At 37.8% G+C, this 72,089-nt stretch overlaps 1 long non-coding RNA gene across 1 annotated transcript; it reads left to right on the top strand.

The window, feature by feature from the left end:
* Positions 1 to 34,323: 34,323 nt before the first annotated feature.
* Positions 34,324 to 64,959, top strand: LOC132343245 (uncharacterized). The gene is made up of 3 exons (XR_009491979.1): positions 34,324 to 34,491; positions 63,883 to 63,919; positions 64,788 to 64,959. It is a non-coding gene; the product is annotated as an uncharacterized lncRNA (long non-coding RNA).
* Positions 64,960 to 72,089: the final 7,130 nt, after the last annotated feature.

Genomic DNA, 72,089 nt, shown 5'->3' with positions numbered 1-72,089 from the left:
CTAGGAAGTATTTCAAATTCTCTCTTTTCTGAACAAATGGCAGGCCCACCCTTCCCCATCCTTTGCGTAAGGCCATGTATGTAGTGTCATCCCTTGAACTTTGAGGGGATATGACATGTTATATTTAATTGTCAGCATTCTCTTTCCTTCTGTTACAACAGCTGTCAACTTGCAAGGTGATGGCTGCTCTATTAGCTTGGGTAATAGCTGGACACAGGAATTAAAGCTCTCAGTTAACACACTGGACTAGTGATGAGCAAGATATACATATTTATTATCATCAGCCATTGAGATTTTGAGTCTGTCTGATTCTCCAGCATAACCTAGCTTATTACAATGACCTTAAGTTGACTTCCTTTCTTTCCTTTCTGATGACTAACTTCTGTAATTAAGTTGTCAAGATGCTACAATATTTTTTTCTTTTTAATTCATTTAACTTACAAATAAAAGAAAATAAAAGATAAAAAAAGTCACATAGATCGGCATTTGATTCTGCATTTTTACTGCTTATTTGATTCTTGGCATCTGGATGAAGAAATAACTATTCGTTCACTTGCTCACTTAGTAGCCATCCAGAACTTGCTGAATTTTAGCTCCAGCCTTAACTTTCCCAAGGCCATCACACATACACAACTCATATAACCATCGCTCAAAAATGTCCAGGTCTCCTTAAGTCTGCCATGTTGAAGCCAAAATCCCCTGTATATCTGTTAATCCTATAATAATTAATATCAAGCCACAATTTCTATTACAGTTTTAAAGATGGCTTAGATGAACTGGAAACAAACAAACAAACATATTCTCATTTTTCAAATATTCTCATTCTGTTCCCCAAATCTGAGAGTGATTCACCATGTTTCTAAATTTGAGCTATCCTTCATATCATTTCAACTTTCTTCTTTTTAATAAATTCTTCTTTATTTCTTTAATGTAAAACTGTGATGTCACCAATTATAGATTCTTATTAATAGTAATAGTAAACAGTAATAATTTTGTATTGATAAATGATAAAGTCTTACTTAACTTCAATGTCATGATAAAAGCTTTCAACTTAAGTGCTTAACATGTAGGTTATACAAGTAATAATACATTGAGCAGATACAGAGGAGTTTTGATTGAGTTTGAAAAAAAATATTTTCTATTAACTTTGTTAATTCATATATATCTCATTTAACCCAGACATGCTGCCTTTTTTACTGAGCAAAAGAGTTTTATTCTACATGAGATGGTTCTCATCTGCAACCTCTACTTTTATTAACTCCACTATCCTTAAACACTAATGCCAGAAATACAAAAGGAATCCATTTCCTATAATTTGATTCATTCAGCTTTGATTAATCTCAAGTAAATTTTACATTAATTTCTTTTCTGGAATTAATACATTTTAGTTTATATTTTTCCTCAACTACATATCTGGTATCCCTCAGTCAGTCAGTCAGTGCAGTCGCTCAGTCGTGTTTGACTCTGTGACACAAATCAGAAGAGACTCTTAATACAATTCTTGTATCCCTAAATTGTCATAGAAATAGAGCCAATAAAGTGCATCCATAGACCTTGAACATAAAATTACTGAAGATTAAACTTGTACAGTGCTACTGACTTGAAATACAAGAAATTGCAGGGTTTCTGTCCTAGACCTGCTGCTAAGAATATATATGGCTATAGGTTCTCTATGTCTTACTTTACCTAAATAATATAGGTCACACCTTATAAACTTGCTAGCAAAGTTCCTATTGTAGATCTGAATCCTCTATTAACTCTAATTTTTGTTTTGTTTAAATGCAATTGCTTCATTCACTATATCTTTTCTTCTTCCTTCATGCAACTTGAAAGGAACAACTGATGAAGAAAATTTCAAAATATTCTGGTCACTTAACAACACTTTAATTGAAAGTGAATTAAAAGCTGGCTAGTTTGTGATATCTATGTATATGAACCTGTTATTGATAAACAGTCTGTGGCATTCTTCTTTGTAGGAATTACCAATATTGATCTCCTTATTTTCTGAGTACATACAAACTTGTTTCCTTAGAGCTTAGCTTATAGGATAGATAGGAACATTAGGAAATAATATGATAACCAATTTTTTTAACATTCATAAACCATGATATGGTTCAGTTATGTTCAACTCTTTGCAACCCCACATGGGGTTTCCCAGGCAAGAATAATGGAGTGGGTAGCCATTTCCTTCTGTAGGGAATCTTCCCAATGCAGGGATCAAATCTAGGGTCCTGCACTCCAGGAAGATTCTTTACTGTCTGAGCAAGTCTAAAGCCAGTCCAAAGCCAGTCCAGGGAAGCTGGACTGTTCTTATCAACAGTGTGAATTTGGCAAGACTCACAAACTCTCCAGGGATTCAGTTTTGTTTTCTATAGTTTTGTTATTTGTTTGTTTGGTCTTGCTGTTGGCATGTGGGATCTTACCCATGCCCCGTGAAAGAGAAGCTCAGAATCTGAAACATTAGACTTCCGGAGAAGTCCCAATTTTGTTTTCAATAAAATGAGGAGGTTGAATTAGACATATTCAAATTGAATAGAGTTCTGATATACTGGGAGAGTCCTTTTTCTTTTTGAAAATTATTAATGTCCTTAGTTTATGCTATGTTATTTTTATTTGATTGGAAATTTGTAAACTTCTACAAATGACATTATTGAGGTAGAGAAGTGATTAAAAAAGCTAAAAAATGGTGTTGTTAAGAAACAGCTGAAAATAGCAATATGAGTTTGTTTGCTTATTTTAATCACATGACAGCTTATGACATTGTGGTTGTAAATAAGTATTGTAATAACAGTATTTGGATTATTCCACACTGGGTAGTGTTAGCATCTTATAAAAAACTAAATTGTGTATTATTTAATACATAATTACTTTAATCTAGTGAAAAGTGTAGTGGCAATCTGAAGCAGTTCTTCCTCTGAATAGAAGCTGTCAAGTTTATTAAATTCGAACTAATTGGAAATTCTTTGGCTTTGTAATGAGATAAGGCACTAATTAGAGCCTTCTATTTAACTTAGAAATTTTGACCTTGGAGAAGAGAGGAGAGAAGAGAAAGAGATGATAGAAAAGAAATATGAGAGCAAACAGGGGCAAAGACAGAGACAGAGAAAGAGAGAGAGAGAGGCACCAACAGCATTTCATTAATTTATAATTTTTTTTAGCATTTTATTTTGATTATTTATTAATGCTTTGCCTTGAAGAGAACATTTAAACAAATCTTCAGTTCAGTTCAGTTGCTCAGTAGTGTCCGACTCTGCGACCCCATGAATCACAGCACTCCAGGCCTCCCTGTCCATCACCAACTCCTGGAGTTCACTCAAACTCACGTCCATCGAATCGGTGATGCCATGCAGCCATCTCATCCTCTGTCATCCCCTTCTCCTCCTGTGCCAAATCCCTTCCCAGAATCAGTCTTTTCCAATAAGTCAACTCTTCGCATGAGGTGGCCAAAGTACTGGAGTTTCAGCTTTAGCATCATTCCTTCCAAAGAAATCCTAGGGCTGATCTCCTTCAGAATGGACTGGTTGGATCTCCTTGCAGTCCAAGGGACTCTCAAGAGTCTTCTCCAACACCACAGTTCAAAATCTTAGAATGTTCTATATTTCCTGCTGTATATTTTGTACACTGATTTTTTTCCTATTAAATATTTTAATGAACCCTTTTATGAATGGTAAAGGGTTTTTATAAAAAAAAGAATATCCTACAGAAGATCTCAGAATGCAGTCACACATGTCATAAAGAATCACAGCAATGTTTAGGCAGCAAAATTAATCATATGTCAAACGAATTGCTAGTCCAAGTTCGATGCATGATACAGGATGCTTGGGGCTGGTGCACTGGGATGACCCAGAGGGATGGTATGGGGGGGAGGTGGGAGGGGAGTTCAGGATGGGGAACACGTGTACACCAGTGGCGGATTCATGTTGATGTATGGCAAAACCAATACAATATTGTAAAGTAATTAGCCTCCAACTAAAATAAATAAATTTATATAAAAAAAAGAAAAAAAAACAGTATGTAATGCAATAAAGTATTTACCTAATATTTTTTCTGGTATATACTAACGCAAATCAGTTAAACATTTTTGTTTTTGCTTTTAGAATCTCATCCTCTTTTTCTGAGAACCAAGCAATCATACAGTAAATGTCCAGGCACATCTTTAAATTTCAGCAAAATCAGAATAGAATAAATTCTAAGTTAAGAGCATGTCCTTGCTTACAGCTGTGTAAAGAAGTATGTATTTAAATACAATTTCATATTCCTTGACTTGAAAATACAATTGAGATTCCAAAATAAAGATACCCCATTTGTATTTTTATATTGGAGGGTGAATCACTTCATTGTTTATTTCATAAAGACATGTTATCTTCCCATGTTGTGGCTTTTAAAAGGATACAATTTAAGAGCATACTTTCAGTATTTAAATGCCAAGTGTATTTTTACTGATATAACTATCTACAAGTGCAAAATGAACAATGAACTTAAGCTTAATATATGCTTTCAAGCATATTTGAAATGACTTCTTGGGTGAAAGCACATTTTATTTACAATGAAATTACTATATAGTCAGAGAGATCATGTGGCATATTCTGAATTGTGTAGTTGATAAGTGAAAAATTGCAAGTGAAAGTAGCTCAGTCATGTCCTACTCTTTGTGACCCGATGACTATATAGTCCGTGGAATTCTCCAGGACAGAATACTGGAGTGGGTAGCCTTTCCCTTCTCCAGGGGATCTTTCCAACCCATGAATCCCGAATTGCACATGGATTCTTTACTAGCTGAGCCACAGGGGAAGCCCAAGAATACTGGAGCAGATTTTCCTTACCCAGTAATTGAACCAGGATCTCCGGTATTGCAGGCAGATTCTTTACCAACTGAGCTCTATGGGTAGCTGATAATCACACAGTTATTCACAAGTTTAGACATCTTCCTATAAGGATGATGGGAATGGCAGCAAGTCTCCAATGTAGAATTTCTAAATGTTTTGAGGATTTCTAGCCCTATGCAACATTTTACTTAACAATAAAACAAAATTATGTCTACATTAAAATAGTTTTGGCAAATGCTACATTGTATATTCTCTGCTTGGACCTTAAAATGCAAAGTGGCTTATTAAAGGCCCTGAAAGAATTGTAGTCGTGGAAATTATTTAGTTTTTAACCTACAACTTTAACAACTTTATTGACCACGGAGGTGCTATTATTGTAGTTATTGTTTTGTCTATTAGCAACTGGTGGAACAGTCATGGACCACTGGGAAATTCAATCTAACTGAGTGAGAAAATGGAAATTTTCGGCTTACCAAGCACAAGAGGGTAAGAGGAGAAAGAGACCTTGTAGGGTCTTTATTTTTTATTATTGTTTTTCCTTCTTTATTATACTAGAATAAGAGTTTATTTACAATCTCCCCCAAAAATCACTGCCACTTCTTCATTCAAGTATGAGTAAAAAACAAAGAAGCAAACAAATAACAACAACAACAACAAACATTGTTCACAGGTTCCAGGCAAGAATATAAAGCAGTGAAATTCATCTAAAATGCTCTTCCACCATCAGGCTTTCTATTTTCTCCTCTCCACATACAGCCTTGGGACCCTTGGAAAACTATTGTGTTTTAAGCCTCTTTGCTTGGAAGACCACTGTGCATTCTAGAGCCCTCTGTACCTGTTTAAGACTTGCTGTTTTTTCACCTCCTAATGATTCTGCTTCCCAGGTAGCTCAATGATAAAGAATCCACCTGCCAATGCAGGAAACTCAGATTTGATTCCTCGGTCAGGAGGATCCCCTGCAAGAGGAAATGGCTACCCACTCCAGTATTCTTGCCTGGAGAATACCATGGACAGTGGAGCCTGGCGGGCTACAGTCCATGGGGTCATAAAGAGTTGGACATGCCTGAGCAACTGAGCATGCACTAGGTAAGATAATGATTCTGCTATGTTTTTCTAATTTTTAGCTAACTACTTCATTCTGTATTAAGACACACAGTACTCACTATACCATTATTCTGCTAGAGCTGCTTTTGTTTTTTAAAAGTCTTTATTAAATTTGTTATAGTTATTTCTTTTTTTAATTAAACTTTTATATTACATTGGAGTATAGCCAATTAACAATATTGTGATAGTTTTGAGTGGACAGCAAAGGGACTCAGCCATACATATACCTGTATCCTGTGCTGTGCTAGTCTCCCAGTTATTCTGACTCTTGCAACCCCATGGACTGTATCCCATCAGGCTCCTCCATCCCTGGGGATTCTTCAGGCAAGAATACTGGAGTGGGTTGCCATGCCCTCCTGGATGGGATTTTCCCGACCCAGGGATACATGTATCCATTCTTCCCCAAACTCCCCTCCTATCCAGGCTGCCACATAGTATTGAGCAGAACTCCATATGCTAGTAGGTCCTTGCTGATTATCCATTTTAAATACAGCAGTGTGTACCTGTCTATCCTAAACTCCCTAACTATCCCTTCCCTCTATCCTTCCTCCCTAGCAACCATAAATTCATTCTCTAATTCTGTGAGTCTGTTTCAGTTTTGTAAATAAGTTCCTGTGCATCCTGTCTTTTTAGATTCCTCATACAAGGGTTGTCATATGATGCTTCAACTTCTGTGTCTGATTTACTTCACTCAGTATTACAATCTCTAGGCTTTAATTATTTCTTTCTTATGAGAAGTAGTACTCTTTTTGTCATTTTGGAGATTGAACCGTGATGTTGGAGAAGCCTCTTGAGAGTCCCTTGAACTACACGGAGATCAAACCAGTCCATCCTAAAGGAAATCAGGCCTGAATAGTCATTGGAAGGACTGATGTTGAAGCTGAAACTCCAATACTTTGGCCACCTGATGTGAAGAACTGACTCACTGAAAAAGACTTTGATGCTGGGCAAGATTGAAGGAAGGAGGAGAAGGGGACCACAGAGAATGAGATGGTTGGATGGCATCACTGACTCAATGGACATGAGTTTGAGTGAACTCCGGCAGTTGGTGATGGACAGGGAAGCCTGGCATGCTGCAGTCCATGGGGTTGCAGAGTCAGACATGACTGAGTGACTGAACTGAATAGCAGTACAGGATCTATGATCAAGTTAAAATTCAAAGTACAATTATTTCCAAATATACCTGTGTCCTCCCTGCCCATTTTTTGTTGATTCAGTGTCAAATCCATGTTTATTTCACCAGGCACTCTCCACACTCAGACTCAATATGAATGTTGGCTTCTCCATAAACTTTCCTGCATTCATTACTTCACTTCCAGGGGACATCTACATTTGTTATAACTTTGTCTATTTTTGCGTTTCTCTGTGAATAAATGAAAGCTACTGTACTGTTTGCTTCAGACATATTTGCATTTTTAGGGACTTGACTTTCTAAAGATAGAATAACTTAATTTTAATGGTAAACTTTGTTATAGACATCAAAGAGGAATAGGCATAAAAATCTGAGGTCTGTGTGACTGCTTAGCATTTTTCAGATGCCCACACAAATTTAACTATACACATGACTTTCTGAAAAGTGGTCTACAAAATTGTATACTCACTTTTGTGATTAGAAACTTTATATAGTGCCGGACAAAATCATTATACAGAAGCAAAGTTAGAGACCAAGGATTGTGGGTACAGTGAATGTATGCATGGCTCTCTGGTTAGATTCTCTAATCACTTCTCTCACTCTACATTCTGATTATATGCTTTAATTAACCTTTATAAGGACATGACAAACCTGGAATTTTAATATCTGTCTATATGATTGCTATATTCTAATTCTTACAACACTTATCAGTAGTTCCCTGCAATATATGGAGACAGCACCTCTTTGTTGCTGTGAACTGTGCTGTATTAACATTGCCTCCTTTTTCATTGTTATTCCATAGCATCATTGCACTGACTTTGCTCTTGCATGAAAATCTGAATGTGCTTGTTGGTCGTCGGTGTTGATGAAGAAAGATATTTAAGAATCATAAAATCAACCATCAGACTGACTTTAAAATTCTTTAGTCTTCTTTTACCCACAGGCACTTCTTCTAGACTAGATATGAGCAACTGAGCTCATATCTAATAAAAATAAAAAATCCCCAAATAACATCACTTTTGCATTCTTACACAGAAAGTACTATGCAATACTTTTCTGAGATGAGTCAAAAAGAAACGACTCTGTAGAAATGTAACAGAGACAGACTACATAGTCAGAAATCTAAGCATGCAATGTAAAACTCTTTCCTTAATGGAATCTAATTCACTTTTCAGAGTCTCCTGACTTCTTGATAGAGGAAAAGTTAATGTTGCTATCTTATGATAGTCACTCTCACTTTAAAATGGTTTCAATCAGGTAAATATTCAGTCAACTTCAGGCATCTTTATCTCACTCAATATTGACAGATATCCCCTGAGATTTCTCGGCTTCTCCAGGATCATTCCCTCCCTAACATGTTTGTTAGACGGCCAAGAGGCCGGCGAGCCTAATCCTGTCTCTCAGAGGGCGCTTACTGGGTCTCTGTTGCACACACCTCTCAGCTCTGATCCAGTGATGCTCACCTTTTCCTGCCTCTCTTCAGCAGTTTCCACCCCAGGCAGTGCTAGTGACCAGTTCTCTGCAGGGTCATGGAGGAGATCTCCTTGTCCCCTAATAAGATTCTCAGGTCAGTTTGAGGTGATGCATAAGCGGCCAGCTTACTCTTAACCCATGAGGCTCAGTGATTCTCACTACATCCCAGAAGTCCAGACCTGTATTTTCCTTTTTTCACATTGTTTCCTTTATCCCCTTGGCTGTCTCTTTCTCTGGAAATGTGAGGCATATTCTCTAGGATCTATAGCTCAGCCTACTCAGCAAGAGGGCTTTAATTATTTACGCTGAGAATCACATTCTAATGGTAAAGCAAGAGTTTCCCCAGAGCCTTCTCCAACACTGAGTGAGTAAAGGAGGTACAGCCTTCTGAAACACAGTTCTCTAAACTTCCTTCTTCAGGCTCAAAAGGTCTTTGATCTCTGGCCTGTTATCTACATTCTTTCCAACTCTTCATAAAATGAGTGTGTCTGACACTTGGGATTTGATGTCTTTGTCCTCAGCTGTAAGCTACCTGCCCCTTGTGTGTGTGTGTGTGTGTGTGTGTGTGTGTGTTTCTGTGTCTGTGTCTGTGTGTGTACACACGCTCAGTTGTGTTCAACTCCTTGTGACACTATGAACTGTAGCCTGCCAGGCTCCTCTGTCCATGGGATTGTCTAGGCAAGAATACTGGAGTATGTTGCAATTTCCTTCTCCAGGGTACCTTCCCAGCCCAGGGATCAAACCTGCATCTCTTGAATGTTTCCTACATTGGCAGATGGATTCTTTTATCATTAGAACCACCTGGGTAACCCACTCAACCCTTTTTAGCTTGGGACAAATGACAAGAAAAGCCAAGCAAAAACTCTGGAAGAAAGAAAACCTCCCTTTAGATCCTCAGATCAAAATTTCATCTCACTTGAATAAAATGGCCTTGATTGTTATATGAACATGCAATCCTCTCTCCTGTGATGTGTGATTAGTAACATTTGCCGTGAGAAATATCAATAACCTCAGATATGCAGATGACACCATCCTTATGGAAGAAAATGAAGAGGAACTAAAAAGTCTCTTGATGAAAGTGAAAGGGGAGAGTGAAAAAGTTGGCTTAAAGCTCAACATTCAGAAAACTAAGATCATGGCATCTGGTCCCATCACTTCATGGGAAATAGATGGGAAAACAGAGAAAACAGTGTCAGACTTCATTTTTGGGGGCTCCAAAATCACTGCAGATGGTGACTGCAGCCATGAAATTAAAAGACGCTTACTCCTTGGAAGGAAAGTTATGACCAAACTAGATAGCATATTCAAAAGCAGAGACATTACTTCGCCAACAAAGGTCCATCTAGTCAAGGCTATGGTTTTTCCTGTGATCATGTATGGATGTGAGAGGTGGACTGTGAAGAAGGCTAAGCACTGAAGAATTGATGCTTTTGAACTGTGGTATTGGAGAAGACTCTTGCGAGTCCCTTGGACTGCAAGGAGATCCAACCAGTCCATCCTAAATGATACCAGTTCCGGGTATTCATTGGAAGGACTGATGCTGAGGCTGAAACTCCAATACTTTGGCCACCTGATGCAGACAGTTGACTCATTGGAAAAGACCCTGATGCTGGGAGGGATTGGGGGCAGGAGCAGAAGGGGACAACAGAGGATGAGATGGCTGGATGGCATCACTGACTCGATGGACCTGAGTTTGGGTGAACTCCGGGAGTTGGTGATGGACAGGGAGACCTGGCGTGCTGTGGTTCATGGGGTCACAAAGAGATGACACGACTGAGCGACTGAACTGAACGGAACTAAACTTCTCAAGTATCCTTTGTTTCAAGTCTATGCTGTTCCTCTCTGCTCCTCCCCATCTCCCTTTCTTTTCTTTTTCTCTCCTCTCCTCTCATTAATTTTTCTTTCCTTTCCATCTTTTGCTTTGGATGTTTTATTGAGAGAATCATACCTATGGGCTCCAGCACATCTTGAGGAAGCAAAGACAATATAGAAGATGACTGAACTCAAAACTGTTAATGGTGACTTATTAAAGAACAAATTATTATTGACTTATAATCAAGAAACACAATTCTTAACCTTCTTTCCCATTGCCTCAAAATGGCTAAAAAAAAAAAAAAAAATCCTTGTTTTCCACAAATTTACCCAAAGTCTATTCTTTCACACATCTGTTGTCAAGACTTACTTGAAGTATATACCTCCAAATTTATTTTATTCCAGTCTAAAGATGCTGTGAATAATGAGGAATTCTCTGTGGTTATAGGTTTTAACTGTGAAGAAGCAAGTTCCCATGGCAGAACACAATTTTATGCAGGAAAACAGGGCGTGGCTGGAATGTGAAGCCCACTTTCCTACTGCAAACATAGAAGAATTTGGGGATACGATGCTGTATTTTACACCACTAAATAGAAACCATTAATTTCAGCTGATTCACATGAACAGACTAAATGTCTACAAAACACTAAATTTTTCATAATGATATTAATTAGAGTTATAATTGTGGGTTGTTATAACTATTGGAATCCACAATAGAAGAGAAAAAACTAAAACTGAAGTTGCCAATAATCCCAGAAAATAGATATAAATACAATCTATACCATCATACATAATTTAACATGAAAAAAATCCATGCTTTGTTGAACAAATATGAGGGGAGACTTGGCTTTTACTTTGCGAAACACCCTTAAGTCTTTTTAAATCAATGAATCAGTTAATTTGTGGCTGTGCTGAGTCTGTTGCTCTGCGTGGGCTCTCTCCAGCTGTGGTGAGCGGGGATTACTCTGTAGTTGCACAGGCTTCTCACTGCCGTGGCTTCTCTTGTTGTGGAACATAGGCTCTAGAGGGCAGGTTTGTGTAGTTGTGGGCACAGGCTTACCTGTCCCACAGCATGTGGGATCTTTCTGGATCAGGGATCGAATCAGTGTCCCCTGCATTAGCAGGTGGGGTCTTAACCACTGAAACACCAGAGAAACACATCCTTAAGTGTTGAGGCTTTAATTTCTTCCTCCTCGGTAGATATATTAACACAGCATCACAGTCAGAATCCAATTTCCTCTATGAAGTGCTGCTGCTGCTGCTAAGTCACTTTAGTCCTGTCTGACTCTGTGTGACCCCATAGACGGCAGCCCATTAGGCTCCTCTGTCCCTGGGATTCTCCAGGCAAGAACACTGGAGTGGGTTGCCATTTCCTTCTCCAATGCATGAAAGTAAAAAGTGAAAGTGAAGTCGCTCAGTCGTTTCTGACTCTTAGCGACCCCATGGACTGCAGCCTACCAGGCTCCTCTGCCCATGGATTTTCCAGGCAAGAGTACTGGAGTGGGGTGCCATTGCCTTTTTGGTATGAAGTGCTAAGCCTGCACAAACATGCTCTAGTACCTTTCAACTCTTTTAAACAAGAAACTGTTGTAAAATTATTACAAGATTTTGTTATTATAAATTACTAATTAGAAATGCTGGAACTGAGACCAAGGCAGAAAATAACTCTTCAAAGAAGGCAATAAATTGACAAAAAGAAGTTTGACAGAGCAATTCTAACTGCTCTGTTTTGGTTTTCGTAGGGATACTTTGAAACCACAGTCTTTACAAAGAAGTGTTATGCTGACTACTGAAAATAAATAGAATAATCAAAACACTTTGCAAGACATTTGCTGATGACTGATTCATTTTGTAACACTGCCTGCCAAAACATGAAAGTAAACCTTTGTTTTAATTAATATAGAATCTAGGTGGAATATTCTTTGGTGCAAGAGGAGTCTAGTTTTAATGGAATAGGTCAAAAAGAAAAGTAAGCTGAAATGATATGACAGGTGATTTTTGTCATACAGTCTGGATTCCATCTCAGATGTGAACAAGTACTTAGACGTAATTCATGTAGTGAATGAAAGGATCAGGTGCTTAAAAAACAAGCCAATCATGGAGAAAATTAATGTATTTTAAAACGAGCTACAATCACTGAGATAACATATGTTAAATCCTTAAATTTCACTGGAATAGAACTTAGCTGTATAACCTGTGGTGCATTATACTAATATTAGATAGGCCTCTGGACTATAGACCTAAAACTCATGTGAAATGATGCTATTTGTGAGTGCAATTTTAAGACTGATTTTTTTCTTTAGTCCTTAACTTGGGTGCTTCATTTATAATTCATGTGAATGGCATAGCATTTGGCTTTAACAGACAATATTATACATTTTTAAAAGCAATTCCATTCTGTTTCCTGAGAATATACTTGGCATTAAATGGTGTACAAGCTATTTTTCTCCCAAGAAGTGTTTTGCTTGTTTCATGTGCTTGAAATTCAGTAGAGTACACAGATAGTAAGAGAATTTTTTCCAACTCAGTTTAAAGAAAATATCATAGCTAACTGAATGCATTCTCACACTTTGGCTTTTTAATATAAATTACATCCAATGAGAAATCCTTTTCTCAAAATCCAGCAGATAATGTAGCAATAGATTTAGTTCTTTTGCATTTGTGTATTTATCTCCATTTTTTTCTCTAAATTATATAATAAGCAACTGCTGTTCTAAACACTTTTTGCTATAATTATTTGCAAGCACTGGAAACTCTACACAAAATGTATAACACATATCTAAGAACTCATTTTTCTTTCATGAGATACACAATCCTAGAACTCAGTATCTTAATTTACTTGAACATTTATTATAGAGTGTTTTATGGGAATGCTTATATGGCTAAGCTTATGGAAAGTAAGTCAATTAAAGCCATTAGAGCAACATGCTAATGCAGTGGCCTACTTCAGGCATCTGCATCTTGCTGGGACTAACATTCTATAGCTAAAAGTCAGCATGCTGTAAAATGAACTTGCTACTCTCCAAATATGTTATATTAATTTAAAAGAAGAAATCAAATCCTCAAAGTTTAAGAGAGTGGATTGGTTCAAATCTGAGTTGAATTTGTGAATTTTACAACTTCAGGAAAAATGAAAGTCTATCGCTAAGTCATTTTTGACTCTTTTGGGACCCCATGGACTGTAGCCCACCAGGCTCCTCTGTCCATGGGATTTGTCAGGCAAGAATACTGGAGTGAACTGCCATTTCCTTCTCCAGGGGATCTTCCTTACCCAAGGATCAAACTGGCATCTCCTATGTTGCAGGTGGAGTCTTTACCACTGGGCCACCTGGGGAGCAAGCCCTTTGGTAAAGATATGTCATATTAAATAAATTTTAGAGCTATCAAAAAGTAATAATATCAGTTATTTCTTCTAATCTCTGGATCATGTTTATTCTTACAAAAATAACTGTTTTAATAACTACTCACCTCCCCTCTCCCCCAAAAGACAGGAGCTAATAGCTAGAAATTATTCTTAAGAGCTTTAGTGAGGATTGCAAATGCACTGAGCCTTGAATAATGCACACCGGAAGGATAGTGAATTGCAGAGGTTTCTGTAGCAGGTACAGCATGACTTAACAAAGGCACACAAATTACAGATCACTATTGATCTGTTTCTTTTGAAGTCATATTGAATTTTAGGTAGTCCCAATATCTGCAACTTTCAACTTATGAAAGTTTCTGTTTGATCAAACTACTTGTGGCCAAAATATACAGAAAACTTAAAATGGAACAAGTGGTACTGAATTAAACAGATACTATTGGAAATATTCTGAAAAATAAACTATGGGGAAAAATGCTCACAAAGAATAAGCCTTGAATTTTTCTCTGCCTATATTTTGATATTTTCAGACAGGTACTTAGTGATGTCTCATAAAGCTAACATATACATATTTCATATAGCATATGTCACTGAAGTTAGAGGAGATTCTAGATATTGTAATGCCATTCTATCTACTAAGAGCATATCATTCCTCATAAATAGAAAACTTGCAACTAAAATCCAGGTACCAGTAATAAACATTAGCTTGCTGCTGCTAAGTTGCTTCAATTGTGTCCAACTCTGTGCAACCCCATAGACGGCCTCCCACCAAGCTCCCCCGTCCCTGGGATTCTCCAGGCAAGAATACTGGAGTGGGTTGCCGTTTCCTTCTCCAGTGCACGAAATTAAAAAGTGAAAGTGAAGTCACTCAGTTTTGTCTGACTCTTAGCGACGCCATGGACTGTAGCCCACCAGGCTCCTCCATCCATGAGATTTTCCAGGCAAGAGTACTTGAGTGGGGTGCCATTGCCTTCTCCGAAACATTAGCTTAGTAACTCCAAATGAGAGTTTACTACCTCTATAAAAATAACATTATATATGGTTTAAATGGTTGTTTGTATTAATTATCAGAGTTTTGCAGCAGAGCTTTGTTGCAAAAGTAACCATCTTGGGTAGGGCAATTATTAATAAATAATCAAAAGAAATTTTTTTGAGGATTCTCTCTGTGTTTTAGTAGACTTGGACAATACATTTACAAATGAAAATTTAGTTTTTTTTTTTTTTGTTGTTTTACAGGTTTCTTCATAGTTTGTCTCATGAGATAGTACTGACATATCATAAAGCTCATGTTCTAAGAAATACACTTTAGGAAGTTCAGGCCCAGTCACAGGAAAGTTTGGGCTAAGGCTAGGATTTAAGAGTGGTGACACAGAAAAGATTAAGGATCAAATGTATTTTTTCTTTAAATTTGTCAAATCTGGGAAATCCAAGCATAGCCAAAATGAAAACCTGGATGTCTAGAATTTGAATAATCCTCTGGTTTGTCTTTTTTATGTAGATAAAAATTGAATATATGCTGATCTACCTTTGTTGCTATTTTCTTTTTTCTTTCTTCTTTCCTTTTTCCCTCTTTTCCTATATCTTTCATTCTTTCTTCGCAAAATTTAATTGAAGATTGCATAGAAAAAACAAAAAGAGATTTCAGTTCTCGTCAAAGTTCTGACAGTAATTTTATCTCTGAGTGACCTTTGTCAAGTCTTTTCACCTCTTTGCACCTATGGAAGGCATGAAATTGATTTTTTGAGAGGCTGATCATAAACCCCCAGAGAAGGCAATGGCACCCCACTCCAGTACTCTTTCCTGGAAAATCCCATGGATGGAGGAGCCTGGTAGGCTGTAGTCCATGGGGTCACTGAGAGTCCGACACGACTGGGTGACTTCACTTTCACTTTTCAGTTTCATGCATTGGAGAAGGAAATGGCAACCCACTCCAGTGTTCTTGCCTGAAGAATCCCAGGGATGGGGGAGCCTGGTGGGAGGCCGTCTATGGGGTCTCACAGAGTCGGACACAACTGAAGCGACTTAGCAGCAGCATCGGTAGCATCATAAACCCCTGCTGGCTCAGATGGTATAGAGTTCACCTGCAATGTAGGAGACCTGCGTTCGATCCCTGAGTTGGGAAGATCCTTGGGAGGAGGGCATGGAAACTCACTCCAGTTTTCTTGCCTAGAGAATCCCCATGGCCAGAGGAGCCTGGCATGCTATAGTCTGTGGGGTTGCAAAGAGTTGGACACAACTGAACAACCAAGCACAGCACAGCACATCACAGACTCAACATTCTGTAACACGTAACATGGATGTTTTTCTCCTTCACCTTGCAGCCTGGTTATTATGAAAAGCACTAACCTTGACACTGACATTTCATCAGAGGTGCTTAGTGGATAGGCAAGTAGGGTTGTGGATAAATAAGCAGGATTGTCCATGAATGATATCAGAAGCGCTTTCTTTGTCCATGTGATGGATGAGACCAGGGTTGGGGTGGGAGGTCAGGGTTGGGGTGGGAGGTCAGGGCTGGGGGTCTCCTTTCCCCCTGCTAGAGAAGGTATAGCTGAGTCTAGTTGTAAGACTCTGACTTCCCTAAGTCTTAAGGTCTAAGCACTGGATATTCTTAGTAGCACATTTAAAGATGTGATATCCTAGTTCAGGTTATTTGGTGTTCAAATGCATGTTGTTTTGTCTTGCTTCTTTCAAGCACTCTCTCAAGTTTGCCCCATAAGAATAAAAATGAGAGAAGTCACTGTGCTGGAGGACAAGCCTGCAGAGTGTCCAGCCTCATGATGTTTTCAGTCATCCTGTAGGTCAAGTACTTGAATGCACAGGGTCTAGAAGATAAGCACCCTTGCCTCCTGGGAGCCCTTCTTTCCAGAAGTTCTAGTCTGTGATAATGAATTTTGCCTTGTTTCAGTTAAGCCCTTTAAGTGGCATTTTTATTATCTGAGCTTATGTCTAAATGTGCTTATTTGACTTCTATCCAACACATTTGATCACAATTATTCCTAGAACTATACAATTTTTAAGTTAGAATATTTAACTTGGACTCTTTCTGAAAGATTATATACTTCTTAAGATTTGGTCCTAACATTAATAAGATTTGAAATGACAGGACATTTGATATTTTTTACTTCCCCAATTAATGCAACATCTTTCCATATTTCTCTACCCTTAAATGCTCCAACTATATCATCTACTTCATCTTTTCACCATCCTTAAATAGGTTTATTGACTTTTTTACTCCTTTCAGACTAAGTCTTTGGTGATAAGAATAGACATTTAAAATAACTTATAGTGAAAGGTCATTCCTGGCAAAAACTTAAGTCTTTGCTTCCCTTTGAACATGGGGCCTATTATCTAAGAAAAACAAGCTACCACCAAATTTGATCATATCTCTACATACTGGGTAGCAGAATTGATCTCAAGATACAATTATAAGAATACTGTTGTATGGATACTTATATGGGATCAAAATACTATATCTTTTCCATTTGTAAAGGTAATCATTGTCTTGTTGATATTACAAGCAATTTCATTTCTTCAACTGAGATGAGGCAAGTGAGATTAAAAAAATCAAACGCATTCAATATTTTAAGTTTTTATAGCCATTGACTGCACTGGTATGATTGCATTGGTCTTAAAAACTAGTATGTGTTACACTGTTATTCAACAGCGTACACCTTGACCATAGAAATTTCCATCTCTACCTGGATTATCCTTTAGACAAGCAAGATCTTCTCTGGAGGAATCACTTGATAATTAAAGATACAATTTTAAACTCACGGACATAAATAGTATAAAAAAATTAAAAATGGAAGTTTCAATAGAGACTGATTGCCATCTATTGGTGATAGGAGTTGAGTATGTATTTAAGGATACAGAATTACAATTGATCTCAAATGAAAGGAGGTATGGTCGAGTGAAAATGGGTTGAAAGGTTAGGAGGGAGTTGGGTAATCCTTTCATAAGGAACAATTCAATTGATAGAATTGCAATTAGTGATAAGCAATAATGACAAATAAATTTTAAAGATGGAAGCTTAGGGTTAGATTTTGGAATACCTTGAATACCAGAAGGGGAAATGAATGGGGAAAATGAGCGGAAGTCTTCAAACATCTTTGGGCTGGAGAGTGACATCAAATCCACAGCATTTCAAAAGTATTAATCTGTCTTCCCAGGTGGCGTTAGTGGTAAAGAATCCACCTGCCAGTGCAGGAGACATAAGAGATGCGGGTTTAATCCCCAGGTCAGGAAGATCTCCTGGAGGAAGGCATGGCAACCCACTCTACTATTCTTGCCTGAAGAATCCCATGGACAGAATAGTCTGGTGGGCTACAGTCCATGAAGTCACAAAGAGTCAGACAGGACTGAAGTGACTTAGCACGTAAGCAGTCTGTCTTTAAAGCTTGAGATGAACAAGATAGAGCAATGATGAGTAGCAGAGAGAGCATGGAGAGGTTGTTTTAATAGCTCAGACTAGAAGGATTGAAGAGCAACGTCAGTCAGTGAGTATAGGAAGGTGACATGGGATCCAGAAAAGTGACAAAGGTAGATGCAAAAGAAACTAACAACTAATTGTTGATGGGATAAAGGAAGGTAGTAATTGAGATTATACAACTTGATCTAATAATTATATTAAACCTATCAATGAAAGAAACTCCACCAATTCCCCTGAACACACACATCTACCACCATCGTCACAGCCTCACACAAATGGCTCCTCCTATATCTCAATAAAGGGTGACCCCATTCTTCCATCTTTTCAGACCTTAAAGCCTTGCAGATGTTCTAGGCTCCTCTCTTTCTCTCTTGCCAGTGTTAAACTATCAGGATATACTGTCATCTCTTTCCTAAAAACACATCGAAAAATGGTGTCACTGCCATTTGGTCAACAGCATAATCCCTTCTCACTTGACCATGGGGTGATAGCTTCCTAACTGTTCTTGATTCCTTTCTGTTCCTCCTTGGCTTCTTGATCTTAACAATAGGCAGAGAGAACCTCACTCAGACTTTCCATGGCTTTGAATCATACCACAGAGAGGGTCAAAGTCCAGATCTTACAAAGCCCCCACATGGCACATGACTGAGTGACTTCACTTTCACTTTTCACTTTCATGCATTGGAGAAGGAAATGGCAACCCATTCCAGTGTTCTTGCCTGGAAAATCTCAGGGACGGGGGATCCTGGTGGGCTGCCGTCTATGGGGTCGCACAGAGTTGGACACGACTGACATGACTTAGCAGCAGCGGCAGCAGGCACACACTGTTTCATGTTTCTGTATTTCTCTCTAGCTCGTTACAGTTCTGGTTTTACTGTTCAGATGAGACAAGTACCCTATTATCTCAGAACATTTGTACTTGCTGTTTCATTTGCCAGTTATAATTTACCCCCAGATATTCAGAATTATGACACTTATTTCAGACTTTCCTTAAGGTCATTTTCCCAGTGAGGACTTCCTGGTCATCTTATTAGAAATTGAAAACTTCCACAACTTCATTGCTCCCTAAGCCTCATAGCCACTCTATTTGTCTTTATTTCCCTATTATTCTCCAATATATGCATGTTAAAATTTATTTATTGAATTATTTTTCTGAGTTTTACCACCAGAGTGGATTTTATTGCTATATTTTTAACACCTATAAGAGTCTCCAAAAATACAATAGGATATCAATAAATATTTGATCAGAAAACAAATGAGAAGTAAAGTGTATAATCAAGAAATTGAATAAAATACTGAAGAAAAACATTAAGGCAGACTTTCAAGACAAGATATCAATAGCATTCCCATTCGTATTTTATACCACGAAAGAATATTCTTTAATATTCTGCTTTCATTTACATTTAACAAATCCCAGTCTTAGAAATGAGAAAGCTGAGGTACACTGCTTACAAGATCTCTATTGAGGATGCATTATAGAAGGAAAAATCAAATAAAATATTAAAATAATAGTGAAGATAATGAATATACTTATGCATTGCAAACTATTTCTTTGAAAAAAAATGAATTGCTGTTAAACCACACATACACACACACACACACACGCATGCACACACATACACAAAGAACTGCTTTTTCATCTATTCTAGATCTACTATTAAATGAGTGACTGAGCAAACTATGAAATCCTTTTCCAACATCTCCCTTTCCTCTCAAGTATGTTTGGATGTAAAATGAGATCACATAGCATGAAAGAACAATTTATTAACTAAAAAAAGATGTCTCAGATCAGATCAGATCAGTCGCTCAGTCGCGTCCGATTCTTTGCCACCTCATGAATCGCAGCACGCCAGGCCTCCCTGTCCATCACCAACTCCCGGAGTTCACTGAGACTCACGTCCATTGAGTCAGTGATGCCATCCAGATGTCTATTAATCACTTAATTCAAATGTTCTAAGACAAATATGTCAGCAAATCTTGGCCTTGGACACAATTACAATGTGAGACAAAATACTGACGCAAAAAGTAGGCTGACAGGAAGACATAAGAATAAAATCATCAAATCAATTAATGAAAGATCAGTGAAGTCTTAATGCCTGTGGGAAGCAAGGCAAAGCAATTTGTTTCCTTATCAGTTTCTGTTGGCTTTTAGGAGTGAGACCACCTGGCAGTACACACATGTGGGGAGATGATTTGTTCCTGTGACAAAGACAGGAAAAAAATCTGATGTGAAATGATCCCAAGAAACAAACTGAACAGGTGATCAGAAGTAGTAAAAGCAGTTTGTACCAGACTCTGAAGACAGCTTTTAAAAAGTAAGAATATAAAATGAAAAACAAGACAATGCAAAGTGCATGGATTCATTAAAGGAAGAGACAGAAGAGATGAGACAAGTTTAGCCTCTAGACTCGAGCATTTTTTCAGGAACATTACATCTGACGTAGTTTCACAAGCCCCCTTTTCTCTGGCAGCAGACAGAATGACCAAGTTCTTTCTGGCCCTTCATCCTCAGAAAAAAACAAAAGAAAAACTCATCTTTTACACACACCCTAAAGCTTTTACTTCCTCTGATACAAGGTCTGAAGAGCATACATATTTTTCCTTAGATGCGCAGAATTATTTTTCAGAATGTTAGATTCTGTTTTGCAGATTTGTATTACTATTTTATAGGAAAACGTTACTCAGTGAACTATCATGTAATTATCAAAAACAAAAAGCACTTAAATGTTGAACTTGACATTTATCTATGCTATGATTTCATACACTGTACCATAAATAAGGAATAGAAGTAAGGTTTCTGTGGTGTCATAGGAGCAAAAAATAACTTCTCAAGGTCATTTGGCATTTCTTTTACTCCTATATTATCACTGAAATTTTAAACATCTACACAAATCAGGGCTACTTTGGAGATAGGTTCTTTGAGTTTGTGTGTGTGTGTGTTTACATACTATTTGGCTTTTTCCAAGACAAAAGGCACATTTTATTGTAAGGTGCTTCAAATTCAAATACAATATATACATTCCTGATAAATACATAGAACTCGCTGAATATTCTGGCATCTCTGACTTTTGCCTCTGATCTTTATAATGCACAGGTTTATTTTTTTAATTAAGAACAATAGATAAAAAAATTGTTTCATCTTATTAATGAAAGGAAGTGTTTGATCCACCAGGCATTAGAGTTCAAATGCTCAGATAAAAGATAAAATGGTAGATTACTGAAGAGAAGCTCTTGGGATATGTACTCAGAATAAGACAAGACATTAAAATATGTAATATCAGTATATCAAGCATCAGGAGTACACAAAGATTACAAGATATAATGATTTAGCTGCTTATCTATAAATGGAATGGATATTATTCTTTCATATGTAACACTTTATCGCAGAAGTCCAATTTTCAAAATATATGTCTGAATACATCGTCTCAAAGCTAGGAAGAGATCATTGCTGTTGTTTAGTCACTAAGTCATGTCTGATTCTTTGTGACCCCATGGACTGTAGCCTGCCAGGCTCCTCTGTCTATGGGATTTCCCAAACAAGAATACTGGAGTGGGTTGCCATTTCCTTCTCCAAGGAATAAATTATATTGGATAATTATTAAAACAGAACAAACAGAGGAACATAGTTTCAACTCCATTTATGATCTCTTGAGAGGAAATGAGTTAGAAACAGTATAATAAATAGGTTGAAATCAGTATGTAAAATTATGTTTTCATATTTTCACATAGAGCACCATGCACCACAGTTTTCATGGTTTTAAAGAAAGTGTCACAGGTGACCAAAGCCTCTCAAGAAAGGCCAACATATACTTTCAGTACAGCTCATCCAGACCCTGCAGAAGAAATAATGAAGTCCTGCTATAGAGAAAACTGGAGCTCTCATATATTTTATATTTGTATATACACTTTTCAAATTATAAGACAAAGATTCATTAACGGGTCTCTTTGCTTGCTGATATCCTCCAATGTTGATTCATATATTAGAAAACAATTTCTTTTTTAGTTAAAATATTCATCCCATTACAGTACCTCTTACTGGCTACACATTAAAGCCAACAGCCAGCTTCTCGTGTTGGTATACATGATGAAAAACAAAGAAAACACTAGAACAAAATAAGAGTCAGTGATTTTTTTATATATACATTTTGTGATATGTTTTATTTAATTCAATCCAGAGAAAGCAAAGTCCCAGAGATTTTTATCTGTAACAATATTGTTTCCAGACAAAACATCAATTTCCCTATGTAAAATATATAGTCTATATTCTGATCATCAAGGCTAGCATAATATTACCTACAATTTCAGTTCAAAGAGGCATTGTGAAGGTATGGCATTGTTGCATTTGTTTGCTTGCTTTTAGTCAGTAAGTCATGTCTGACTCTTTGCAATCCCATGGACGGTAGCCTGCCAGGCCCCTTGTCCATGGGACTTTCCCTGGCAAGAATACTGGAGTGTGTTGCCATTTCCTCCTCCAGGGGATTTTCCCAACCCAGGGATCAAATTTGCATCTCCTGCATTGGCAGGTGGATTCTCCTGCACCATCTGAATATCTCTATTTTGTTAAAGTATCAACCCTGGCTTGCCAATATATAATTCAATTGTGGATTAAATGTCTTGTGCAGATGTCATATCATGGGTATTCTCTGTGCTTGATGAGTTGGCACTGCCAAATTTCATGATTTTCATGGGCTTAGTTGTGTAGAGATCACTTTAAGAATCTTTGTGATTATTCTTGATTCATGGGAAATTCTGACAAGAATAAGATAGAAGGAAGTAGTTCAGAATTTTGATGAAAGAAAAAGGAGAAAGGGAAGAATGAATAGTTTAAAACCTTTTAACTTGAGCCATATAGAATATTATTTGGCTTAGAGGTGCTCTTTCTTTTCACATTTTTACCTCCTCTATAATAAAAGAAAATAAAGGAACAGGAAGGAAACTTAAACTATTCCAACGGACTTCTAAATCTTTTTATTTTGGAAAAGAAATAAAGAGTTTTCGGGCTCATTTGCATTGAATCCTTACTCAAATGTCAAGTTCTCAACGAGTCGTGCCCTGACTGTTCTATCTAAAATGCAACTCACAGGGCAAACTTTTTTTGACCAGCTCTTTATTTTCTGACTTTTTTTTTTTTTAATTGGGACATAAGTATTGTACAATGTGAGTCAGCCAGGTATATACATATAACCCCTCCCTCTCGAGCCGCCCTCCCACACCCCCATTCCATCCTCTAGGTCATCACAGAGCACCTAGCTGAGCTCCCTGTGTTATACAGCTGCTTCCCATTAGCTAGCTATTTTACACATGGAAGTATGGGCTTCCCTGACAGCTCAGTTAGTAAAGAATCGCCTGCAATGCAGGAGACCCTGGTTTGATTCCTGGGTTAAGAAGATCCCCTGGAGAAGGCATAGGCAACCACTCCAGTATTCTTGGGCTTCCCTTGTGGCTCAGCTGGTAAAGAATCTGCCTGCAAGGCGGCAAAGAGTCGGACACGACTGAGCGACTTTACTTCAACTTTCACTTTCCATATATTTATCAATGCGACTTTCTCCATCCGTCCTCCCTTTTTCCCCCACCCCTCATGTCTACAAATCTGTTCTCTATGTCTGTGCCTCCACTCCTGCCCTGCAAATAAGATCATCAGTACTATTTTTCTAGATTCCATATATATGCGTTAATATACAATATTTGTTTTTGTCTTTCTGACTTACTTCCCCCATACAGAGTTAAGGCTTTAGGTTCATCCACCTCACTTCAATTGATCAATTTTATTCCTTCTTATGGCTGAGTAACATTCCATTGTCTATGTGTACCGCAACTTATTTTTATTTTATTATTATTATTATTATTTTTGCTTTACAATATTGTATTGGTTTTGCCATATATCAACATGCATCCGCCATGGGTGTACATGTGTTCCCCATTCTGAACCCCCTTCCCTCCTCCCTCCCCATACCATCCCTCTGTGTTCTGACATTTATCCCCTTTAAACCTACTATGTGAATGCTTTAAATTATTATGTATATGTGCTGTTTTTGTGTTGTATATTTTCTGTCTCCTTTGACTAGAACATGAACCCTGTGAAGACAGAGATCTTGTTTTTTATGTTAACTTATGCATTGAGTGTTTAGAACTATGCCTAGGTAACAACAGCAACCCAGAAGGCAATGGCACCCCACTACAGTACTCTTGCCTGGAAAATCCCATGGATGGAGGAGCCTGGTAGGCTGTAGTCCATGGGGTTGCTAAGAGTCGGACACGACTGAGCGACTTCCCTTTCACTTTTCACTTTCATTCATTGAAGAAGGAAATGGCAACCCACTCCAGTGTTCTTGCCTGGAGAATCTCAAGGACGGGGGAGCCTGGTGGGCTTCCATCTCTGGGGTCACACAGAGTCGGACACGACTGAAGCGACTTAGCAGCAGCAGCAGCAACAACAACAACAACATAGGTTGTTGTTACTGTTTACTCGATAAGTTGTGTCTAACTCTTTGCAATTCCATGGGCTGTTGCCTGCCAGGCTTCTCGATCTATGGAATTTCTCAGGTAAGAACCCACTGAAGTGGGTTGCCATTTCCTTCTCCAGACGATCCTTCCAACCCAGGGATAGAATTCACATCTCCTGCACTGGCAGGTAGACGTTTATCACTGAGCAATGTATCCTAGCACGTAAGACATGTTCAAGGAACAAGTGCTTAAAGAGTTATTAAAAGCACATAAAATGCTTTCCCAGCAAATATTTTATTTTCAGTATTGGCCATACCTGCTGTTTATTTAAGTGTTAAAGTAATGTATCCCTTATGACAAGAAGTGAAGAGGAACTGAAGCGCCTCTGATGAAATTGAAAGAGGAGACTGAAAAAGCTGGCTTAAAATTCAACATTCAAAACACAAAGATCATGATATTCCGTCCCATAACCTACTTTCCCATGGCAAGTAGTTCGGGAAACAATAGAAACAGTGACAGTCTTTATTTTCTTAGGCTCCAAAATCACTGCAGATGGTGACTGCAGCTGTGAAATTAAAAGACACTTCCTCCTTGGAAGAAAAGCTATGACCAACCTAGAGAGCATATTAAAAAGTAGAGATGTCACTTTGCTGACAAAGGTCCATATAGTGAAATCTATGGTTTTTCCAGTAATTATGTACAGACGTGAGAATTGAACCATAAAGAAGGCTGAGCGCCAAAGAATTAATGCTTTCAAACTGTGGTGTTGGAGAAGACTCTCAGGAGTCCCTTGTACAGCAAGGAGATCAAAACCAGTCAATCCTAAAGGAAGTCAGTCCTTAATATTCATTGGAAGGACTGATGCTGTAGCTGAAGCTACAATACTTTGGCCATCTGATGCAATAAATGAACTCATTGGAAAAGACCCTGATGCTGGGAAAGATTGAAGGCAGGAGGAGAAGGAGATGACAGAGCATGAGACGGTTGGATGGCATCACCGACTTGAGGGACATGAGTTTGAGAAAGCTCTGGGAGTAAGTGATGGACAGAAAAGCCTAGCGTGCTGCAGTCCATGGGGTCACTCTTTGCAACAGACATGACTGAACAACTGAACTGACAGAATGAAAGCGATGTTAGAAAGACAGATCCTTCACTTACAAGCTTTCTGAACTTTTCTTAATGCTGTCTGTATAACAGATCCAAAATCTGGCTTTCTGGAAAGGTAATTTCTGCTTGAAGTTCTCATAAAGATGGAAGCACAGACCATCTGAATAAGGCAGAAAATATGTTTGTTTGTTTTTTTCAGCACACCTAATTATTTCTTCATATATTTTATTTTTAATTTTCAGTATTATACAATGTATGAAGTCTCTGTTGACTGGTTGATATCGCTATGCAATAGCGCACATATTTTTGACCAGCTGCTATATGAAAATGCAATTTTACAAATGATAGATAAAACTTAGTAGTGTGAGCATATAATGGTCATGATATGAAAGCCCCTTGTGAAAATGTAGGATTCATTGACTGTGTCCTATAATCAAGTTATATGTCTACTGGACAGCTATTAGTGAGATAAAATCTATAGTTTTTGTTGTCATTTCATTTATTTGGAATATAGTTGGTTTACAATGTTTTGCTACTTTCTGGTCTACAGTAAAGTGATTCAGTTATGCATGTATACCTATATTTATACCTATTCTTTTTCAGATTCTTTCCCTTATATATTATTACAAAATATCACATATAGTTCACTGTACTATATAGTAGGTCCTTGTTGGTTACCCATTTTGTATACAGTAGTATGTATATGTTAATCCAAAATTCCTAATTTATTCATCTCCTCTCTTTCCCCATGGGTAACCAGAAGCTTTTTACTTTTTTTTCCTATGTCTTGGGTCTATTACTGTTTTGAATATAAATTAATTTGTATGATTTTGTAAGATGCCACATGTAAACAATATAATATATTTATCTTTGTATGACTTACTTGACCTAATATAATAATCTCCAGGTCCATTCATGGTGCTGCAAATCGTCTTATTTCATTCTTTTTGATAGGCTGAGTAACATTCCTGTGTGTGTCTGTGTGTGTACATGGACATGCATACTACATTTTCATTATCCATTTATCTGTTGATGGACACTTATGTTGCTTCCATGTCTTGGCCACTCTAAACAGTTATGTGATGAACAATGGGGAGCATGTATCTTTTTGAATTACATTTTTTGGTATCATTTTGCTATGACTTTTCAAAATTTTTATGCTGCCCTGGAAATTATGGAGTTCAGATGTTCCATTGAGGCAAACTTTCCTAAAGGGCTAAACTGTCAGTGAGAGAGGAAGCAATGACAGTTGCTCACCTTTTTCATAAAGACCAAGCACTTCAGCTTAAGGAAACTGAAAAGTGAAAGTGTAGTCACTCAGTCATGTCCAACTCTTTGTGACCCCATGGACTCTAGCTTGCCAGGCTCTCCTATCCATGGGATTTCCAAGGTAGAATACTAGAGTGTGTTGTCATTGCTTTCCCCAGGGGGTCTTTCCGACCCAGGGATCAAACCCGGGTCTCCTGCATTGCAAGCCGATTTGTTGTCATCTTAGCCACAAGAGAATTAGAGGGTGGCTCTAAATTAAGCATATAAACTAGCCACATCCTTATTCAGCAACATGGAAGAAGCGATTTTTGGATACTTATCACATGACTGCTGATATCTTCAAAAACAGACATGGAAAAATTTCCCCAATTTTTACAATAATAGTATCATTTCCCCTGTAGCACAGATGGGCAAGTAGAAACTTAGAGAATGAGAATTTTGACAAGATCCAGATAAGGAATACCACATTTATAGAGGATTTAGCTCCACATGGATGTAACTACAATACTCACGCCCTTTCCATAGTATCCTACTGTATTCACTTACCAAAAATATTCAATAAACATCCATATCTATCATTCATAGAAGTGGTTAAATACACAGAATTATTTTAATATTAACACTTTATGTATAGAATCTAATGTCCTCTGTTGATGCTAATGATGCTGTTTATTTTTTTATTGTTCAGACATCTTTATTGCTAAATATCTTCTTATATAATAAGCTGGAATTTATAAAATTGGATAACACAAAACAAAACAACATCTGTCATGTATACTAATAGAAAGAAACTTTTTAACAAAGATGCCACACTTTTTGTCCTAAATATATTACAAAGGGTAATGAAAAGATAGTTTTTTGTGTTGAATCATTTTTTGGTTCTAATTATTGAAATTAGAAATTATCTAATTACATTCAAGTCATGAGATTTATTCTGCTCTTGTGGTGTCTACTAGAATACTTTCCTCTGTTCCTCACTCATGAGTAAGTTATAACAGTATCTGCATTGCTTCTCCATCCAGCAATTGAAGGTTGATTTTCCTCATTTCCTTTTGGCAGCTCTCCTCAAAGTGCCCAAGTGTGTGTATTCAAGATTCCAGTTTGCAAACAAGTGCTTGTCAGCAGAATGATGCGTTTCAGAGACTGCTTTTCAGGAAGACAGACACCTAACCTTATCATATTTTAGGTTATTAACAGGGCGCTAGTCATCATTTCTGTGCTTTAATTAAATACATTAATAAATCACGTAAACTCCAAATTCATAAAAGAGGCTATCATCCCCTAGAACAACTTCAATAAGGAAATAACAATAGATATTCCACAGAATTTTAAATCCTGTTTGATTTGGCTTCCTAATTCATCCTCATCATACCCATTGCCTTTTATTAGAATGTTCTCTTCTGACTCACCTGGAATTCAGGTGGTTGGTCAGAAATTCCTTCTGATGTTTTTCCTCAACCTTCAGGATCTTGGCAACAAAGTCTTTCTGGAATGGCTTATCATACAGCAATCAGCCATCACCACCTTAGCAAGGGTGATTCATTTCCGTGACTATTTCCCAGCTCTTGAAAGCTGTAATTTGTCTTTTTTGGCACTGGATTAGCTGCACCTACAGAATTCCAGCATCCGTTCATTCTTTCTCCCACAGCAATGAAAAATAGAAACGAAAGTAGACAGGCTTCCCTATACTCTGGCCGCTTATAGAGTCCTCTGCCCACCACGATTAGCATTCTTGTGTTCTTAGAGTTCTTTAAAGTTCCTTGGTCAATTTGCTTTACTGCAAATTCTTTTTTTTTTTTTTAATGGAGACATGTGTTTAGCTTCCTGCATCCATCAGCTATAAGGTTAAATTCTTATTTAAAAGAAAGTATAACTACATTATTGGCATCAGAAGTTAAAGCAGCCTATCTACATTGAAAGAGAAAGTTTTTGAGAAAGTTTTAAACCCTTGATAAAGAACAAAACAATATAAATAATACATTAAAAATAAGCATTTAAAGGTAACATAAAAGTGGTTAGTGACACTTTGTTGTCTAATTACAGGAAAAGCATTTCTTTGAAATTTTGCATTAACTGATTTAAATTGAGGGGATTCTTATATGTCTCTGTTAAATTTATCCACACTTGTACATTACATAATACACACTGTGAGTACACTTTGATCATATATCATCATATATTTACTCTCTCACTTGACTCTTGAGCTTTCTAATTTATCCTTCAATGAAGAATTAACCAGGGGCTTCTCAGTGGTAAAGAACCTGCCTGCCAGTGCAGGAGACATAAGAAACACAAATTTGGTCCCTGGGTCCAGAAAATCCCCTGGAGGTAAAAATGGCAACCCGCTCCAGTATTCTGGCCTGGAGAATCCCATGGTGACCAGAGGAGTCTGGCAGGCTACCGTCCATGGGGTTGTGTAACTGAACAACTGAGAGCACGAAGGATCACACATCTGCCTAGAAACAGAGCAGTGGTATCCAGATTGGAAGGACAAACGTGGGGGTGGCGCAAGTATTCAATATTTTGGCTGACATGACACTACATCTATTGTCTATCAATCTCCTACATACATGACCGGCGGCCTCAGATGCTGCCTTCCAGTTAAGAGGCAGAATATGTTTGCATGGATGTGATAATTTTCACAGCTGCTGCTAGGCAATGACTGAACATGACAAATGTACTAACATAGGGACCGTATCTGGGAAATGGCATTCACTCCAGGACTTCCTGATACCTCTACTAGAATTTCTTTAAAACCATGCTTCACTTTCTTTCTTTCTTTTGTTATTTAAGGGGTGAGACCTTCATCATCATGAAAAGGCTTTCCCAGACCTCCGATTCCATTCCTTCTTCCCCAAGTAAATGTCCCGCACAGCACATTTGGACCGTATAAACTAATGAAGGGTTTCCCTGGTGGCAAGAATCCACCTGCAATGCAGGAGACCGAAGTTTGATTCCTGGATCAGGACAATCCCCTGGAGAAGGGAATCGCAACACACTCCAGTATTCTTGCCTGGAAAATCCCATGGATAGAGGAGTCTGATAGGCTATGTTCAATGGGGTCCCAAAGACTTGGGCACGACTGAGCAACTAACACAGTAGACTAATGTAAGTGACAGATTTTGTGGTTGCGTTAATGTGGCACTTCATTTAAGGCTGAGAAACTGTCATAAATCTGTGTCAGAAACCCACACCTAGCAACTCCAATGACTATCCTCCATGAAAACAACGACCAGTCCTTGACCATTTCATTTTTGTTCTCTTGCTTTTCCAAACCTGATGTATCTTTTTTGAAATGTTACACTCATCTGCAGGCAATATTTCACATGTGAATTCAGCATAGCCTGTGGCTGAATGAGAGGTTATTTTCTCTTTCATTTACAATACCTCACTTAAAAGGTATGATTTGACCATGCAAATCTTACACTTGTTTGCCTTGACATTTAATTATTTTGTAAGAACTCTTAGTCTGCACTGACATAAAAGACTGGAAAGTGTGTATTGCTCATTAACTTTGATTAGGATTACTTTAGCTATGTGAAGAGTAATTCTACTTCACAAGGCATTTTCTTGGTTGTTAAACAGTATTTTAAGATAAGGGAAAATTATTTTCATGTATCTGCAGCTAAATTTTTATGCATCCGGAGTTTTACCTATATATGTGTGGATATTCAGCAAGTTTATTATTTATGTACAACTCATGGCCAATATTGGAGGAGGAAATGGCAATGCATTCCAGTATTCTTGCCTGGGAAATCCCATGATCAGAGGAGACTAGAAGGCTACAGTTCATGGGGTCACAAGAGTTAAATATGACTTAGTGACTAAATCACCCCAAACCATGGCCAATATATCTTTAATTATAAGGTCATAAACACATAACATTTTTATGGAAGCACAAGATAAAAGGAAATGGTAGCCAAATGACATTTTCCATTTTTCACAGTCCAAAGAGCAAAATTTAAGTAATACTACAAGTTATTTTGAGTCATCTTCCCCATGTTTTCCTTCAATATGCATTAGAGATTTATTTTGGAGCGAGTGTATTTAATTCCAGGTTTCCCTCATAGCTCAGTTGGTAAAGAATCTGCCTGTAATGCAGGAGACCCAGGTTCGAATCCTGGGTCAGGCAGATCCCCTGGAGAAGAAAATATCAACCCATCCCAGTATTCTTGCCTGGAGAATTCAATGGACAGAGGCAGTCCATGGGGTCACAAGGGTCGGACATGACTTAGCCACTAAAGAGAGAGAGAGTATTTAATTCCTTATTTCTTTTTAAAATAATTTTAATGATTTAGTTAGAAAATAATTATGTTGATAGCCATCTTAAATCAATAAGGACATATTTTGCAAATAAATATATTTGCTTTTTAGGATAGGAAATTACCTCCATATCTATTTTGCTAGTCAATGTATAATGCATATCTATACTATCTGTTGTTGGTTGCTCAGTCATGCCTGGCTCTTTGCAACCCCATGGACTTTAGCCCACCATGCTCCTCTGTCGGTTGGATTTCCTAGAAAAGATTACTGGAATGGGTTGCCAATTCCTTCTCCAGGGGATCTTCCTGACCCAAGGATCAAATCCATGGTTCCTGCATTAGTAGGCAGATTCTTTATTGCTGAATCACCAGGGTCAGTATCTGTATTGTCTAATACTCCTATAACTGGCATGCTTTGCTTATTTAACAAAATCATAAAGATTTTTATAACAATGGCATCTTATGTTGAGGCACTCTAGTAAAACAATTTAGAGGTTAGCATTTCACTTTCACATGGATTATAAAGCAGTTGGAAGCGTTACTTTTATAGCAATCTTGCCTTTTGAGAGTACGTGCTGTTTTACACTGCTGCTGCAAAGTCACTTCAGTCGTGTCCGACTCTGTGCGACCCCATAGACTGCAGCCCACTAGGCTCCTCTGTCCCTGAGATTCTCCAGGCAAGAATACTGGAGTGGGTTGCCATTTCCTTCTCCAATGCATGAAAGTGAAAAGTGAAAGTGAAGTCGCTCAGTCATGCCCGACTCTTAGCGACCCCGTGGACTGCAGCCTACCAGGCTCCTCCATCCATGGGATTTTCCAGGCAAGAGGACTGGAGTGGGTTGCCATTGCTTTCTCCTAGAAACATCTAAAAGAGATCTTTCTCTTAGTATTTAATTTCTTTGTAAACTTTATTTAATTTCTTTGTAAAACTTAATTTTCTTGCTCTGTCAATTGCTAAATTATGTGATAAGAACACCAGTGTCTAAGTGTACTAACTACCTTTGTGAATCAGACTCAGTCTCAGCACTTTTTATTATATACCCAATAAACTTCAACTATGGATCCATACTAGCTCATTTTAGTAAACACCAGAAATTGTCCAACAGTTTTCTTGAAAGATTTCCTAGGTAAATATTTTAAAAATACAATACAATTTTTTAAGGACCATAATACTGAGTCTCTCAACAAAATTTATTCTTATCATACATTTTCATCAACAGTCATCCATGGGTAAAATGACCCAGTGAATTATTAATTTTCACTATCATGTAAAGGTCAAATGTACGTAATTATTCACACATTATTCATATTAACTTTCAGCTTTGAGTGAATATTGTGAGACTATTAAGAAAATCAGTAAACATCCTTTTAAAAAATCAGACCTATATGTTATGTTACCATATCATTCATAAACAATAGTTCAATATAGTGCAGTCAACACAAAGTTTTGAATTAATGGCATTTAAGTTATTGTAATCATAATGAGCAATGAGATAAACAACAGAGTAAGACTGGGCAATTAAATGCATAAATCCAAAGCTACCTATTCTTCCTCCAGATTAAAAAGATAATAGAGATTAGTGACTAAATTGCATCTCTAAAAATAAATTCAAGGTTAATTCTAGTTCTATGGGGATTAAAAGCAGGGCAACCTCTTCAAGCTGGCACAGTTTTTCTGAACATGGTTGAAGACTTATACCTGGGAATCCTGCCCTAAGTAAGCACATTTGATATGTGAACCTGGACTCTTGGCCTTGGCACTTTCTGCTCATCTGTTAAGTTGGCATCCTTCCTGCTTACAATTGGGTTGGGAATTCTGTCTGAGAGCTTAGGTGCCAAATGGCAAGATTTTTAAATAAGACAGTGCATACAATGCCTCCTGCTCTGGGTGGAATATCCCTTATGGCTGAATCTAAGCAATAGCATAAAAGCCCTGGTTTTATCCTTCATCACAACCATTAGGCATGTGTTCAAGATGACACATTTAGCAGATTAAATATGTTAACATCATATTTCTATCTGTCAGGCAAGACTGCCATTTTTAGAAATGACTGCATTGAAAGTTACATGACTAGTATTTCTATTGCCATTGTTATTATTTTATAGTTTATATATCTAAAGTTTCTATATAGACCGGCAAAAAAAATTTTTTAATAAGGAAATATTGCAAGGATATCATTTTCCCTCCCACCCACAAGAATGTTAAATCTAAGATACACATTCAAAGACAGAATGCTTTTAAATTATAATATTTAATTGCAAATGAATTTATTTTAATGCATTAGCACACAGTAAAATACTAAGAAACTTTAAGATTGACATATAGATAGAATATGTATTCAAAAAACACCAAGAGTTAGTAATAATTGGAGAGAGTGGAAAAATTACCTAAATTTTTAGTTCTGCAATTCTCTTCAACAGTGTAAGTTAGATTTTAAAGTGTTCATTCATTTGTTCATTCTTTCATATAATGGATATGTCTAAGTCACTGACGTTACCATTTTCAAAAGAAGGACTTCAGTATAAAACTAAAGGATTCACTCCACAAGTGTTTTGTGCTAGCATAACAGAAAACATTAATTTGTATGTCATCAGATTCAGAATTAAAAAAAAACAAGTATATTAATTACTAAATGGCAACTTACAAGAAAGAAGTCATTTTAAATCAAAATAAGATGGTTGCATTAAATGTGAGATGGTCAAATTTAATGTCCTCAACTAGACTGCAGGTATCCTTGCTTTTCAAGTTTGCTTTGTGCCACTTCACTTTTACAAAATGAAGACCTCATTAGTACCTATTTTAGATAGCCAAAATAAATCAACAGGATTTCCACTTTTATGGAAAAAAAGGTGAAAATTGAAAAATCGATTCACTGTATTTTCAGATTGAAAAATGTTCATAGAAACACTCTGCTTTCAAATAGCAGGTGAAACCTGTATTTCCATAACTATTTGGTAAGATATTAAGCTAACTGTTCATAGATTTAATATATGCTCTTATTGGAACCTTGAGAATTATAAGTAAGGATACTGAGGGTGTTTGTCTTAATTGTTGTTGCTCAGTTGCTAAGTTCTGTCCAACTCTTTATGACCCCATAAACTGCAGCATGCCAGGCTTCTCTGTCCTTCACTATCTCCTGGAGTTTGCTCAAACACATGTCCATTGAGTCAGTGGTGACACCAATCAACTCATCCTCTGTTGGTCCCTTTTCCTCCTGCCCTTAATTGTTCCCAGCATCAGGGTCTTTTCCAGCGAGTTGGCTCTGCATCAGGTAAGCGAAAGTTGATCTCTCTAGGTATATGAATTAATCTGGAAATTTTTTTCTTTCATGTACTGAGAATAGGTAACTATATCACCTTGATTTATGTTAACTTCATAAAGCTTGTTGGAAAGGCAAATACATTGAAAACAATGACCTAACTGGGTATATTTTGGTTTTTAATACTGAATCTATATTGTCTCGCTCATTATCAAGTCTATCAGCATATTGTTTTCTTGCATCTAACCAAGCCTTGACAAATTATTTTAAAGTGCATTGTTGTAGATTATTTACCTTGTGAACAAACTAGTTTAAATGTGAAAAAATTAAAACACAGCTTCTACTATACGCTCAATGAATATTACTAGAATAAATAAACTAGAAGAAGAATAAACACTAGCAAATCACTTAGTACACAGAAATACAGCTTCAAGACAACTTTAATTGACTGCAAATCAATGATATGAGGGAAATAAATCACTGTTTAAATGCATGCCAAAGCCACGTGTGCATATTTGATAATATAATAAATGAGAAAAATATACCCAGGTGTTCCTTTCACAAAGTAAATTTTCAAATAATGTCATGGAACATAATTGTTACACAAAAAAACATAAACATTTACATTAACATGAATGTTCTTGTTTGGTCTACAGACACAACTTACTTTTGAGAGCTATATATATAGCTCATAATATTCAATCTACTTACAGCAAAACAAACGCATAATCAAACAAACAGAACACATAGTATAATGAAGCACAATTTCTCATGTTAATTGGGTTTGGAAACAATAAGAAAGAGCTTTTAGATGAGAAATAGTAAGAGGAAAGAGTAATCAAAGATAATATACATATAGCACCAGGGAAGCATCTGAACTAAATACTCAGCTACAAAATTATCCTCCTTTCCATTCCTCTTACTCAAGCTTATCCAAATAGCAAATTTTAATTGTTTCCTTTTCCTCTCCCTATGATAATATGTGGCATCAAACTGTATGAGAAAGTTACACACTGAAGATGAATCCTTTTTTTTTTTTTCAACTTCAATTAAGAGGATGGATACACCATTGGCAAGGAGTAAAGAAGGGGTGTATGTATTGGGAGAAAAGAGTGACTTTCTTCTCAGGCATATTGAATTTGAAGTGTCTGTGAGACAGTCAATAAAAAAATGCCTGGTAAGAAATTAGAAATATAGATCTGAGGACAAAAATAGCTTTGAAGATACTTCCCCTGGTACCAGCCTCTGCCTTCTCCAGTGGTCCCCCTGCCTCCCAGCATCTGTACCTGACTTCTGGGTACAGACAGGTGCAAAATAGGTGTCTCTGCCTAAAAGGTCCTCCTTCCAAACTCGAGCTAATTTAAAACAGATCCTTCTTCAGCCTTGTCAGAAATAAGTTTCCCTTTCTCAATTTCTGAAGCACTGGTTACATTACCCTGTCCATCACTCTGTGTGGCCATCATTTGTAACACAATAGGGAGCAGGATTGAGTTACTGCTCTGTGGCAAGTATTGTATCAGGAACTTGAAAAATAATCTCTAATAACATCCTCAATTAGGCATTCCCGTTTCTTTTTTGCAGGTAAGGACACTAAGATTCCGATAATATTATCTAACTTCACAAAGGTGATACAACTCATAGTTGATGGTACTGAGGGCAGGACTCAGTTTTCCCAATGCCTTTCAAGATTCTATTTTCTTGTTCTATTCTCCCCAAATAAAGAGGTTGGGTCCATTGGAGTCAGGGGATATTTATTTATTGATTTATCACAGGCATACCTCATTTCATTGTGTTTTGTTTTGTTTCATTTCACAGATTTTGCAGTTTTTACAAATTGAACTTCTGTGGCAAGCCTGTGTCCAGAAAGTTAATGGGCACCATTTTTCCAATAGGACTTATTTATTTCCTGTCTTTGTATCACATTTTGGTAATTTTTGCTGTATTTCAAACATTTTCTTTTCTTTTTTGTTGGTTTGTTATGGTGATCCATGATAGGTGATCTTTGATGTTATTGCTGTAATTGTTTTAGGGCAGCCATGAAAGATGGCAAATTTAATCCATTAATGGTGTGTTCTGGCAACTCTACAAACTGGCATCTTCCTCACTCTCTCCTTCTCCTCAGGCCCTCCTAACCCTTCAGACACAACAATATTGAAATGAGGCCAATTAATAACCCTGCAATGGCTTTTGAGTATTCAAGAAAGGAAGAATTGCATGGTTCTCACTGTAAATCAAAAGCTAGAAATAAGCTTAGTGAGGAAAAGCATATAGAAAGACAAGCCAGGCCCAAAGCTAGGCCTCTTAATGCCAAGCAGTCAAGTTATGAATGCAAAGGAAAAATTCTTGGAGGAAATTAACAGTGTTACTCCAGGGAACACATAAATGATAAGAAAACTGAAAGTCAATTGAAAATCTTCAAGAAAGAATTCATCATTCTAGATGCCATTAATGACACTGTGATTCATGGAAAGAGGTCAGAACACCAACATTAACAGAACTTTTAAAGAACCACACCTATTGCTGAGATGGAAATAATTTTACTGGTCTGGATAGCAGATCAAATAAGCCACAACATTCCTTCCAGCCAATGCCTAACTCAGAGAAAGGCTTTAGCTCTCTAATTCTATGAAGGCTGACAGCAGAAACTGCAAAGGAAAAGTCTGAAACTGGCAGGGGTTGGTTCATGAGGTTTAAGAAAAGAAGTCATTTTTTTTTTTTTTTAAAGAAAATGCAAGATGAAGCCACAAATGCTGATGTAGAAGCTGAACCTAAATTGTTAAGATTATCTAGCTAAGATAATTAATGAACATGGATGGTTACACTAAACAACAGATTTTATTTTTTTTTTATTTTATTTTTTAACTTTATAATATTGTATTGGTTTTGCCATATATCAACATGAATTTGCCACAGGTATACACGTGTTCCCCATCCTGAACCCTCCTCCCTCCTCCCTCCCCATACCATCCCTCTGGGTCGTCCCAGTGCACCAGCCCCATGGAAGCAACCTAGATGTCCATCAGCAGATGAATGGATAAATTCCATATATATGCGTTTTTAAATGTAGACAAAACAGCATTCTATTGGAAGAAAATGTCATCTAGGACTTTAATAGCTAGAGAGGAGAAGTCAGTACTTGTTTTCTAAGCTTCCAAGAATAGGCTGACTCCCTTTTTTAGGTGTCATTATTACTGGAGACTTTAAGTAGAAACCTGTTCTCATGTATCATTCATTCCAAAAACCCTAGGGCCTTTAAGAATTATGCTAAATCTACTCCACTTGTGTTCTATACATGAAACAACAATGCTTGAATGACAGCACATTGACCTATAATGTGGTTTACTGATTATTTTAAACCCACTGTTGTGACCTATTGCTCAGAAAAAAGGATCTCTTTCAAAGTATTACAGCCCATTGGCAGTGCGTTTGGGTGCTCAAGAGCTCTGATGGAGATGTGCAGTGAGATCGTTGCTTTCATACCTGCTGTGTGCTCAGTTGTGTCCAACTCTTTGTGACCTCATTGACTGTAGCCCACCAAGCTCCTCTGTCCATGGGGATTCTCAAGGCAAGAATACTGGAGTGGGTTGCCATGCCCTTCTCCAGGGACCTTCCCAACCCAGGGATCCAACACAGGTCTCCTGTATTGCAGGCAAATTCTTTACTGTCTGAGTCACCAAGCAAGCCCAAGAATACTGGAGTGGGTAGCCTATCCCTTCGCCAAGGGATTGTCCCAACCCAGGAGTCAGACTAGGGTCTCCTGCATTGCAGGCAGATTCTTTACCAGCTGAGCTACCAGGGAAGCCCCCACATCTGCTAACTCATATCTATTCTGAAACCCATTGATCAAGGAGCAATTTTGACTTTCAAGACTTACTTTTTAAGAAATACATTTTGCAAGATTATAGCTGCCATAGAAATGGACTTCTTTGATGGATCTCAGAAGTCAATTGAAAACTTTCCAGAAAGAATTCATCACTCTAGATGCCATTAATATCACTTGTGAGTCATGTGGAGAAGTCAAAATATCAAAATTAACAGGGCTTTTAAAGAAGATGATTCCAACTCTCTTGGATGCCTTTGAGGGATTCAAGACTTCAATGGAGAAATTCCGGATGTGCTGGAAATAGCAAGATAACTAGAATCAGACGTGGAGCCTGAAGATGTGACTGAACTGCTGCAATCTCTGATAAAATTTAATGGACGAGGACATGCTTCTCATGAATGAGCAAATAAAGTGGTTTCTAAAGATGTAATCTAGTACTGGGAAGATTCTACAACAGTCATTGAAATGACAGCAAAAAACATAAAATATTACATTAACTCAGCTGATAAAGCCGTGACAGTTAAGAGAACTGACCCCAACTTTAAAAGAAGTTCTACCATGGGTAAAATGTCATCAAACAGCATTGTATGCTCCAGAGAAATCTACTGCGAAAGGAAGAATCAATTAAGAGCATTTTTCTTCTAAAAAAAAATAGAATTGAAGGTCTGGACATCAGCACACATGCTTCAATTCTCAATCTAATGTCTCACAAATACTGAGTATTGGACAATGATTGTGAATAGACATTCTATATACGTATCTATAAAATATGCATACCCATCTTTATATAGATCTTATTTCCATAGTGATTCATATTTCTCATAGTATATATTATATAACTATTATCAATAGGAATTTGATAACAGTTTTAACAATATTAATGCACAAATAGAATGGCATTAGAGGGAAGCACTGTTATGTGAAATCTGAACATTAATGTTTGACAAAAATAAATTTATATATGTATTACAGCTTCCTTATTCATTCATCTGTCAATAGGTTGCTTCCATTTCCTGGCTATTGTGATACACTGTAGTGCTACAATGAACATTGGGGTGCATGTGCCTTTTTGAATTATGGTTTTCTCAGGGTATATGCCCAGGAGTCAGATTTCTGGGTCATATGGTAGTTCTATTTTTAGTTTTCTTATGGTATTTAGACAATGGTATAGGTAAACCTATCTTCAGGGCAGGGATAGAGACTCAGAGGTAGAGAACAGACATGTAGACATGTAAACATGAGGGGTGGGACGAGGGGGGGCCAGGATGTACAGGGAGATTGGGATTGACATATATACCCTGCTGCTGCTGCTGCTGCTGCTAAGTTGCTTCAGTTGTGTCGAACTCTGCGCAACCCCATAGACGGCAGCCCACCAGGCTCCCCCGTCCCTGGGATTCTCCAGGCAAGAACACTGGAGTGGGTTGCCATTTCCTTCTCCAATGCATGAAAGTGAAAAGTGAAAGTGAAGTCACTCAGTTGTGTCTGACTCTTTGAGACCCCATGGACTGCAGCCTACCAGGCTCTTCTGTCCATGGGATTGTCTAGGCAAGAGTACTGGAGTGGGGTGCCATTGCCTTCTCCATATATACACTACTATGTGAAAAATAGATAGTGAGTGAGAAGCTGCTGTATAGAAAAGGGAGCTCAGTTAGTTGCTCTATGGTGACCTGGAAAGGTGAGATGGGGCAGCAGTGGAAGGGAGGTCCAAAAGGGAGGAGATATACGTATACATAAAGCTGAATCAGATTTCCCAGGTGGCTCTAGTGGTAAAGAACCAACCTGCCAAAGCAGGAGACATCAGAGATGCTGGTTCAATCCCTGGGTCAGAAAGATCCCCTGGAGGAGAACGTGACAACCCAGTCCAGTATTCTTGTCTGGAGAATCCCAGGGACATAGGGCCCTGGCAGGCTACAGTCCACAATTTAGGTGCTCAGTTGTGTCTGACTCTTGTGACCCTATGGGGTGCAGCCCACTAGGCTCCTCTGTCCCTGGGATTCTCCAGACAAGAATACTGGAGTGGGTTGCCCTTTCCTTCTCCAATAGGGTTGCATAGAGTCAGATACAACAGAGCGACTTAGCATGCACACATAGCTGATTCACTTAATTATACTGAAGAAATTAAGGCAACATTGTTCTTTGTTTGTTTTGTATTTTATTTCAACATACCCAACAAAAAAAATAACAATTCCAGAAGATAGTGAAGGGCAGGGTAGCCAGGTATGCAATAGTCCAAAGGGCCACAAGGAGTCAGCAGGACTTGGTGACTGAACAGCAACCAATAAAAAAGGAAGATAAAATCAGTAGCTATTAAATGATAAAAGGATACCTTTGAATATTTTCTGCGGATGAACTAGCAAATATCTGAACTAACATAGTTAATTTTGGTTATTGCTTAGGGTAACAATACCTGATTTCCTATGGTAAGTTCTATGAAATCCAACATTACCAACATGCTTCTATATATTTAGATATGCCATTTTCCTAATTCTAAACAAAAAAACCCTACCAGATCATCGATATATGCTTAGCTGTCAAAATTAGTGTCCCCATGATTCTCATTTACTTTATCATCAAATAAGTAAACATAAATGAAATTAGGACTTAGAAATTAGGTCAAAATTAATTCCTTTCCCCAGCTTATAAAATTTGCAAGCACTTCAGTATTGTTTTCTAAAACATCCAGACAACAAATCATGCAGATATCTTTGAATTCTGCCTTGATCCCTAGCAACAATTTTGGCAATCTTAAAGCTTTTAAAATTTCGTTTTCTTTTATATTTCTCTCTATTTCTGAAAATATATTCTGTATTTCTTTCTTCTCATTTGTACTTGTGATTCCCTAATCCTAGGCATCATTTTGCTTCTCCTCTAGGTCATTTTTCTCAATAGGAATTGTGAGTTGCTCTTTGTTGACTGGGTTCTAAGTTGTTCAGACATTAAGTCATGTCTGAATCTTTGTGATCCCATAGATTGTAGCGCATCAGGCTTCCCTTTCCTTCACGAACTCCTGGAGTTTGCTCAAACTCATGTCCATTGATTCAGTGATACCATCCAACCATCTCATCTTGTTATCTCCTTCTCCTCCTGCCTTCAATATTTCCCAGCATCAGGGTCTTTTATAATGAATCAGATCTTCCCATCAGGTGGCCAAAGTATTGGAGCTTCAGCTTCAGCATCAGTCCTTCCAGTGAATATTCAGGACTGATTTCCTTTAGAATTGACTGGTTTGATCTCCCTGCTATCCAAGGAACTCTCAAGAGTCTTCTCCAACACCATAGTTCAAAAGCATCAATTCTTTGGCATTCAGTCTTATTTATGGTCCAATTCTCACATCCATACATGACTACTGGAAAAACAATAGATTTGACTATACAGACATTTGTCAGCAAAGGGATAACTCTGATTTTTAATAATACTCTGTATACGTTTGTCATAGCTTTTCTTCCAAGGAGAAGGATCTTTTAATTTCATGGTTGCAGGCACCACAGTGATTTTGGAGCCCCCCAAAATAAAATCCGCCACTGTTTATGTTTCTCCCCATCTATTTGCCATGAAGTGATGGAACTGGATGCCATGACCTTAGTTTTTTGAATGTTGAGTTTTAAGCCAGCAAGTTACAAAGATGCCCTCTGAACAATTTTTCTCTATTTTCCTTTTTCTGTAATTTATTAGCCTTACATAAATTCACTGGGATACTCAATTCAAAATTCCAACCAAAGCAACTTCTTTGATCATGATGATCAGAGGAAATGTAAATAATATACACAACAACCTACTTGATTACTCCAACTGAAATGTTATAGTTCCCCCAAATTGGCCTCATCCAAAACTAAATGCATGATCTTCCAGACACATATCTCCTTTATTTCCAGTGCTCTCTATCTCACTTCATCAAAAAGGAAACCAAGAACAGTGGTTGATATATCTGTCTTGCTTACTTACCACAAGCAAGCACTCAATCACCAAGTCCCGCTGATTCCAATTCCATAAGTATCTCTTGAATTTGTCCACTTGTTTCCTGTTCCATAGATATGTCCTTGTCTAAGTCATATTCACCATTATAACTGCATCCTAACTAGTCTTCTCATGGTCATCAGAGCTCCTAAAAAATTCACTGTCCATAAAATGTATTCACTCGTGCCTTGACAAGCAGCACTAGAGAGTTTCAATCAACAGGGCATAATTTGAAATCAAACTTTGCTACCCACATGTCTTATAATCTTTAGCTAATGACTTACTGGGCTTCCTGGGTAACTAAGCTGGTAAAGAATCGGCCTGCAATGCAGGAGACTCCAGTTCAATTCCTGAGTCCGGAAATTCCCCTGGAGAAGGAATAGGATACCCACTTCAGTATTCTTGGGCTTTCCCGGTGTCTCAGACAGTAAAGAATCCACCTGCAATGTGGGAGACCTGGGTTTGATCACTGAGTTGGGAAGATCCCCTGGAGGAGGGCATGGCAACCCACTGGAATATTCTTGACTGGAGAACTCCTATGGACAGAAAAGCAGGAGCTGGAGACTGGCCAGCTACAGTCCATCAGGTCACAAAGAGTTGGACACGACTGAACGACTAAACATATGCACAGTGACTTTACATCTTTTCATCTCTAACAGTGGGATAATAATAATTACTCTTTCACAGGATTGTTTTGAAGAATGCTTCCCAATTCATACTAAGTGCTCAGTAAATATCAGCTAACACTTCTATTGCATCCATGTGTTTTAATTGAATGCCTACTGTGTAGAAGTATTGGACTAGTACCTGGAGCTGAGCAAGCATTGCAGAATGGCTCTTTCATGCTCAAGAATGATTTGGGGCCCCTGGGAATTGCAGGACACTTACAGCCAGGCTGTAGATACTGATTCTCCTAGAAGGCCACCCTCATTATAATTTTTAGACTAGACAATGCATGCCCATAGGCTTTTCTTAAAAATTACTTTCTGTCATCCTGAGGTGTGTATGGTCTGTATCACCAGGGTGATGCTCGGCTCTTATAACCAGTTTTCAGAATTCTTGTGGTGTTAATGGTTATCCTGACAGCTCTCACAAGCCACACAGAATGGGTTGCTCACACAGGAGGTACCAAGCTGTCCTTTGAGTGAGAGAAGTAGACTGAGTGATGATTAGCATTTGTTTGTTCAAGATTGATCTCGTCTGGTCAGCCTCCCAGAAAAAGGACTTGGCTTATAATGAAGTCCTGGGCAAAACTGGCAGTGGCCCTGGATTTAACACTATTAATCTTCACCGCATCAAAGCATTCCAGGTCCTGTAACACCAGAGAGAGGCTCAGCTTCTCCCCATTATGCACACTGACAAAGCAAATGTGGTCACTAACTTGTCAGTTCACATAACTTCACCCACAAGGACTGGTCCCTTCCTTCATGATACCAAAGGAAGTGTGGGTGTTAAACCCAACCACTAATACTGGGCTGCAAGTTAGAGACAGAGCCAAGCTTTCAATGTGCCATATTGCTTTTGTGTCACAACCCTGATCATACCAAGAAGAGCTCTATACTGTGCTGTGCTTAGTTGCTCACACGTGTCCGGCTCTTTGTAACCCCATGGACTATAGTCCAGGCTAGTCTGTCCACAGGGATTCTCCAGGCAAGAATACTGGAATGGGTTTCCATGCCCTCCTCCAGGGGGTCTTCCCAACCCAGGGATCAAACCCAGGTCTCCTGCATTGCAGACTGATTCTTTACTGTCTGAGCTACCAGGGAAGACCAAGAATACTGGAGTGGGTAGCCTAATCTTTCTCCAGTAGATTTTCCTGACCCAGAATTGAGCCAGGGTCTCCTGCATAGTACGTAGATTCTTTACCAGCTGAGCTACCAGGGAAGTCCCCCAAAGAGCTCTACACTTCCCTAATCGTGCAGCATTAACAGGCCTACAACTCAAGAGCCAGCCACTACTTCAGACTCTGAAACAACTGTCCTAGATCTCTGAGCATTGCTCTGGAGTGAGCCATGGAGCCCACACACCTAGAGCAGTTGCCCTAAGCTCCTCTGTAAATGTCTCTCTAGCAGACATCAGGTGAGACCTGTTTCCTATTGCCCTTGCTTGCACAACAGGCAAAAAATGTACTTCAGATTCTGTTTTTCAGTAGCAAATTCACTCTGTACAGTTTATAGAATGATATTCACCCTCACACATTCCCTTTTTACATACAAGTAACTCCAGTACTCTTGAATATTTAAGTTGTTTATGTTTCTATGAAAAAAAATCTGTAAAAGAAATGCAAAGTAAAGCAAAATCAAGAAAATATTATTATTTTTTAACATCCTTAATTATAGTCTTGCTAAAAATTAGCAAGTTACTAGAAAGGTTATGTATACTCATGCATATTCTTATATCTTTAGGATCACTGATTTAGGATTAGTCTTTATGTGGTTGTACTTCAATTACATCCTTGCTTTGCTTCCACAAAGACACAGACTATCCCCTTACATAGGAGAGTGTTCTCTACTCTAATGGCACATTAGAATCAATTGGTGAGCTTTAAAAAGCACGGATGACTACACCCTACTTTCAGAGATTCTGATTTAATTGGTCTGGGGTAGGACTAGGGCAATGGTACTTACTGTGTTGTTCCTTAGATGACTCTGTGGTGCAACAAGGGGTTGAGAACTGCTGACACAGTGTTTAGGACTTTGGGGATGTAACATGTGAACACACAATAAGAATTTCGTATTATAGAGAATACTGGAAGTTTCTGTAGCCTTATATATTATGGGTATGATATAGCCAGAAGAGGATGTGCAGAAACTTCACTATTATAACAAGAAAAATAATTTCATGCCCTCGAGACAAAACAGAATAGTGACTTACAGTGGAACCACATTTTAAATAATTGGCTGGAGGCAGGAAGGGATAAAATGGGACATTGGGATTCATATATAAACACTATATAAGAGAGATTACAAATAAGAACCTACTGTATAACACAGGGAACTCTACCCAATACTCTATAATTGCCACATGGGGAAAGAATCTTAAAAGAAAACAGTGAATATATATATACGTATAACTGACTAACTTTGCTGTTTACTTGAAACTAACATAACATTATAAATCAATTATACGCCAATAAAATTTTTAAACAACTGGCTGGAGACTATATCATTAATTATGGCCACCTTAATTTCTGTGAAATATTATTCATGGAAAACCAGTTCTTAAGATCAAGGGATATCATTAGTACCCAAGGCAGAGAAAATAAATATTTATCTAAATCTAAAAGCCAGAGGAAATTGACACAAGGCTATGCTGCTGCTGCTGCTGCTAAGTCACTTCAGTTGTGTCTGACTCTGTGCGACCCCAGAGATGGCAGCCCACCAGGCTTCACCGTCCCTGGGATTCTCCAGGCAAGAACACTGGAGTAGGTTGCCATTTTCTTCTCCAATGCATGAAAGTGAAAAGTGAAAGTGAAGTCGCTCAGTCGTGCCCGATTCCCAGCGACCCCATGGACTGCAGCCCACCAGGATCCTCTGTCCATGGGAGTTTCCAGGCAAGAGTACTGGAGTGGGGTGCCATTGCCCTCTCCAGACACAAGGCTATACTACCCAACAAAAGCATAAGTAGACAGAAAAAGCTTTCTAGCCTGTTTTAGATAATATCATTGACAGGGAAATGTTTCAGATCTGAATTTTTTGAGGAGAGTGAATTTATTTTAATGTGACAGTTCTACTTTTAAATTGAAGTAAAAAATGCACCTCTTTATGCCATGATCATTTGGCTATGGAGAGGCAGTGCTAAAACTTGATAAATTTTAGCTTTCAGATCTGAGCATCTAACTTTGGCACAAAAAGCAGAATGTGAGCATGAAGTCCTGGCATTAGAGCAACAAAGCCGCAATTCTAGTGCCAACAGCAAGTGCACATTTCAAGCCCTATCCTGGGAGCTGGCACATGATTTCAGAAATTCATTGCCCTCCATCTGTGTATTGTTCAGCTCCCTGGTCAAGCAAGAGGTAGAGCTTCAATGACACAAATGATGTCCTGTGTTCTCTTATAATTTATTACTCTGAATTTTCAGAACAAAGGTCATATTCAGTACAGACCTATAGGAGTTTGCTTTCTTTTACTTTCCCTTTTTCTCATTATACTTGGCTTTTTCTTTTATCTTGGGACTCGGCTTTCACTAGAGTTGGAAATAAATCTTTTTTTTTTTTTTTCCTACTTATTCTCAGCTTGCCCTTGACTGCTATGGAAACCAAAAAAGAGCTATAGAAATCCTGGAAAATTGATTCCCCCCCCCCCTCCCTTGGATGAGGCTGGAATAGCCACTGAAGGTCTTTTAAACCCTAATATAGGCTTAAATGGTTGACAAAAGGGAAATGTAGCCTCTATTGTATTGAATCTAAATGATTTTGGCCATTATACACAAGGAAGAAACTGAAATTTGTCTCTCAATGTCAGTATAATTATCTTAGTATAATTGCAACCAGCAAAAAGAAAGAAAGAAAAATTAGAAAGACATGAGATGTTATCTCAATAGAAAAGAAAGGGACTAGTCACTTGACTTTTATGCTAAATTTGTGCTCACTTTTCAGAAAATTCCAGCTTTCAAAGTCAGGCACCAACTTCTTCATTTTCTTCACTTACTGTGAAATGTGATGTTAATAAGTCATCTTTTGTGATGGTTCATATCACAAGTGTGTTCCTATTCCTTGTTGAACAGGAGTTGAGTGTGGAAGAATTATTGACAGACATGGGTAATCAAAGAAAACGTTTATTTCTCTTTTGAAAGTATCTTCCCTGGCTTTCCACTTTGCCTGTCTGTGCCACAAATGAGTTACCAAAAGCTTCTGGTACTGTCTGCTTATCTGGTTGTTAATAAATCTTGTGGTCATCTGATTTGTAAATTACTTGATGTGAGAAGCAAGAAATAAGCACATAGAGCAATTCATGAAAAAATAATTATTCTTTTTATTGCATTTTATTTCTAAGATACAGAGGATTCAGAGTCCCTCAGTAATTAATGCTTTAAAAAAATTCATGGATAAAAGTGTTACATCTAGGCAAATTAGTGAATCATCATCACCATTGTACTTCAAAAACATGATTCTAATGGATTTGTGTCTATTAACACATTTATTCTTTTGTAAATTCTGTGTCATTGTTACTGTTATCATTTTAGAGCTTAGGGAATTGAAGTCTAGATAATTGACTCCACTTGTAGGTAGAACAGCTGGGATTTATGTCTAGCATTTTGGGATTATCACCCACAGTCTTACTTCTCTGAGTATGAAGTAGTGATGGTGAAATAATAGAAATCACTCATTCTCTGATGCAGAAAATACCTACATTACTAGAGAATATGCTAAGTGTTGAATGCAAAGTTTTGTAAAGTCACACATGAAGTTTTGTGCAGTAAACCATTGTTACACTAAATAGATAAGAATAATATAACTATATTCTGAGAAGATCACACTGTCAATTTTGTGGGGAAAATTTCATGAGGGCTGTGAGAGTAGAAATATCTAAGAACTGGAAGACCACGTGATCAGTCTATGCAGCAGACCATGCTGGTGTAGATGAAGGTGGAGGAAGTGGTGATCAGAGGGGGTTTGTACTTTGGAGAGTGGAGGCAAGGAAACCTTCTGAGAAGTACAAAGGTGGTGGAAGGAGGACAAGCCTTGGTGAGGAAAACAGAATCAATAATAATGACTGGGGAAATTTCCTTGGTGGTCAGTGGCTTAGAACCTGCCTTCCAAAGCAGAGGTCTTGAATTTGATCCCTGGCCTACATGATGCAGAAAACTAGGCCAGTTTGCCACAACTAGGGAAGCCTGAGTGCTGCAATGAAGATCTAGCACAGTCTAAATAATAATAATAATGACTGAGACCTTGCTTGAACAATTGTGAATAACTCCTGGTGTAAATGATGGTGGTAGATTATGGATTAGCAATTCTCTTTTGCACCAGATCGATATGTTGGAGACATCTTTCTAAGTAGAGATGTGAATTAGACATCTGTTAAGTGAACAAGGACACCTGGAAAAAGGTAAGTCCCAGATACATATTTGCTGATCTCCAGGATATGGAAGAATGGCAGGCAAGCTCTGCATTTGGCAAGATGGAAAATGACAAATGTGTTTTAATAAGTGGTAGTGAAGAAGCCTGATCAGAGTGGCACAATTTATGACACAGATCAACTGCATGGAGGATATGACAGTTCTTTCTACAAATGTGGTTGTAATGGGGAACAAAGAAAAATATGTGTTATAAGATGGATGCTCACAAGCCAATGAAAAGAAGATTCAGTAGATTGTGAGAAAGTCTTAGGAAACAGAAGACTCCGGAAAGAGAGGAAACTTGGAGAAAAAGAGTGGTGATGGGATTAAGAGGACTAAGTTCACATATGGCATTTGACAGGAGAAAGGATTTCTCCTCCAGGGTAAGAAAAGAACAACAGGGCAAGAGGTGCTTATGTGTACTGAAGCCTTGGTGACAAAAATATGAGAGTGGCTTCTATTTCTTCAATAGCTAGTATTTAATATCCAACATTCAGTGAGCCCTGCCATATGCCAGGTGTGTTTTAAAGCACTTTGCATGGGACTTAAATGAGGCATTAAATGAGGAAAGTGATATTGATAATAGTGAGGAAACAGGCATGGAGAAGATAATTTTTGTGAGATCGCAGGACTGAATGCCAGCTGAAAGTGTCTAACTTTAGTCAATGCTCTTACTCATTAGGCTAAATAACATCTTGAAATAAAGCTCTTAACCTCCTGAAACAAAGTGGGGAGAGCAAAGATTTGGATTTTGTAAGATATATTAAGAGATTTAAGAATAAATGAATTGTTTTTTTAAATGAAATGATCATGTGTATAAAAAATCTAACCTTCTTGAGAAGAGCAGTAATTTCAATCGAAAGCAGTTAACAATTAACTTTAGACATATGGGTTTGATCCCTGGGTCTGGAAGATCCCCTGGAGAAGGGAATGGCAATTTTTTCTTACCTCTAAACTCCATGGGGTTGCAAAGAGTTGGACAGTACTGAGCAACTGAGCAAACACACAACAATTAACTTAGCTGTGGGGAGATTACACACATATACAAATACACATGTATACACATCTATTCTTTCCACATGGAGATACCATTTGCAAGCATAATAAAAAAAAAAAAAAAGAAGTAGATTCCCATCAATTTTATGATACATACTGAGAAACTATATAGGCTTTTCTTATACTTCTCTATATTTCTCAAATTTTAGTATTATCTGACAGTGTTTAGAAAAGAAACTCATTTTGATTTTGTTCATTTTTGTCCTTGTTGCCCCCTGGGGTAATTTGTCTGAAATTAAATCTGGACTCTATCACCTAGATATTTCCATATCTAAGAGAGTTTAGGCAAGATAATTTATATTTTAAGCTTCTTTCCTCAAAGTGGGAGAATAAGAGAACTTCATCACTGGACCACTGTGAGAATTAAACAGCAGATATTAAAGACAGGTATAAATGCCTGTATTCTTGTTGATCATGTTGTTATAATTAGACTATTTTTCTTTCTGCATTCATTTTTATCATTCTTCAATCTATCTTTCTAAAATCAATCAAAGTGATATTTTAGAAATTCACGTGGACTGTATCTCTCCTGTACTCAAGATAATTTAGTGGTTACCTATTGCTGTCAAGATAGAATCTAAAATACATATTATTTGTCAGACCCTATGTATAGTCCAGGCTTACCTCGCAGGCCCTAACTCTGTCCTCTCATTTAATGTGGCATCTTTCTTTAACTCCTTAGATGTGCCATGCTCCTTTGCACCCTAAGGACTTTTCATATGCTGTCTTTTCATGTGCTGTCCCACAGTTTGAATGGTCTATAAATCTCTGGACCCATCTGTCACTTATCACTATACAAAAACTTTTAATACTATTTTTGTATACTTTATATCTGGCTTGATTTTATCTTCTCAGATTAAACACCATTCACATAAACAACCATTCTTTTGCATGCAGAGTAGATTATATTTCACCTGGTCTATGAATTTTAAGATTATATAACTTGATTTTCAGCACTTTTCACATTTGTAGTCAAGGAACTAAATGTATACTTGATTGTCCAATCTCAGTCTCCCTAGGCAAAAAAAATAAATAAATAAAAAATTGCAGACTCCATCAGAACAAACATAGTCTTATGTGGCTGTTCTTTGCATGTAGTGTGGGTATTTGATAAATTTCTCATAAATGAATGAATGAATAATTATGGACACTCAGGGCTAGTCTACTCAATATCTGATTGAATGTTTCATTGGTAGTATTACTGAAGCTCTGTCTTATCTATTTAAAAGCATTTAAGTATCCCTAAATACAGTCAACCCTAAAGGAAATCAACCTTGAACATTCATTGGAATGATTGATGCTGAAGCTGAAGCTCCAATAGTTTGGCCACCTGATGCAAAAAGTCAACTCATTGGAAAAGACCCTGATGCTGGGAAAGATTAAAGGTGGGAGGAGAAAGGGACGACAGAGGATGAGATGGTTGGATGGCATCACCGATTCGATGGACATGAATTTGAGCAAACTCCTGGAGATACTGAAGGACAGGGATGCCTGGCATGGTGCAGTTCATGGAGTTGCAAAGAGTTAGACACAACTTAGTGGCTGAAAAACAACAACAAACCTTAAATATACAGACCAAAAAAGCATTTTGAGCTCTAAGTAAAAGTTTTACAGAAATCTTTTTAAACAAGACAAGCTATACATGAATATCTAATTTCTGAACTCTAGTCCAGACTAGTTCAGTCGCTCAGTCATCTCCGACTCTTTGTGACCCCATGAAGCACAGCATGCCAGGCTTCCCTGTCCATCACCAACTCCCGGAGTCCACCAAAACCCATGTCCATTGAGTTGGTGATGCCATCCAACCAGCTCATCCTCTGTCATCCCCTTCTCCTTCTACCCCCAATCCCTCCCAGCATCAGGGTCTTTTCCAGTGAGTCAGCTCTTCACATCAGGTGGCCAAAGTATTGGAGTTTCAGCTTCAACATCAGTCCTTCCAATGAACACCCAGGACTGATGTCCTTTAGGATGGACTGGTTGGATCTCCTTGAAGTCCAAGGGACTCTCAAGAGTCTTCTCCAATACCACAGTTCAAAAGCATCAATTTTTGGCACTCAGCTCTCTTTATAGTCCAACTCTCACATCCATACATGACCACTGGAAAAACCATAGCCTTGCCTAGATGGACCTTGTTGGCAAAGTAATTTCTCTTCTTTTTAAAAGTGCTGTTTAGGCTGGTCATAACCTTCCTTCCAAGGAGTAAGCATCTTTTAATTTCATAACTGCAATCACCATCTGCAGTGATTTTGGAGCCCCCAGAAATAAAGTCTGACACTGTTTCCACTGTTTCCCCATCTATTTCCCAGGAAGTATAGGACCAGATGCCATGATCTTCGTTTTCTGAATGTTGAGCTTTAAGCCAACTTTTTCACTCTCCTCTTTCACTTTCATCAAGAGGCTCTTTAGTTCTTCTTCACTTTCTGCCATAAGGGTTGTGTCATCTGCATATCTGAGGTTATTGATATTTCTCCTGGCAATCTTGATTCTACCTTGTGCTTCCTCCAGCCCAGAATTTCTCATGATGTACTCTGCATAGAAGTTAAATAATCAGGGTGACAATATACAGCCTTGACGTACTCCTTTTCCTATTTGGAGCCAGTCTGTTGTTCCATGTCTAGTTCTAACTGTTGCTTCCTGACCTGCATACAGGTTTCTCAAGAGGCAGGTCAAGTGGTCTGGTATGCCCATCAGTTTCAGAGTTTTCCACAGTTTATTGTGATCCACTCAGTAAAGGCTTTGGCCTAGTCAATAAAGCAGAAATAGATATTTTTATGGAACTCTATTGCTCTTTCCATGATCCAGCGGATGTTGGCAATTCAATATCTAGTTCTTCTGCCTTTTCTAAAACCAGCTTGAACATCTGGAAGTTTACGGTTTACATATTGTTGAAGCCTGGCTCGGAGAATTTTAAGCATTACTTTGCTAGTGTGTGAGATGAGTGCAATTGTGTGGTAGTTTGAGCATTCTTTGGGATTGCCTTTCTTTGGGGCTGGAACTCTAGTAGTTTAACCATATATGTCAAACAACATAACAAATACAGAACAGAACCTATGGATGATATTAACCTAGTCTCTGCCTAGCATAGTCAGTGATCACACACTGTGTCCCATGTGGTGTGCTAAATGCCCTCATGCTCAAGGATGCTGGGGCCCAGAAAGGCACATTTTCTCTGTCACTCTACTGGTAAATAACAAGGAATGAATTAAAATCGAGATCTATCTGATTTACACGCTATGCCCCATACATTGCCCCCCTGGCCGAATCACTGCCTCAACTCAGGCTCAACATGGTGCACTAAATATGCCAGCAAATTTGGAAAACTCAGCAGTGGCCACAGGACTGTAAAAGGTCAATTTTCATTTCAATTCCAAAGAAAGGAATGCCAAAGACTGTACAAACTACTGCACAATTGCACTCATCTCACACGCTAGCAAAAGAATGCTTGAAACAACAGTACATGAACTGAGAACTTCCAGATGTTCAAGCTGGATTTAGAAAAGGCAGAGGAACCAGAGATCAAACTGCCAGCAGCCACTGGATCATAGAAAAAGCAAGAGACTTACAGAGAATCAACTACTTCTGCTTCACAGATTATGCTAAAACCTTTGACTGTGTGGATCACACAAACTGTGGAGAATTCTTCAAGAGATGGGAATACCAGACCACCTTACCTGCCTCCTGAGAAACCTGTATGCAGGTTAAGAAGCAACAGTTAGAACCGGACATGGAACAACAGACTGGTTCCAAATTGGGGAAGGCGTATGTCAAGGCTGTATATAACTTATATGCAAAGCACATCATGAGAAAAGCTGGGCTGGAAGAAGCACAATCTGGAATCAAAATTGCTGGGAGAAATATCAATAACCTCAGATATGCAGATAACACCACCCTTATAGCAGAAAGCAAAGAGGAACTAAAGAATCTCTTGATGAAAGTGAAAGAGGAGAGTGAGAAAACTGGCTTAAAACTCAACCTTCAAAAAACTAAGATCATGGCATCCAGTTCCAGCACTTCATGACAACTATATGGAGAAACAATGAAAACAGTGACAGACTTTATTTTCTTGAGATCCAAAATCACTGCAGATGTTGACTGGTGCCATGACATTAAAAGATGCTTGATCCTTGGAAGAAAAGCTATCACCAACCTAGACAGCATATTAAAAAGCAGAGACATTACTTTTCTGACAAAGATCCATCTAGTAAACCCTATTTTTTTTTTTTTCAGTAGTCACGTGTGTGCCAGAGTTGGACCATAAAGAAAGGTGAGTGCTGAAGGACTGATGCTTTTGAACTGTGGTGTTGGAGAAGACTCTTGAGAGTCTCCTAGGGCTGCAAGGAGATCCAACCAGTCAACCCTAAAGGAAATCAGTCCTGAATAGTCACTGAAAGGACTTATGCTGATGCTGAAGCTCCAATACTTTGTCCACCTGATGTGAAGTACTGACTCATTGGAAAAGACACTGATGCTGGGAAAGATTGAAGGTGAAAGGAGAAGGAGACGACAGAGGATGAGATGGTTGGATGGCATCACCAACTCGATGGACATGAGTTTGAGCAAGCACTGGGAGTTGGTGATGGACAGGGAAGCCTGATATGCTGCAGTCCATGGGATTGCAAAAAGTTAGACACAACTAAGAGATTGAACTGAAAATAACATAAACCAGGCTTTTCAGAACCAAAAACCACTAATCAAGATGATGTTGAACTGAACAAATCAATCTCCATGGAAAGAGGGAACCAGATAAAATATTGCCTACCTTCTGAATATTCATTCATTAATAATATTAATAATAGTCACAATAATAATAACAATGCCATGCATGCATGCTAAGTAACTTCAGTCTTTCTGACTTTTTGCAACCCTATGGCCCTTGAACTGCCATGCTCTTCTGTCCATGGGATTCCCAGGCAAGAATACTGGAGTGGGTTGCCATGCTCTCCTCCAGGATATCTTCCAGACCCAGGATGGAAGCTGTGTCTCCTGGGACTCCTGCATTGGAGGCAGATTCTTTACCACTGACCCACTGGAGAAGCCCAGTAACAATGTCAATTAACATAAAAATGCATCCAAAGCAAAAAGTGATGACAACGTGTTAATCTGAGATAAGAATCAAACTCATTTTATACATAGATGCTTTTATTTCATTAAATGACCTAAAACGGAGTGAATTCAGTAAGCAACATTAACTCTGCCATACACTTCTTAAACTCAGAATAATTTAGAATTGCTTTTTTAGTATTAGCATGGCACACTAAACAGGAGCAATGTGACTAGTGTGACTGGGGAACTGAATTTTTTATTTTGCTTAATTAAATTAATTCAAATGTAAGTGACTACATGAGGCCAGTGGCTACCATATTGAACAATGAAGGTCAAATGTCTCATTAATTGTACATAGATAGCATTCACATCCCTACCCTCTTTGTTAACTTTTTTTGTTTTGGGGTATACCTAATTTGATTTACATTCAGTTTAACTAAAAATAAGGACAATAAAAATTAACTATCTTTCTGTGATTTCCTAAAGTAGTATACATATTGTGTCTTTTAAATGTTAGTTCACAACATTGTTGGTGTCATTGTGCTTAAAATGTCAACCATGTAGTAAAAGATACAAAGTCTGACTCTTTCTAAAGTGGTCAATTCCTTCTTTAGAGTAAAATGATTTTTCCCTACAAGAGAGAAGCAACTATCTCTCATGTTTCAACACTTTTCAATGTTTGTCTGCTAACAGAATTCTGACAGAATGCAAAAAAAAAAAAAAAAAAAACCCTGCAGAATTAAATACTAAATATTTATCTCCATCACTCATGATAATTCATGTACATGGACCTACAAATTATTTCCTTTTGCTCAACTATTTGTCCAAAATAAAACATAAGTATAAATCTGATTTCAAGAAAAATTGTGAGGATATATTTCTTAGGTATTTTAATTTCAAGAGATCACTCATGGTTAATTCTTTAATTAGTATAGACAAATCTCCTTTATATGAATTATAAGTTGCCAAAGTTGACTGATTACTTTGATGCTTGAAATTTTGTTACTGACATCTGAAAATATGAGAATATTAAGTCAATGCCATCATCAAAACATTTGATAAACATAGGAAGATAATAGTTACTACATATTGAATAATCTTGGAAATGTATTTGACACTAAAGATTAGCTGAGGCATCAAGCAGTGAGTACAAAATAGGTCAAGCTTGAGTTGCTGCTGCTGCTGCTAAGTCACTTCAGTCGTGTCCAACTCTGTGTGACCCCATAGACGGCAGCCCACCAGGCTCCCCCGTCCCTGGGATTCTCCAGGCAAGAACACTGGAGTGGGTTGCCATTTCCTTCTCTAATGTATGAAAGTGAAAAGTGAAAGTGAAGTCGCTCAGTCGTGTCCGACTCTAGTGACCCCATGGACTGCAGCCTACCAGGCTCCTCGGTCCATGGGATTTTCCAGGCAAGAGTACTGGAGTGGGGTGCCATTGCCTTCTCCACCAGCTTGAGTTACCACAGCAAAAGTCACAGTGTAAATAATCCTGTATCATTTCCATATTTTCTAATATCAGTTCAGTTCAGTTCAGTCGTTCAGTCTTATCTGACTCTTTGCAACCCCATGGATTACAGCACGCCAGGCCTCCCTGTCCATCACCAACTCCTGGAGTTTACTCAAACTCATGTCCATTGAGTCGGTGATGCCATCCAACCATCTCATCCTCTGTCGTCTCCTTCTCCTCTCACCCTTAATCTTTCCCAGCATCAGTGTCTTTTCAAATGAGTCAGCTCTTTGCATCAGGTGGCCAAATATTGGAGTTATAAGTATTGGATTTATAAGTGTTGGAGCCCAAGTATTTTCTAATATAGAGGTAGATAAAACTAAAATTAAAATTGAAAAAGAAGGATTCAGACTTTGTAAATTTTTTCTGAATATTTCTAATGAAAAACATAGTTATTGATAAGAATGTGATGACTCAGAGGAATCACAAGTTACCATCTTCCAATATATTAACTTCTCAATTATGAATTTACTTCTTTAAACTTATTTTTAGGTTGGCACCTGCTATTCCTTATGCCTTAAGACACTGATATTGTGATAACTTTTGTCTGAGATCACAGTTTTTTTTTTTGTCCTCCTGCAGAAATTCAAGGCACTTCTCAGTGAAACTGTTAACAGGTAAACATCCTTTCCTTTAGAGCACAGTCTCCAAGGAGAAAGGTGGAGGCAGTCCTGTGAGGTCCAAGCTCAGTTCTAGGTAGAGATGTTATGCTATTTAACATATATTACCTTCTTTATCTTTTGTCAAAGCAATCTCGTCAGTTTTACAACATTATATGAATTTTATAAATGATAAAAAATACTTACAATATTCAATTAACTTTTGCAAAGCTGTTAAAAATACTAGCAATTAAATCCAAATGTGTAATTCCAAAAACTCTTCAACATTAATTATACCAAAACCCATATGCTATAGAGTTTGATACCAAAGTCCCCACTGCAGTTGAACTGAACTCAAATCCTATAATAATCATGGAGAATTAGACTTTATCATGCATCTGGGGTAGGTACCACTCTACTCTCAGTACCTGGCTGTCTTATTGAGCCTTTGAGGCTGGCTGAGTAAAAATTCAACAATTAAGGGGTTAAGGTAGTACATGAACAATCAAAAGAAAAGTTGTCTCAACTTAATTATTTTACAGCGTCCAGAAATGTCAATCTTAGAATATTCTAGGAAAGACTATGAATACTCAACTTGGCTGAGCGTCAACCATATTCACTTACACAAATGGGTATGTTGGTACATGCCATATTCCACATTTTTGAACATTAGATAAAAACTGGTTATTTTTAAATACTGTTAACTCCAGGGGATCCCTACTGATTTAATTTAAACAACTCAGTGTTAACTTACTGATTAAAACTAGAGAATTGCAAAATATAAATCATCCCTCAAATGTAGGAGAGAAACAGTGAGTTTTCTGATACTATATAGCTTTTTAAAAAATACTTATCATGTATGCTTTTCTCTTTAATACTGCTAGATCCCATAGCCATAGATATTCATTACTGTCTTACAGAAAATATGTTAGAGGTCCATATTGAGGCAATTTTAAGTAGAATCATCCCTAGTAGTATAAATGTCAACTTTAGTTTCTGCTGAGCAGCTGTTATATCATCAATATTAAAAATATGTATATGATCACCACAGAATATTATGAACACATCATAAAGGCTATACTATCATTCTCTTATTTAAGATAATGCTATACATATAGCACTTAGACACTAAAATACACACAAACCCCAACAATATACTTATGACAAATATGAGTAAATACATTCAGTTTTTATTTAATTCAATATATTAATGACATGATAAATGACATAAATAAAGATATATTTGGAGAACTTATTTTAAGGTATCCTTAAAATTATTTATATGTCTGCATGTAGGATCTAAAGAACTGATTCAGTATATAGCCACTGAAAATTAGAGAATAAAAATGTAAAATGTGAATTATTGATAGCATTTGCAAATGACAAATATGAAAAAATCAACACTAAATTATTTCTATTGACGAATTAGTATGAGAAAGGTAGAGAGAAAAAGAGGGAGGGAAACAGTGAGCCCTAGGTGATGACCCCAATCACTGAAGCAAAATTGGCCTCTTGGATGGATACTGAGAAAACCAGGGTAACATGATGGTGAAATTGCAATATGTTCCAATATCTGAATTCCATAAAGTATCTCAAGTGTTCTATTGTTTCTTTCTTTGAAAGATGGACTGTGCCTTCTAATGATTGATGGCTAAAGACACAAAGTGAATATCTTTGCAAAATGAGGGAAGAAATAACACAAAGGAAATAGCTAAATCTAAAATGCAGCATCTCTTAAAAATATATTTGTCAATTTAATAGTATTTGGATGGATGGTTTGAATTGTGGTAGAAATTAATCTCTGAACTCATCTTTGCAACAGACATAAGTTCCAGGGTTTTGAATTAAGATGAATCTGGGTTCAAATTCATCTCTAAAAATCTAAAGTTATGAGAGTTTGAGCAGTTATTTAAACATTCTCAACTTCATTTTTCCTCCTTTATAATAAAAATGCACATCTCACTGGGTTGTTTAATAAATAATATACTTACTTAAAAACAATTCTTATGGTTGCTGTGAAGATTAAAAATACTTATGCAAATATTATTTGCTCATTTTCTGGTACACAGTAAAATCTTAATGCATGTCAATTCATGTTCTTAATTAAGAGTATTTACCACTTAATTTTATTTAATATTAGTAGTCTTTTTTTAGCCAGACAGAGCATGATAACAACCTTGGAGAAACTGTAATAGATTAATTATACATACACAATACATAGTCACTAATTAGTTGAGAGGCTAAGGCATTTTATATATATATATATAATATATATAAAATATATATATATATCTCCTCTGTCTTTTGTCTGTATGATATCATTTCTAGTTTTCCTCCCAACTTCTGACTGTGACACAAATCCATCAACTTTCTAAGACAACAGTAATAAATTATTTCTAACAAAACTCAAAATGAAATAAAAAGACATAGTATTTTAGCTCAAAAAGGCACAAGGATTATTCAGGTTGTCATGTAAATAATTGACTCTGCACAGCTATTCTACACTAGCCAAGATAAATTGTCTATATTTGCTTGCCCAATATACCTGTTAGGAGCTGCATCATATCCTTCCAAAATTCACATGTTGAAACTCTAATCATCACTAGTACCTAAGTGACTGCTTAGATATAGGGTAATTTTAAAGAGGTAATTTTGCAGTGAGGTCATGAGAATGGATCCTAATCCAATCTGACTGGCGTCCTTATAAGAAGAGAAAATTTAGACACACAAAGAGACACCAGGGATACACATATACAGAGGAAAGAGCATTTGAGCCTAGTGAGAGGATGATTATCTACAAGCCAAAGAAAGTGGCCTCAGGAGAAACCAAACCTATGGACAGTTTGATTTTGTATTTCCACCCTACAGAAAAATGAGAAAATAAATTTATGCCGTCTAAGCTACCCAGTCTGTGGTGTTTTCTTATGATACAACCCATTCTAAGAGCACCAACAGATCAGAAGAATAAAAAGGTGGAACCTGGTGGGCCTGAATGAGGGACGTGTTGATAGAGAGCTGGGATTGGAGAGTCTAAGGATGGAAATGTCATTAAATCAACCAATTTAAATTGTCCTCCTCCTGCTGCATGGTGCCCACAATTCTCTTCTGTCTGTTATACCTTTCCCATGTTATCAATCGTCTTCCAACATACTATACATTTATTTTCAACTTGATTATCTACCCACTCTGAACAACAGGGAGGGTCTGGATTCTAGTTTGCTTTCTTGTCTAATTTCTTTTTCAATTATATGCATTCAGCCCCTAGAAAAGTGCCTGGCATTTAACAGAAGATAAAAATAATGATAACAGTGAATAAATGAGTGAGTCCATAGAGAACAAACAACTACATGGATGCCTGTAAAAGTAAAAAAAAAAAAAATTGGAATGAGTTGGAGAATTTGGAAGAGACCCCTTCCATTCTGCTAAAGTAGAATTAATATTGACTATAACACAAAGTGAATTGTTCTGAAGTAAAAAAATTCTGCCAAATCTTTCTACTGATTAGTTAGCAGAAAGAAATTTTACCTTAACTCTTTCTGATGTTCAGGACTTATAGGGGAGTTTGTCTCAGAATAATTAAAAAGAGGATACAAAACATAGAAAATGAAATCAATATTATATCCACTGAAACTTTTTGCATGTTAATTTTGAAAACTTCTGAATATTGAAAATGTAAGCAATGCTAAAATGAAATACTTATTGTGCATGCTCACTCATTTCCAAAATGTAATCCAGTTAAGAACACAAAAAAATAGCAAACACAAAATCAAGAGAGCCTGACCAAAGTAATTAGCCCATTACTGGAGAGTACAGCACTGTTTGTAAGACATGTAAAATTTCAGAGGTTGTCACTGAAGTGAGACGGTATGTTCAGTGTCATCAGAGAAGTGAGAGTTAAGGTATTTCTTTACACCAGCAAAGATGAAGAGGTACTGGCACAGCCAGGGTAGAACAGACATGGGTTATATAGAACAAGTGGATTGAAGGACTTTTTTAATTGGAGAGGAGAGGTATAAAATGCTGGATAATAACTAGCCAGTTTATGAAGATACTGGCTTTCACAGTAAAGAGTAGGAAAAATTGTAGACTTTCATTTAAGGAATGCCAATTATGGCAAACCATGAAAACAAGTTTCATATGATAGTACTGTATGATCAACAGGAAGAGTTGGTATAGGAGAAAGAATGTGAGGATATAAATCATCCTCACTTGTGGGAGGAACAGAGCTTAAGGGGTGAGACCAATAACACCGAGTGAGAGGCAATAAGAGCAACATCAAAGTCCAGAAATTAAATATCATCAAGATCTAGAAATAAACAACTTCCAAAAGCACTGTGGTTTCAATGTGTCTTTTGCAAATCAAAGTCAAATCATGTGTGCATGACTTTATTGTGGACTGTATGATAACTAAAATCTGGACTGTCCTTTTCCCCAACTATAATCAACATACCATTTCTTTTCACTTCCTGTTCTACAAGTCATTCAGTTCCAACCCCAGGATTCTATACTGATCACTTAATCTGCCACTTAAACAGGGATACTTTTATGAATAATTATATTGGGCCAGCATTTATACCAATATAAAATTGGTCAGATCAGGTCAGATCAGTCGCTCAGTTGTGTCCGACTTTGCGACCCCATGAATCGCAGCACGCCAGGCCTCCCTGTCCATCACCAACTCCCGGAATTTACTGAGACTCATGTCCAACGAGTCAGTGATGCCATCCAGCCATCTCATCCTCTGTCCTCCCCTTCTCCTCTTGCCCCCAATCCCTCCCAGCATCAGAGTCTTTTCCAATGAGTCAACTCTTTGCATGAGGTGGCCAAAGTACTGGAGTTTCAGCTTTAGCATCAATCCTTCCAAAGAAATCCCAGGGCTAATCTCCTTCAGAATGAACTGGTTGGATCTTCTTGCAGCCCAAGGGACTCTCAAGAGTCTTCTCCAACACCACAGTTCAAAAGCATCAATTCTTCGGCGCTCAGCCTTCTTCACAGTCCAACTCTCACATCCATACATGACCACAGGAAAAACCATAGCCTTGACTAGATGAACCTTTGTTGGCAAAGTAATGTCTCTGCTTTTGAATATGCTATCTAGGTTAGTCATAACTTTCCTTCCAAGGAGTAAGCATCTTTTAATTTCATGGCTGCAGTCACCATCTGTAGTGATTTTGGAGCCCAGAAAAATAAAGTCTGACACTGTTTCCACTGTTTCCCCACCTATTTCCCATGAAGTGATGGGACCGGATGCCATGATCTTACTTTTCTGAATGTTGAGTTTTAAGCCAACATTTTCACTCTCCACTTTCACTTTCATCAAGAGGCTTTTTAGTTCCTCTTTAATTTCTGCCATAAGGGTGGTGTCATCTGCATATCTGAGGTTATTGATATTTCTCCCGGCAATCTTGATTCCAGCTTGTGTTTCTTCCAGTCCAGCATTTCTCATGATGTACTCTGCATATAAGTTAAATAAACAGGGTGACAATATACAGCCTTGACATACTCCTTTTCCCATTTGGAAACCAGTCTATTGTTCCATGTCCAGTTCTAACTGTTGCTTCCTGACCTACATACAAATTTCTCAAGAGGCAGATCAGGTGGTCTGGTATTTCCATCTCTTTCAGAATTTTCCACAGTTTATTGTGATCCACACAGTCAAAGGCTTTGGCATAGTCAATAAAGCAGAAATAGATGCTTTTCTGGAACTCTCTTGCTTTTTCCATGATCCAGCGGATGTTAGCAATTTGATCTCTGGTTCCTCTGCCTTTTCTAAAACCAGCTTGAAAATTGGTAATAGCTTGCAAAGTAGGAGGTGTATTTGTGCAACATCTCATTCCAAACATGAGATATTAATTTTCCTTGCTCTAAAAATCCCTATTATATACACAGATATCACTGCAGACAGAGAAGGCAATGGCAACCCACTCCAGTTCTCTTGCCTGGAAAATCCCATGGATAGAGGGGGCTGGTGGGCTGCAGTCCATGGGGTCCCTAGGAGTCGGACACGACTGAGCGACTTCACTTTCACTTTTCACTTTCAAGCATTGGAGAAGGAAATGGCAACCCACTCCAGTGTTCTTGCCTGGAGAATCCCAGGGACAGGGGTGCCTGGTGGGCTGCCGTCTATGGGGTCGCACGGAGTCAGACACGACTGAAGCAACTTAGCAGCAGCAGCAGTAACCTCACCGCAGATGGTGATTGCAGCCATGAAATTAAAAGACACTTACTCCTTGGAAGGAAAGTTATGACCAACCTAGATAGCATATTAAAAAGCAGAGATATTACTTTGCCAACAAAGGTTCATCTAATCAAGGCTATGGGTTTTCCAGTGGTTATGTACAGATGTGAGAGTTGGACTATAAAGAATGCTGAACGCTGAGGAATTGATGCTTCTGAACTGTGGTGTTGGAGAAGACTCTTGAGAGTGCCTTGGACTGCAGGGAGATCCAACCAGTCCATCTTAAAGGAGATCAGTCCTAGGTGTTCATTGGAGGGACTGATGCTGTGGCTGAAACTCCAGTACTTTGGCCACCTCATGTGAAGAGTTGACTCATTGGAAAAGACCCTGATGCTGGGAGGGATTGGAGGCAGGAGGAGAAGGGGAGGACAGAGGATGAGATGGCTGGATGGCATCACTGACTCGATGGATGTGAGTCTGGGTGAATTCCAGGAGTTGATAATGGACAGGGAGGCCTAGCTTTCTGCAATTCATGGGGTTGCAAAGAGTCAGACACGACTGAGCGACTGAACTGAACTGAACTAATAGCTAATTTAATAAGATTTCCTTTTAATTAGCCATTCTCTCTATTGTAGCCAATGTATAAAGTGGGCTTGAGTTTCAATATTGATTTGTAATAGGAATTATTTCACACCTGTGATACTGGTATGTTTGGAAGTTCTGCATTAGCACTATTGAGTTCATTTAGAGGAAAAAAAATTCAAACCCAAAATGTATCTGAACAGCAGCCATTTAAGCAAGTAATTTAAAAATTAAAGCTTAGCACATAATTTGTAACTGCCTATGTATTGTGGAAACACTCTGATTGTTCCTCAAAAATAAATTTTTCCAGGAATGTTTTCAGAGCTTTCAAAGGTGGACAGAATTCCTACTTCATTTGGAAATTGCTAAAGAAATACTCTGGAACTATTGAAATGTAGATTATCTATTCGTTTGTGTTTTGTTTTGTCTCAGTATACCAGATGTCTTTAGTATCTGCATGAATGGAGAACCTTTTTTAGTTGATCAACTGACATACAATGTTTTGCTTAATTTACTAATGTATTGAAATGCACTTTTGGATATATTTTTAATTTGCTGTTGTGCTGAAATGCTCCTTTGGATCTTTTTTTTCCCCCCATAGAGATCAGTGAAGAGTGTCAAGTCACTGAAAGTGGTTGGTAAGCCACATCATTACTGAACATAATTTGTAATAACAGAAATATACTTGCAAGCATAGTAAATGATATGAAAATGTTTACTGTGAAGAAAGTGTAAAAATTTTTAACAATTAGACAGAAATAAGAAGAATAATGTCATTATCAACAAGATTATTACAGAGATCAATAAATACATGACACTGTCAAAATCTGGCAAGACTGGTCCATGAGATAACAGACCAAACATTTAAATGAAATGTAAATGAAAATTTAAATACTATTATCTGGGGGAGAAATAATTTCATTTAAAATGTTGAACAATCTAGTGCTTTTGCTTTAATTTCAAAAATATATTTAAAGTTTTAAAAACTTATTATGAGGAAAACTGTCAAAGTTACATATATTTTTATATTACCTGTTTGACTATACTAAATGATGTACTTTACTGTATGTAAATGTAATATTTATTCTTTTAAGGACTTTTTTTGGATTACATCTAATCAAGAAATCCCCAAAACACCACACGTCATGTATCATATTGTTTTGACATTCATAAAATACCAAAATTCTACAGATCAGTCTGTTATGGGCAAATGTAACAGAGGGAACAAAGCTGAGATTCTTGTGAAAAAGCTACCAGACTATTCTTGGTTGTCTGAATAATCCTGAGCTAAGAGTTCTGAGCTTCGGTATCCAACTCTCTCTCCCCAAAGACTGAGGTCAAATATTTTTAAAACCTTCATAACAAGCACTGTGTCAGCATGAGGGTCCCAGAGTTTCTTTAGGCTAAACTGGCAGGCTTTTTAGAATCCTGATGCTAACTAGGATCTTGGGTTTTGCAGAATGAGCAACAAAATGATTTGTGTTTCTGCTTTCTCTGCTAATACAGATGAGGAAATTCTATGGCTCAACGGATTTTACCAACTTTTGGCTTGCTGTCAACCACCTGATCAAACTTGTGATAGCTAAAAGATCAAGAATGGGATATTTTACATAAGTGGAAAAAAGAATCCTTTTAATTTTATCCCTCTCACTTTCTCTCTGATGTCTGTGTCTATGTGTGTAACTGTTTGCCATAGTATAAAATAAAAGTATTATGGAAACTTTGTAAAATTATAATTGTAATTAAAGCTATGCAGCAGACACCGGAACTAGATGCGTATCCCTGTACATTCAATTTGTTCAATGATATTTTTTCAGGGTGGAAGTTGAACTCTGCTTTTAATTTTAAAATAATGCATTCCTTTCATTGAAAAATATAGAAAAAATTAGAGAAAATTAAAATCTCACTTAATTCCATAGTTATTTTTATACATAATTTTAAAATAATTTTGCATGTAAATGTGTGTATCTGAATCTATTACATTCCTTTAATGAGAAGAGAACATCATTTGTGCCATTTTCCTGGATTTCTCTTGCTCCTCATTCATTCATCTCCAAGTTAGGAGATGTGACTTGATTTGACAGGTAAATTGGAATTTTAGAAATGCTGAAAGTGTAGCTTGATCTATACTTCACTCTTCCTTCTTGAAACTGGCCAGTGGGATGTGAGTAGATTTTGATTCCTATCAGTCATGCTGTCAGTTTAGGGGTAAAAAAAATTGTTCCCAATTGAGAGATTTTGGATAGTCTCCTTGAAATTGGCAAGTCTCCCGAAACTGGAGACTCAATATTAGCAAATCAGCTTGGCTACAGAAATTAGTCGCATGCTGCAATTTCACTTTTATCAGAGATAAACAGAATACTTTCATCTCAGTTCTGCCTCACATGTATCTTGTAACTGATTTACAATCAGACGAGGAGTGAGAAGCAATGCTTTTAAGCTACGAAAGCTATTTGATGAAGTTACTCATAAATCCACACCCAACTCTCTTCACAGATGAGAAAACTGAGGAACCGTGAACTAAAATAATATGTTCAAGGAATGAGTATGAGAAGCCTGTATATTGTCTCCATGTTTATCTGACTTATATGCAGAGTGCATTATGTGAAATGCCAGGTTGGATGAAGTTCAAACTAGAATCAATAGAGTCTGGAGAAATATAAACAACCCCAGATATTCAGCTGATACCATTCAAAACTCAGCATTTACAAAACTAAGATCATCTGGTCCCCTCACTTCATGGCAAATAAAGAGTGAAAGCAATGACATGTTGTATTTTCTTGGACTCCAAAATCACTGAGGATGGTGAATCCAGTCATAAAATTAAAAGACACTTGCTATTTGGAAGGAAAGCTGTGACAAACCTAGATAGCATTTTAAAACACAGAGTCGTCATTTTGCCAACAAATGTCTGTATAGTCAAAGCTATGGTTTGTCCAGTGATCATGTACAGATGTGAGAGTTAGACCATAAAGAAGGCTGAGCACTGAAGAATTGATGCTTTCAAATTTTGGTGCTGGAGAAGGCTCTTGAGAGTTCCTTGGACTCCAGGGAAATCCAAACCATTCAATGCTTTTTTTTTTTTTTTAACATTTAATTTTATTTTATTTTTAAACTTTACATAATTGTATTAGTTTTGCCAAATATCAAAATGAATCCGCCACAGGTATACATGTGTTTCCCATCCTGAACCCTCCTCCCTCATTGAAACATGTAAAATATCATGTAACAAACCATTCAATTCTAAAGGAAATCAACTGTGAATACTTATTGGAAGGGCTGATGCTGAAGCTGAAGCTCCAGTAATTTGGCCATATGATGCTAAAAGCCAAATCACTGGAAAAGTCCATGATGCTGGGAAAGATTGAGGGTAGGAGGAGAAGGGGTGTGACAGAGGATGAGATGGTTGGATAGCATCACCGACTCAACAGGTATGAGTTTGAGCAAACTCTGGGAGATAATGAAGGACAGGGAAGTCTGTCATACTGTAGTCCATGGGGTCCCAAAGAGTCAGACACAACTTAGCTACTGAACAACAACAACAAAAAGTATGCATAGATCATAAGTGAGAGAACTAAGATTCTATTTTTTTGGATATAACTTATTCCATATCATCAATCTCCTATGTATGATATCCAACTGGTTTTCAATCATTAGTTTTATAAAATAGTATTATATAATACGGGGCTTCCCTTATAGCTCAATTGGTAAAGAATCAGCCTGCAATGCAGGAGAGCTGGATTTTATCCCTTGGTTGGGAAGATCCCCTAGACAAAGAAATGGCAACCCACTCCAGTATTCTTGCCTGGAGAATCCCATGGACAGGTTCCCAGTCCATGGGATAGCAAGAGTCGGACATAACTTAGCAACTAAACCAGCACATTATATAATATGCAAGGTGAAGACATTTACATCTTCCTGATTTTCACTTTGAATTTTTTTATTTTTTTTAATATAAATTTATTTATTTTAATTGGAGGTTAATTACTTTACAATATTGTATTGGTTTTGCCATACATCAACATGAATCCACCACAGGTATACATGTGTTCCCCATCCCGAACCCCCCTCCCTCCTTCGTCCCCCTACCATCCCTCTGGGTCATCCCAGTGCACCAGCCCCAAGCAAACAGTATCATGCATAGAACTTGGACTGGCGATTTGGTAATTTTAAACATTATTTAAACTACGACTTTACCAGCATTTGTTTTTTATTTATAGAGAAAATAAGAATTCTAATTTGCATATTTTACAGGACATCCTTACCACAGTGATTCTTCATAAAAAAAATTGTAATAAACTTACTCAAACATTACATACTGGTATATGAGATCAGCATCTCTTTAGTATCAGTGATGTGCTTACATTGAATTCTCCAATCAAGAAGTTGGCCAACTTTTTCTGTAAAGGATGAGAGTATAAAACATTTTGGCTGTGAGGCACTGTCTTAGTTTCAGCCATGGTCATAATGATTGGTTATGTGAGGACCAGGCACACTGGGAAGAGTTTATCAGCCCTATCAGGATCCTGTATATGATTCTGTCTCATGTACGATCAAGAGACGCTCAGATTACAAAATCTAAACTGTGATGTAGTAGTAAGAAACATAAGCTTTGGAACCAGAGTGTCTTCCTTCATGTCATGGTTTTATCTTGCATGTGTGTGTGCCTGTTATCGCTTCAGTCATGTCTGATTCTTTGCAACCCCAGGGCCAGTAACCTGCCAGGCTCCTCTGTCCATGAGATTCTTCAGGCAAGGTACTGGAGTGGGTTGTCACGCCCTCCTCCAGGGGATCTTCCAGACCCTGGAATCAAACTTGTGTTTCTTATTTCTCCTGCATTGGGAGGAAGGTTCTTTACCAATAGTGCCACCTGGGGAGCCCTAGATATGGAAATACTAAAAGTTTCTACATCAAAGAATTGTAGTGAGGATAAAAAAGCATCAACATACATGAAATAATTTGAAAAATTCAGACATATAAATGGGCTTTGTAAATGTGTGTGTGTGCATGTGTGTGTGTGTGTGTGCTCGTGCGTGCTCGTGCTCAGTTGCTTCAATCATGTCCAACTCTTTGCCATCCTATGCCTATGGACTGTAGCCTGCCAGGCTCCTCTGTCCAAGGGATTCTCTAGGCAAGAATACTGGAGTGGATTGCCACATACTCCTTGAGAGGATCCTTCCAACCCAGGGACTGACCTTGTGTCTCCTGCATCTCATGCATTGCAAGCAGATTCTTGACCACTGAGCAACCGGGTAAGCCCCTTACTCCACTTTTCATTCTTCAGTTCAGTTCAGTCACTCAGTTGTGTCTGACTCTTTATGACCCCATGAATCACAGCATGCTAGGCCTCCCTGTCCATCACCAACTCTGGAAGTTCACTCAAACTCATATCCATTGAGTCCGTGATGCCATCCAGCCATCTCATCCTCTGTCGTCCCCTTCTCCTCCTGCCACCAATCACTCACAGCATCAGGGTCTTTTCTAATGAGTCAACTCTTTGCATGAGATGGCCAAAGTATTGGAGTTACAGCCTCAGCATCATTCCTTCCGAAGAAATCCCAGGACTGATCTCCTTTAGGATGGACTGGTTGGATCTCCTTGCAGTCTTTCACTCTCAAAAGTCTTCTCCAACACCACAGTTCAAAAGCATCAATTCTTCGGTGCTCAGATTTCTTCACAGTCCAACTCTCACATCCATACATGACCATTGGAAAAACCATAACCTTGACTTGACGGACCTTTGTTGGCAAAGTAATGTGTCTGTTTTTCAATATGCTATCTAGGTTAGTCATAACTTTCCTTCCAAGGAGTAAGCATCTTTTAATTTCATGGCTGCAATCACCATCTGCAGTGATTTTGGATCCCAGAAAAATGAAGTCTAACACTGTTTCCACTGTTTCCCTATTTATTTCCCATCAAGTGATAGGACCAGATGACATGATCTTAGCTTTCTGAATGTTGAGCTTTCAGCCAACTTTTTCACTATCCTCTTTTACTTTCATCAAGAGGCTTTTTAATTCCCCTTCACTTTCTGCCATAAGGGTGGTGTCATCTGCATATCTGAGGTTATTGATATTTCTCCTGGCAATCTTGATTCCAGTTTGTGCTTTTTCTAGCCCAGCATTTCTCATGATGTACTCTGCATATAAGTTAAATAAGCAGGGTGACAATATGCAGCCTTGATGTACTCCTTTTCCTATTTGGAACCAGTATGTTGTTCCATGTCAAGTTCTAACTATTGCTTCCTGACGTGCAGATAGGTTTCTCAAGAGGCAGGTCTGGTGGTCTGGTATTCCCATCTCTTTCAGAATTTTCGACAGTTTATTGTGATCCACACAGTCAAAGGCTTTGGCACAGCCAATAAAGCAGAAATAGATGTTTTTCTGGAACTCTCTTGCTTTTTCCATGATCCAGCGGATGTTGGCAATTTGATTTCTGGTTCCTCTGCCTTTTCTAAAACCAGCTTGAACATCAGGAATTTCATGGATCAGCAATTGCTGAAGCCTGGCTTGGAGAATTTTTAATATTTCTTTACTAGTTTGTGAGATGAGTGCAATTGTGCAGTAGTTTGAGCATTGTTTGGCATTGCCTTTCTTTGGGATTGGAATGAAAACTGACCTTTCCCAGTCCTGTGGCCACTGCTGAGTTTTCCAAATTTGCTGGCATATTGAATGCAGCACTTTCACAACATCATCTTTCAGGATTTGGAATAGCTCAACTGGAATTTTATCACCTCCACTAGCTTTGTTCGTAGTGATGCTTTCTAAGGCCCACTTGACTTCACATTCCAGGATGTCTGGCTCTAGGTCAGTGATAACACCATCGTGATTATCTGGGTCGTGAAGATCTTTTTTGTACAGTTCTTCTGTGTATTCTTGCCACCTCTTCTTAATATCTTCTGCTTCTGGTAGGTCCATACCATTTCTGTCCTTTATCGAGCCCATCTTTGCAAGAAATGTGCCCTTGGTATCTCTAATTTTCTTGAAGAGATCTCTAGTCTTTCCCATTCTGTTGTTTTCCTCTATTTTTTGCATTGATTGATGAGGAAGGCTTTCTTACCTCTTCTTGCTATTCTTTGGAACTCTGCATTCAGATACTTATATCTTTCCTTTTCTCCTTTGCTTTTTGCTTCTCTTCTTTTCATAGCTATTTGTAAGGCCTCTTCCGACAGGCATTTTGCTTTTTTGCATTTCTTTTCCATGGGGTCTTGATCCCTGTTTCCCCTACAATGTCACAAACCTCCGTCCATAGTTCATCAGATCTAGTCCTTTAAATCTATTTCTCACTTCCACTGTATAATCATAAGAGATTTGATAATATCAAGGATAATGACCTGTTGAATTTCTCCTATCAAAGTTCATAGATTTAATCCCTTTATATTAATTCACAGATCTTGGCATTACTTTAAATTTGGTTTATGCTATAGGACAACAAGCTCTTTCAAATCCATCATTGATAATAATTTCCCAGAAAATCCAGGAATTCTATTAACTTTCTTCCCCTTATTCACCCTAGGAATAAACTGGAATTCATAAACTTTCTATCACTGAGCCATGTTTTGTAGCTAATCTCCGTTGCAAGTGAAGTGGCTTCATTTATAATGACTATCTTCTCAAAGCTCTGCAATGATGCTGAACAACATCAATTTTCAGGGACAGAGAGTAACAAAATCGATTATTTATACCATAGTAATGACCAGTAAAATATCCCATATATTTAGGCTTCAAACAAACTGCCACTCTTATATAAAATCTAAACTAACTCTAATCAATCCATTTATTTTTCAAAATCACAGTGACAAAATTTATTGTAGAGTTATATAATGATTGTATTTGCCAAAACATTTTCTTAACTATAACTGTCTCCCTCTTTAATGCAGATCATAATAAATGTAGAATGCACTATTATTAACAACATTCAGAGGCACATATTGGATGTCATTAAGTCTTAAATTAGTTTCCTATGTTATTGTTGTTCAGTCACCCAGTCATGTCCAACTTTTTGCAACCACAATGACTACAGCATGCCAGGATGCCTTGTCCTTCACCATGTCCCGGAGTTTGCCCAAATTCATGTTCATTACATCAGTGATGCCATCCAGCCATCTCATCCTCTCATGGCCTCTCCACTTTCTGCCCTCAATCTTTTCCAGCATCAGGGACTTTTCCAATGAGTCATCTATCTGTTCATATCAGATGACCAAAAATACTAAAGCTTCAGCATCAGTCCTTCCAGTGAATATTCAGGGGTGATCTTCCTTAAGATTGACTGGTTTGATCTCCTTGCTGTCCAAGAGACTTTCAGGAGTCTTCTCTAGCACCACAGTTGGAAGGCATCAATTCTTTGGTATTTTGCCTTCTTTATGGTCCAGCTCTCAGAATGGTACATGACCACTATGAAGACCATAGCCTTGACTACATGGACCTTTGTTGGCAGAGTGGTGCTTTTCAACACACTATCTAGGTTTGTCACAGTTTTCCTGCCAAAAAGCAATCATCTTTTGATTTCATGGCTGCAGTCACCATCCACAGTGATTTTGGAGCCCAAGTAAAGGAAATCTGTCAGTATTCTACCTTTTCCCCTTCCATTTGTCATGCAGTAATGGGGCTGTATGCCATGATCTGTTTTTCCTTTTTTTAGTATTTAGTCTTAAGCCAGATCCTTCACTCTCCTCCTTCACCCTCATCAAGAGGCTCTTTAGTTCCTATTTGCTTTCTGCCATTAGAGTGGTATCATCCACATATCTGAGGTTACTGATGTTTCTCCCACCAATCATTTTTTTAAATTTATTTTTTAATTGAAGGATAA

Source organism: Bos taurus, chromosome 20, assembly GCF_002263795.3.
Source record: "Bos taurus isolate L1 Dominette 01449 registration number 42190680 breed Hereford chromosome 20, ARS-UCD2.0, whole genome shotgun sequence".
Taxonomy (NCBI): Eukaryota; Metazoa; Chordata; class Mammalia; order Artiodactyla; family Bovidae; genus Bos; species Bos taurus.
This window is presented reverse-complemented; position numbering and strand designations above follow the sequence as displayed.